The sequence below is a fragment of the Staurois parvus genome, unplaced genomic scaffold, assembly GCF_062004578.1.
Source record: "Staurois parvus isolate SC_StPar_1 unplaced genomic scaffold, SC_StPar_1.0 ptg000605l, whole genome shotgun sequence".
Lineage (NCBI taxonomy): Eukaryota > Metazoa > Chordata > Amphibia > Anura > Ranidae > Staurois > Staurois parvus.
The window spans coordinates 1,264,940-1,337,028 of NW_028318401.1; the positions used below are offsets into that span (position 1 = coordinate 1,264,940).

Genomic DNA, 72,089 nt, shown 5'->3' on the forward strand with positions numbered 1-72,089 from the left:
AGTCTTGGCTCTGGCTGGGCCACTCCAGGACATTCACAGAATTGGCACGTAGCCACTCCTTTGTTGTGGGCTGTGTGCTTAGGGTTGTTGTCCTGTTGAAAGATGAACGGTCACCCCAGTTTAAAAGGTCCAGAGTGCTCTGGAACAGGTTATCAAGCATGTCTCTGTACATTACTGAATTCATCTTTCCTTGGATCCTGACTAGCCTCCCAGTTCCTGCCACTGAAAAAAATCCCCACAGCATTATGCTGCCACCACCATGCTTCACTGTAGGGATGTTATTGGCCAGGTGGTGAGTGGTGTCTGGTTTCCTCCAGACATGACGCTTGGCATTTAGGCCAAAGAGCTCAATGATTGTTTCATTTCAGACCAGAGAGTTGTTTCTCATGGTCAGAGTCCCTCAGGTGCCTTTTGGCAAACACCAGGCGGGCTGCCATTTACCTTCCGTCTGGCCACTCTACCATAAATACCTGATTGGTGGAGTGCTGCAGAGGGTTCTCCTTTCTTGAGAAACACTGAAGCTCTTTCAGAGGGACCACCGGGTGCTTTGTTACGTCCCTGGCTAAGGCCCTTCGATCGCTCATTTTGGCCAGCTCTAGGAAGATTCCTGGAGGTTCCAAACTTCCATTTACAGATGGAGGCCACTGTGCTCATTGGGACCTTCAATGCTGCAGAAGTGTTTCTGTACCCTTCCCCAGATCTGTGGATTGATACAATCCTGTCTTGGAGGTCTACAGACAATTCCTTCGACTTCGTGGCTTGGTTTGTGCTCTGACATGCACTGTTAACTGTGGGACCTTCTATAGACAGGTTTATGCCTTTCCTAATCATGTCCAATCAGCTGAATTCCCCACAGGTGGACTCCCAATCAAGTTGTGGAACCATCTCAAGGATGATCAGTGGGAACAGCATGCACCATAGTTGAATTTAGTGTCATGGCAAAGGCTGTAAATACTTATGTACATGGGGTTTAATTATTTTTAATAAAGTGTAAAGATTTCAAAACAAACTTTCATGTTGTCATTAAATTGTTGAGGAAAAATTAATTTAATCTATTTTGGAATAAGGCTGTAACATAACAAACGTTGCAAAACTTAAGAGCTGTGAATACTTTCTGGATGCTCTGTATATACACATTCATGAACATTTCATAATTTCTGGTCTTCAGTGCACTCAAATTTAAATGTTTTACATATTTTATATTTACAAGAGTAATGGATATATGGGGTTGTTCTCCAGTTGGAGGTTCTACCACTCAATGCATTATCTAAACAACTGTTTTACAGTCTAGTTATTTTTTATATTGCTTCTGTGGTCCTCTAGATATGCTTCTATCTATACTTGGATGATAGAGCAGTGAGTCGGTTATGCAGACGCCGCTCATACAGCTGGGCCACCCCACACAAATACACATGTTACCCTTCCTCCATACCCCTGAGGATGTTGGTGATAATGAAATGTGCAAGGATGAGCAATTGAAGAGGGTATACTGGATTGTGAGCCAGAGTAGATTGGGCAGGTTCAGCACCTCTGCACTTGCTGTCATAGTGCCACATTGCATGCAACTTGGCTTTCCAACATTCCCATGCAACAGAAGTCAATCTGTAAGTCAACTTCTATGAAGCAGGAGTGGTTACAGATCATAATTCAGCTGGTCCCTGCTGAATCATTTACATTTCCATTACTATGTCCAGCAGGAGGGCCCCTTTGGAGAAAATCACACATGTGCGGGTATGATGAAGGTCAGCCACCCTTAGTGCTTGTCTGAATAGGAATCAATTCCAGATTTCAGCTTCAAATCAATTGTTCAGATAAGCACTATCCTGGCACCAGATTGCCCTCAGCCTATTGTCATGCCATTCATGAAACAGTACCACCCATAATGAATAGATTACCCTGCTTGGCAGTTTACAGCCAAATCAAACCATTTCCAACTATTCTCAGAACATGAACAGATAAGGAGACATTACACACCCACAAACTAAATATATTTCTAATTACAAGATAATTTACACCCGTTAATGGAGATATCACATAACCTCATGGTCTCGGTGAGACTAGGACACACAATGGTTTATATGTCATCTCCTTTAATATTTGGGGCTTTTGGTAGTGTATTCTGAAGAGACCCTTTAGGCACCTAATGATCTGTACAGTCCAGATTTTTGTATCTCAGTATCTGAAGACCATCACTTACTCCAGACGTAATATCTATCCATCCATACACAAACATGGATCCTAATTACAGTCCAATAATAAAGTCCAAAATGCTGATCTGATCATGTTACACCAACTTCTGGATCAACCTCCCATGGCAAATTTTAATTTGGTACAGCTGATTCAGTAAAGACATTTGGATCAGCTTTCTTGAATTATAGGTTTGGTCACTGTATGGGAAAAAGGAGTTGGTAGGCTTAAATGTCCCCATTTACAGAAGCACTGAACATATCTTCCCTTCTTATTTATATTTGTATAATGGAGCATGGTGGTCACTCCTACAGGGGTTCTGGGCTCCTATAGACCAACAAGTATTAAGTATAGAATGTCTGGTGATAGAAAAGATAATAGGATGGTAAACAATGGTACATTTTATATACACATTCTAGGATATTGTGACGGGACAGCTATGCTGCAGAGATCCATGTCTTCCCCTTTCATCTCCTCCACTGTCCCCAGGTCAGACCTTTGGCAATCGCCAAGCTTTGGATATTAAGGTTTAATTTATTTTGGCTGATCTAGGGCAATCAGTAGATTGAAGCAAAGTCTGACATATGTAAAGTATGATGTGAGGGGTTTTATGCAGATTATAACATTGGGGGATATACTAAAGCAGGAGCACACAATCTGGTGCAGCTCTGCATAGTAACCAATCAGCTTCCAGGTTTTATTGTCAAAGCTTAACTGAACAAGTTGAAGTAAGAAGCTGATTGGTTACTATGCACAGCTGCACCAGATTTAGGAAATATTTCCCCTTGTTTTTTTTATAAATTGTGACACTTGTTTGGGGAGAGCTATTTTTTCCAAACAGCATTAACAAATAGTAGCTATCCTGTGACTTCAGTAATTGTGATCAACATGTAAACTAAATTACTTATACAACTTTAAAAGTCAGGCACAAAAATATTTAAGAGTAGGTGAGAAGAAAAATAACAACACTTTAGAATGGACTTAGTCCTCATTGCAATAAATACAACATAGAGGCTTTTCCTTAGGGGCTCATTTAGACAACCAAGTGCTGCTCCTCTGAAAATCAATCCACACTCAGCTCACTTTTCAGAGGGATTTGATAGTGAGAAGACAATATGTTGCCTCCTCACTGCCTGTATAAATCCTTTAAATGCCACATCCTCTAAATGCCACAAATGTGACTATTGCCCGCAGCTATACACTATGGCTCTGTGGGAGGGATTCCTCCAACACTGAACAATTCACTTTCCTGCACCCCATGGTTTCAGGGTGAAGTTTCCACCTTCAGCACAAGAGAATACACAGACCCCATCCATATGGGCCTACCCATTCCACCATTCTAGAGCTCATGCCAAAGTCTCCATCTCCTGTGTTGGCCAATCAGAATTTCCCATCAATTAATAAATCCATTTTCTCCCCTCATATATACCAGACCTCCAGTCCTTACTTTCAGAGATCTTGTGTGAACCAAAAGGGAGTTGGGGGATCAACTGTCATATTGCAATTAATTCAAGAAATGACAAGTTGGGAAGTTAACAAAGATTCCATTAGTGAAGACAGAGCAAGAATCCATCAGTACCTTCTGTCAAGCATCAGTGGTAGTGAGCCCTTGTAGATCAGACTCAGGGTTCCCCAGGGTGTGGAGTCTAAGCCCCAGCCTGCTTCTTCACCAGGGCCCCTGATGGTGGGGATGGACTTGCAGCAAGCTGGAACCAGGTCACAGCCCCCAGGTACACCCAGCTGAGGATGCAGAGACCACTCACATGAGTAGAGTACAACAGCAGGAAATCCAGTAGATAGGCCAAGGTCAGAAACCAAGAAGACAAAGCCAGGATCTGTACACAGATTACCATCTACAGCCCCAGCAGCTCAAAGAACTGTCCCAATACTCCAGTAAAGCTACCTGCACTGAGCACATGTGTATATATAGGGAAGTAAACTGGGAGTGACCCAGGAAGTAATAGAAGGGAAAAGGATATAAATCCACAGTAGAGCAGGCGGTGCCCATAGGGAAAGAGACACCAGCAACACATGTGAATGAAATTACAAATCTAGCAGAATCACTGCAGAAGGAGGTAAGAAATGCACAAACAGAACTCTGCAGGCTGGTCCAGGACACCTCCATTTTCTGAGGTTATGTAGTTAAAACATAATTTTCCTTTAAAATACTAGGATTGTATCTGCCCTTAGGACTTATATTTAGCTTGTGGTTTTTTTTTTCTTTCTTGGCGTTTACAGCCAGAGTAGAGATCTATTTATTGAATATCCACATTGTCCTGCAACTCTTTTTTTTTTTTTGTTAGTAAATAACGTCATGCATACATAGGGATGTCCATTCTTCATATATCTGTGAAGTAAATATAAACTGCACCTCTTGTGTTTTCTGGTAATCTCCATCATCCAACACTTGGATGTAACAGTACAAACCAATTTTTTTTAATAGCTTGTCTTTCACATTCCACCATTCCCATCTATATTTAATTCACATGGAAGCATTATTCTAATTTCTCTTTTTCCATATTTTTACAATGACCAGAACACATTATCACCTCTATTTCTGGCTAGAATGTTGATTATTTTGACCATAAACTCTCTACAAGTGCTGAAGTTTAGAGACCAGCTCCAGCCAAGTCCATTTCTGGTTTGTGACCTTTGTCAGATACTAATTGTCATATGTGCCCCTGCTGGGGAAACTTCACTGGTGATAACACAGAACATGTTCTCCCCAACTGGGACAAGTATGCTTCTAAAAGCCTGACACTAGATACTGAGGAATGTTCATGTTTAACATAACTAAAAATGTCACTAGAAACTAATCTATATTCTGTCATGATTCCAGAATGCCTTCTAACCTCCAGAAAGTGGCCAAAAACACCACAAGGTATGTCCTTCAACTCCTCTCAGAACAATGTGACCCCATCCAAGAACTTGGGACAGGTTCAAATGGAAAGGTGCTTCTAGCCAAACACTGGGGTTCAGGTACACTTTTGTAGTACTAACATCTTGAGGGCTGCTTGATTTGTTTGGATTGCCCTAAGCTCTGCACAGCCAGGCAACATGCATTTTCAACAGTCCTTGAGCTGGGTTTTTAATTGTCTTAAGGGTTAACAACTTGGCCGGGGTCTAGGGGTATATGGGATTCCCAATGAACTGAAAACTTGAGGACAAGCTTTTTAGCAGCCTGTACACTGTACAAAAATGTGAAATCCAGATAAGCAGCATGTAGCACTGTCTCTTTTGGAGCGCTAAAGTCCCCTTGATGTACCTCCTCAGACCCCAGATGAAGCGTTCCTCTTCACCCAGCTGCACTGAGGCTAACCCTGGGCAAGGAATTCCAAGATGTAACAATGAAGTAGTCCTGGATGAGAACTAGTTGGGTCTTGCACTTAACTGCTCCCTCCCTCCATCTGGCCTAGGGGGTGTAGAAATACTCACTGTCCTGTCAGTATGGAGGGTTTGTAGCTGCTTTCAGGCCTTTTGCTGGGCTGGCTCCTTCTCTGTTGCACAGGATGTCCTTCCTAAGACCTTGGGCAGTGAAGATCCTTCTTTCCAGCATCCTGCCTGTAGGTAGGCTCCCCTCCCTGGGGCCTCCTCTCAGGCTCCACACTCCAGTATTCTCAGTCCATCTTCCACCCGAGTCCCTGGCTTTGTCATATTTAAGGGTTGTTGCTTGGTCACCTTCCCTCATACATGCAGATATGGACATCCTCCCCTCCTCCTCCCCTCTTCCAGAACCATTTCTGGGTTTCTGGAAGGGTGGAAGGGCTCCAAAACCCCTGACCTGTAGAGCTTCCCAGCCTTTCCTGAGGCAAAATCACTACCTCAGTCCCAGGCTGAACCAGCCTCTGTCTAAACAAAACCACAAACCTAGCTACCTAGAGGGTGCTACATCTTCTTAAAACATTCTAAAACCTCTGCCATGGAAAGCACAAATGTTTTCAGAAACCCTTACAAGGAGTACTGTTCTACATATAGCATACAGAGCAAATGATTTCCATTTCGGAGCTACCGTAAGTGCTGCTGTGTCTTCTACATGATCATTGGACCATCTCATTTCACTCCTCTTTTTTTGTGCTCACATGATTGATCCGTAGTTCTCAAGAAAATACTTTAGATAAGCAAAGAAACAGTTAAAATGAAATGTTTCCGGCGCAAAAAAAATCAGTGTTGGCAAAATTTCAGCTTCTCAACCTTTTCAACACAGAGGAACCTTTGAAATAATTTTCTGGTCTCAGGGAACCCATGACAAAAATAACTATCTACAACTCATGATACGTTAGTAGGTAGGGTAGAGCCAAACTTCCAGATCAAGCAGAATTATAAACTGAACATTCTCTGTTTTGACTGTTTATAAAAGATCTGAACTTTAAGGATGTTTGGCTGGAATTTCCCCACCAAATGTCCCCCAATGCATTGCTTGAGCCATCGTTGGCTAAGGTCATATACTTGTCCTCTGTTCAGGTGCAAGACATTGGCCAATGTTGGGTCACAGTAAAGTGTCAGCCCACACACCATAAAAGGCCGACTTCACAGCACCCTTTGTCAGTGTTGGTGGATTTAGTGTGAGTGAAGGACAGCTGACATTTGTTAAAGGGAAAGAGACCGTTTACAGTGGTGTGCTGTCAGTATCGTGCTATAAATTGTATTCAGTGCTGTATGTATTACTATATTGTGTGCTGTATATATTTATCTATTGATGATTTTGCAGTATCTGCGGCTAGAGAGCGTGGAGTGTAAGCCTCCTTGTACTACAATTTCATTTGTAATTAGTTCCATTAGTTTTCTAGGACTGCTTCTTTAATGGTGGGAGTTCCTTATTTTGTTAATAGGTTGTTTGTGTTTATTTTTTTAAGCCAAAAAGGTTTTAGTTTGGTTTAGTGTTTTGGGGTGATGTCAGGGATGAGAGGTCAGCAGGGAATTGTACAAGAGTCAGTAGGGTAGTATACAGGGGTTCAGTAGGACAAAAGATAGGGGTCATCAGGGCAAAGGACAGGGGTCAACAGACAAAATAACAGGGGTCAGCAGGGCGGAGGGGGTTATCAGGGCAGAGACAGGGCAGTAGGGCAGAAAAAAGGGGGTCAGCATGACTGAGGACAGTGGTCAGAAAGGCGGTGCGTGGGGATCAGCAGGATGGAGGACAGGGGTCAGCAGGGCAGGGTACAGAGGGTCAGCAGTGTAGAGGACAGGGGTCAGAAGAGAAGAGGATTGGGTCAAAACTGCAACATAGCAGCCAGCTATACACTGCAGATTGTGTCTGAAAGGGAATACGATCTTATGTGCTGTGTGGGGAGGAGGACATCTATTGACTGCTCTGTGTGTGGTGCCAGGACAAGGCCATCTAGCTCCCAGGGAGAAGATGAAAAACTAAGCCCTCTATGTGTGATCATCCTGTCTCAGCATAATTCCCCCCCCCCAAAAAAAAAAAAGCACCAGTCAGCACGCTCGCCTCTCTCCCCCCCCCCCCCCCCCCCAATCAAGCATAACTTCCGTCTGCAAGCCAAAATGCAAAAATTCCTCCTCCCAGCATAATACCCTGTCCCAGAACAATCTTTGTCCCCAATTCCACCTCCAATGCCCCCAATTCCCCCTCCTAGCACAAATATACCTCACCTAAAAAATCACCCCCTCCATGCACACATCCACTTCCCCCCAAATTTCCCATCCAAGCACAAATCTCCCCAAAGTTCTCCTTAGCATAAATCCCCCCCTCTCTCCTCCTAGTATAAATCCCCCCCAGTCCCCCCTCTTAACCCAAATTCCTTCACCCCTTAGCACAAATACCCCCATCCATTTTCTGGCACTAATCCCCCCTCCTAGCACAAACCTCTCCAACCCCCCTTTCTAGCACAAATCTCCCCCAATTCCCCTATCTAGCACAAATCCCCCTGCTAATCCCCCCTCCTAGGACAAATATCCCCTCCCTATGAAAAATTCCCCTAAATTCCTACTTCTAGCAAAACCCCCTGTCAAGGTACCCTTTTCAGCACAGATCCTCTCCCTTTCTAAATTTATTTATTTATTTATCGAGTTTATAAATAAATAAATCCGTTGCCCCCTCAAATCCTGTGGGTTTTTTTTCTATAAAATGACTTAGAACCCCAAAACATTATATATTTTTCTAAGCAGAGGCCCTAGAGAGTAAAATGGTGGGTGTTGCAATTTTTATGTCACACGGTATTTCTGCTGCAGTTTTTTCAAACACATTTTTTTGAGGGGCAAAAAATACACTTTAATGAATTTTAATGCTCAAACCCCGATATAATAGTCAATTGTGTGGTAAAGGATGGTGTTACACCGAGTAACTAGATATCTGTCACGCTTTACAATTGTGCGCACTCATGGAATGGAGACAAACCGCACTACTTAATAATCTCCATAGGAAACATTTTAAAAGTCTTTTCAGGTCACCAGTTTAGAGTCACACAGGAGGCTTTATGCTGGAATTATTGCTTTCTCTCTGACGATCACTGCGATCCTCTCATGTGCGGTGTGAACACTGTTTATATATGTGGGCGGGACTTCTGTATGCGTTCACCTTTGTGCACAAGCACAGGGGTGCTTTAACCCTTCCCAACTGTGCTATAGCCAAAAGATGGTCCGGAATCATCCAGTTCTGGGAGGGTGTCTATAGATCTGATCACAAATCATGGTAAAGGGCCAATCACAGTGGCCTTTACCGTGTGATCAGCTGTGTCCAATCACAGCTGATCACATTGTAAACTAATTTTACTGGTTATCAGCAATCCTTTCCTCACGCGCTGTCAGTGTGAGGAGAGCCAGCTACCAGCGATTTTGAGAGGGGATATTTACACTGATCGTTAGTGCCTGATTATTAGTGCAGCCCAATCAGTACCCATCAGTGCCGCCTATCAGTACCCATCAGTACCACCTATCAGTACCCATCAGTACCTCCTCATTAGTGCCGCCTCTCAGTACCCATCAGTACCGCCTATCAGTATCCATCAGTACCTCCTCATCAGTTCCTCCTATCAGTACCCATCAGTACCTCCTCATCAGTGCCGCCTATCAGTACCCATCAGTACCTCCTCATCAGTGCCGCCTATCAGTACCCATCAGTACCTCCTCATCAGTGCCGCCTATCAGTACCCATCAGTTCCTCCTATCAGTACCCATCAGTACCTCCTCATCAGTGCCGCCTATCAGTACCCATCAGTACCTCCTCATCAGTGCCGCCTATCAGTACCCATCAGTGCCGCCTATCAGTACCCATCAGTACCTCCTCATCAGTACCGCCTATCAGTACTCATCAGTGCTGCCTCATCAGCAAACATCAGTGTAGGAGAAAAATTACTTATTTGTAAAATGTTATAACAGAAACTAAGAATTTTTTTTTCAAAATGTTCGGTCTTTTTTCATTTCTTTAGAAAAATAAAAATGTTGATGACTAAATACTACCAAAAGAAAGCTGTATCTGTCTAAAAAAAAGTTTCTTATGACTACATTGTTGCAGTGCAATTGTCATTCAAAGTGCAACAGAGCTGAGAGCTGAAAATTGGCCTGGGCAGGAAAGGGGGGGAAATTCTGGTATTTAAGTGTTTTTTTATTTTTGTATTTATTTATTTTTTAATACTTATTTGTTTTCATTTGTTTAAATCACTTTTATTGCTATCACAAAGGATGAACAAAATCCCTTGTGATATCATGGGCAGTGACAGGTCCTCTCTACTGAGACATATGGGGTCCATTAGACACCAGATCTCTTCTCTGCCCTTAAAAACATCTGATCAGACTGATATCGGTGTGATCAGATGCTTTCACAGGCTGGTAATGGATTGTTTACATTAGACCAAAACCAGAAATGACAAAATACTTGGGGGTATTCCAGCCATGGCCCTGTTATACCAAATTCAACCAGAGGATGTACAGGTACGGTTATTTTGAGGGAAGTGGATATGGAAGCCAAATGTAACCCACAATCACCAGACTGAATTGACTTTTTTGGGTTTAGCAAAATTTGTGTATAGCAATGGTTCCCAACCTTAGCTGTCACGTTCCCCAAGTAGGTCATGTTTTGGGAATTCCCCTTTAGATATAATAGAAGAGATATGCCGGAAGCACATGAAGGATCTCCAAAAAGCATCCAAACATTTTATTAAATGGTCACATCACACCATAACATTGTTGTCTCTGAGCCCTGCAAGGCCCCTTCTTCAGGCATGTGACATTTTTGGCATAATATTTTATTGATCAGAATTTAAGAGATTACAAAATACAGTACAAAGAATGCAAGGTACAAAAATAACTGCGGACAAAAAAACCCAAACAAGAAATTAAAAAAGGAAATAAAATCAGATAACTGGATTTACAATAAACAATGCAAATTAGAAATACAAAAAGAGGGGGGAGGGGAACATAACCAGGCCTCGGCCCACAAAGGTGGCTCCAAGCAGTAATAAGAGAAGGGGATGTTCCCCTGAGGTTTTGCCAAACCTACTACGATCAATATAACTAGAATTGTGAAAGAGGACACGTAGCAATGCAGCAACCCCACTGACTACATACCAAAATGGGATTGGTATGGTAACGGTATTGGTATAGGAGACGCCCTACCAAATAGACTATGCTAATTGGCATGAACCCAACAGTAGGTGACATCCTCCCACAACAATATGGGGCCCAATCACCTAACATTGCTATTCTTATGCTGTCCATCTATATTATAAGAACTAGTAATTGTGTTCTTAGAAATAATTACATTAATTAACTTAAGAATGTTTTATAAAACAGGACATCAATGGGCCGGCACAGGGAACCAGGAAGAAGACGTTGACAACCAATGACGTCCATTTTGAAAATGCCCAAACCCATTTATTCAGTGGGGTTAAGGATCTGAAATGATCCCCCAAATCGCATTCAGTAGGCAGTACTGTCGCTGAACGTGACTTATTCAAGTGAATAGAACTGTGCTGCATGTAAAAAAAGGTATGCAGCGCTAATAAAGCTAATAAGAACAAATGGAAAATCAGAACATAAGTTGCACAATAACATAAGTGAAAAAACTCAGTCCATATTATATGGTGAGATAAAGTGATAGGTGCAATTGTCCAAGTAATCCATAGTCAGAGATAATCATGACTCTTGTGATCTCGTAATTGTACAAATAATGCACTAACCAGATAGCGCATAAAATGCGCATGGAGCAATTAAAACCCGCTCCTGGTGCTCTGGACTTGTGATATTAGGAGGATGTCATCTGCAGGTTGGCCACCAGATGTCATCAATCCAGATATATTCGTAAGTCATCCACCAGAAAAATCATCAGCGGGGGAGGGGGTAATCACACATCACTCCAAACCAGCAGGAACCTTCAAAAGCGGGCTCCCATGCAATAGATGAGACCCAGAGAAGCTTCTAATAGTGTAGTATATCTTTAATAAGCAAATTTACAGCATGTACAGATAATGGATAAACTTACATCCAGAATAAGATCTGGCCACCAGGGTGTCAGTCAGGATAGCCTTGTGGTATGAGTACACAGGTCAGGGGCACCCTCTAACGCGTTTCGTGTAAATAACACTTCCTCAGAGGCCATTAGGCTTGCAGTTGAAATTCCCATTGAAAATACTTCCTCAACTTTCCAAAACAACCCAAAACATTCAGGAAGAAGCAGTATAGCCTCCCAATGTCTGTCAGCTGCCCCTGTGCTTCTCTGTGAGGAGTGATCTACTTTTCACAGAAGACACAACTCTAAGGCCTTAAAGTCTTGCCCACCCACACATTTCTTTTTTTAGTTTTCTACTAACAAGAACAATTGAGTACTGTCCTGGATACTTGATTTCCACTAACATTCTATTTTCAGGACAGGTTTTCAGGGTATATCCCCATCTTCAAGTTCCAACCAGAGATGAATGGTTCTACTTTCAACAGGAAATACAAGACAGCATACAATAGCCCACCCACCCCTCCAGTTCTGCTTGTGTATACTGCCAACAGGAATAAAGTGTGATGTATGTTTTGTTTTTTACCGGATGGCTGTTGGGCCAGTGGTCATTGGGATCACAGATATGTGCACTTCCCTCTCGTCTCTTTCCCCAGGCTACCCTTCATTGGTAGGTTCTTGTCCCTCCATATGGTTGTGGGAATGGCATTCCTAATGCTTACCTCATTACCTCTTTATTGAAGACTTCATGGATACAATGTTGCATTGGGTGTACCGTATGGGCTCATTCACACCATGTGCATTGACATATTTTTCTACACTGCTCAGGTCTTTGGAAGGGTTTAAAGAAAACCATTGCGTTCTATGTGTCCTGTTCACACCACGATGCTAATGTCATGTGCAGATGGTGTGATGTGAACAGGGCACACAGAAAACAATATTTTTCAATGGGCTTTTGCAAAGACCTGCATGATTGCTAGACCAAAAAGGGGAGGACCTTTTCCATAAATCAATCCTTGAAGGACCTTAATCAGAGGAAGGAATCAGAAAAAAGAAATCTCAGCCTCAGGCCACATGCCCTCAACATTCAGGGGTGCCTTGCCAGGGGGAACCCTTAGCAAAGCACTTTATCCCTATAATAAATGAGGAGAAGGGTCTCTTCCCCACAACCCTGATTAGTGGTTGTTCGGTTCTGCAGATACTTATTGAAACCTGGAAACCCCCTATATAATCTGTGGTCCTCATATGCCCCCCCCCCCACACACACACACACACACACATGGCTGGGTATTCCCAGTGACAGCAGTGGTTTCTAAAATCCTGTGACAGTGGGAAGCTGTCATATGTAGGACTGTTAGAAATACAGCTCCTACATATGATGCTTGGGGAAAGGTTTGGGCGTTAAAGGAAAGTCCAGACTAAACCTTCATCTTAACCCTAATGGATGGGAAGATAGAGGGCCTCCTTAGGATAATCTAGGAAGCCAGTTCTCATTTTGTGGCATCAACCTTGGCAACTGCATGTGTGGCTCACAACCTGAATATTTCAATTGACAACTTGGGTCAGCACATTGGGGGGAAAAAAATTTCCTTGCAGGAGATTGTGGATACCCCTCAGCTGGAAACCAAGGCTGTGTCTTATAAAACGGACACACCCATGAAGTCAATAAGAGCCTCCACCAGATCAGATCATTTTCCTAATTTGGCCAGAAGGGCCATCTGGCATAGCATGCAATACACTGGGATTTGTGACTTGGTAAAGGGTGTGATCAGTGGGCACAGCTGCTGCTGGGAATGTGGGCAAACAAGGAACAGGACTAGAAGCCAACACTGATGCTGTTACTGCTGAAACCATCAGACCCTCATGCTGTGATCCCAGGACACAGCCCAGACACAACCGTCATGGGACAATAAACTACAAAATGGGCATGCCCTGCCAAATCGGGAATGGTTGGAAAGTATCAATCAGTGGAGCCATCATTTCTCCTGCTAGGTAATAGTGTAAAGTTTTCAACAATGTTAATAGAATAAAAAAAGAACAGAAAAATCTAAATGTGAACACTGGAACATCAAAGAAATAGAGGTTTTCCATACATGTGGGAGTAATAGCAGCAGAAGTAGTAAAGTAGTATAAAGTGATAGTAGTATTAGTAATAGTCATATTGCTGTATAAACATAATAATACAATATTGAATAAACCAGAGGTGAAGAAGCACAAGAGCACCACCCAGTGCACAGGAGGAGTAACCACAGATTAGCAAAAGTTACTACACTATGCAGCTGGGGGGGGGGGCTTGCTGATCTCAGGCTCGGTAATGTAACATCATTCCATCAATGTATCCAAGGATTCCTCAGTCCATACTGCAATAGAGTCATTAAAGTCTTCATTTATTATGACAATATTATACTTACCATATATGCCTTGTACAGGAGGATTGCAGAACACACATTCCAATACACTTGACAATGAACAAAAAAATGGAAAAGAAAACCAACAAAATGTAAAAAACATCAATTTGTTCTAATATAGTACACATGTTTAGGAGCTTTATTTAAATCTGTCTTTTTTCTTGCTGGCCGGGCTGGACATATGATTGACATGTGTTTCCCATCCTTATCTATCCTCCAGCAGGGAACAGGTCCTGAATGCTGCTGCAGAGAACTGGGCTCATGTGATGCGGTGAGCTTGGCTCCCTGATTCATTTCCCTGTCAGCTCACAGAAGATGTTGCATAACATTGGGTGTCAAATCCTGGAAAAGACCGAATCTGGAGCAAAGACAATATGGGGGATCACTAGAGCTTGAGGAGGGTGAACATTGCTTGTTTTTGTAAACAGGCCCCCCCTCCTACCACATGAAAGAATAAAACTGGAAATGGGTTTTAAGGCCATTTAAGGAGAACAATAAAATCAATGGTGAGAAGAAGTGCAATGTAATTTCTATGTAGTATAACCATGCCATTAGCTGCTCTGTGGCCCTGGAGCAGAGGGTCCCGTAATTTGACCATATAATATTTTCTTAGGCAGGGGAAGCATTGGGAGACTAAAGCCAAATAGAATGAATGTGTAATTAGTGTAGGTACCATGTAAGCATACATCGGTGTTATAGCTTTAGAATGGTATATGTTTGAATAGTGAAATTGCTTTTGAGAACTGTGGTGGAAAGAAGTGGACATGTGGTCCAATTAGATCTGTGCTTCTGTGGCTCATTATATACGGTTTTCCTACGCTATGAGTTAGTATTTCTGAAATCAGCAATTACAGTAGATAAGCAAACATGTGACCAGCTACAGAAAAAGCCAGCAGTCCTAAGATTTAGACTTACCTTCCCCTAGGACATGAGACTTGTATGAGGCAGCACTTGATGAGGCTCCACAATGGACATCATGCACTCTGTTATATCACATGTATGACCGTTTTCCTGGTTAGATTCTCTGGAGGCATTTATGCTTTCCATGGCAGGTGGACATATTTTAAAATGTCCATAGCAGAAGACCTCTCAGAGGCATTGAGGGCCAACAAGTCCCAGAACATCTGCCTGGCTTCAATGGAGAATTGTTGCCACTTTCCTGGTGCCAAGGATAGGTCTTTCTTCATTTGCCACCAAGCAAACTCCCGATACATGGGGTCATGACCCCCTGCTTCTTTCCATGGAAATGAGCCGGTCATAGCTGTGTACAACAGGACTCCAAACGCCCACACGTCAATGCTCGGGTGCAGCAGCAATTGATCCCCTTCTTTTAAGCTGCACAATTCCGGAGCAGTATATGGGATGGACCAGGCCATACATGGTGCTTGAGTGCCCCGGAGCCTCGTCAGTCCAAAATCTGCTAATTTGACTTCCTTACATTCAATGTCCATGAGCAAAATGTTGTCCAGTTTAATGTCCCGATGGACCATTCCTCTGCTGTGCATAAAGTCTAAGGCACTCGCTACCTGTGGAACAAAACTCTTTACAAGATCTTCATTTAAACCAACCTGTAGGGAAAAAAGAGAGAAAATTAGTCACTAGACACAAATATAACACAATGTTACCCAACATATTGAACCCACCTTACCTCGTGTACAGGGAAACAAACATACATTAGCTGAATACACAAGGAGTATGATTAAAGGAAACCTGTCAGCATCCAAAATGGTGCCATTAATGGTGCAAGATCCTTCTTAACCCATCTTACTCCATTTTAAACCTTGCTTCATAACTTGAGTGATACACAGACCTAAAACAACAAGCGTATGCCAACTATACATCCTACCAACTCACTGCCCTGGGAAAGGAACCTTTAAAACTCAGAAATGCTTCAAAAGCAACTAAAACTAGAAATTGTGACTTTATAAAGATCAATACATTTTTGATACAAACTTACATTTAGCTTTACTATTGAATGAAGGTTTCCAGCTGGTGCCACCTTCTGGACAAAGACATAATCGTTGCTGGTTTGGAAAGCGATTTCATGGGTTTCGATGATATTTGGATGGCCGCTGAGACTAAGAGACATTCCGTATTCCACTAGGAAGTTGTCCATTGGAGTTTTCTCTTTATTCATCAGTTTCATAGCCACCAACTCATCTGTTAAAAAGAAAGACATAAAAAGACAATGAGTATCATAAACCCAACATTAGAGAAATGATGAAGCTTGCTAAAAACCTGCTAAAGTTAGTTAAAAGTTTATGTAAATCTAAAAGCTCTGACTTATTAAGATCCATAATCATCACTCAAAAACTGGAAGCAAGGGGGGCTTGGAAAACTTAGAAACTTAAAAATGCTGCTCAAAAGCACTCAGAAGCACAACTGATTCTGTAAATCATTCTCTTTACATGAATTAGGCTACAAATTTACCTGAACCCCGATGTTTGGCCAAGAGAACCTTTCCGTACGATCCTGTCCCGAGCTCTTTGATGGGGTGGAAGTGGTCTGCGACTTCCATCATCCTCAGGTTTTCTGAGGTTTCAGCGATGAGCTCAAGAAGTTTCCTTGCAGTGTTCTTGGTTACTTCTACAATGCTAGAAGCCATTCTGGAATCACAACATCAAAACATACAAATGAGTTTCATTTGGCACTAATCATTAGTAAGCGGCATTAATCATCTCTCTGGATATCACCCAGTTACTGTTATTAATTGTCACCTTCATTAGAGGTGGGGGGAGGGGTAGTATTGTAACTAAAGACAGTTATTTTACATTTTAAAGCTGATATATGCTTACAATTCTTATTAAATACATGTTGGGCTTATGTTGATGAGCTTTTATTCACAGCAAGTGGATATTGTTTTCCTATATAAGTCTATGGTAATGCAAAACCCACTTGAAGCCGATCAAATTCACCTGTCAATATACAGTATTATAAATTATTTTAGAAGGGTCTCAAATGGACATCAAACTGATTCTATGGACACGAACCCTTACTCTGATACATACAAGTTATATGTAAGAAGTCCAATTATTTTATAGATTCCAAAGAGAGAAAGGAGTGATGTAGAATGGCACTGGGCAAAGGACCGAGAGTGTCATCATTCCAAACCAACAAATGTCTACAACAAGGTAGCAACCGGGGACTTCCTAGGATGGCAGCCAGGGATATCAATTCAAAACATAGAGATACAAATTCCAAATGTATTAGTCACATCATACAAAAGTTTTTGTATTGAACATCATGTGTGAATCTTTAAACTTTTGCATGATATGACTAACATTTATGAAAATATCTTTTATAGCTGGGTGTTGACTTTCTGTCCTTAGATGCCATCCTAGGAAGTCCCTGGTTTTACTTTGCTGTAATACAGTAAATGATTTACTAAAGATATGTGACTTCCTGAGACTTCAAGCACAAATCCAACCAAAGAATTTGGACAAAAATAGGACAAGGTTAGAACATCTTTTAACTTTTTATTGTCGTTTCTGACGTCCGATCTTCCCTCACTTCATGTGTGTGGTCAGCAAAACCTCTTTAAGAGGGCACAAGTGGGGGAAGAATGAAAACCTTTATTAGGTTTTGTAATTTTTTTTTGCTCCATGATATTTTTATTAAAGATTAATAACAGGTACATAAACAGAAAGAAGATTTGGTGGCTATTTCCAAAGGTGACCAACATCAATTCACAATAGGAAATATACCAGAGTCAGGTATAACTGGACAATGAAAAACTGCATTCTAGCATGATATAGTAACAGGGAAATACAAGGGGTCCCTCATCATGGACCTATACTGGTCTTGCTATGCATACACCATAGATGAGTGTTTCTCAACCTTTTCTTAGTCAATGTGCCCTTTACAATTCCACACAATCTTGAGGCACCCCATGCTAAAATGTAAGAACTAAACAAATAGTTTTACGTAACGCAGCAACATCCACACAAGTAGGACCCCCAACATTAGAAGTGGTTTGTTCTTTCATAACTATTGCACCTTTGCACATTGCTACCAACATGTCCCAACATTCTCCCTCACTCAGCTAAAGTGACCCCAGTGCTGATGGAGAGGGGCAAACAAGGATTCAGGTGACTGATGTCCTCCTTTTCAACCAATTACATCATCCGTTGTTAGGAATGTCAGCGGCTGGACCCCACAGTACCCAAGGTTGTAATGCTGCACAATACAAATTTGTGGTTTGTGTAACAAAAAGGCAGGACTGATCCACTTACTGTCTTGTTTACAGTTTTTGGGGCAATTCTACCAAAGGCATCGCTGAATAACCCAGAAGGCACCCCAGGGTACCTGGGCACCCTGGTTGAAAAAGATTGCCATAGAATACTCTAGCCAGACTAGCAAGGCATGAAGATAAACAGAAAAAAAAAATAAAAAAATATATATACACACACACAGTATATTTGAATGTGAAGCGCAAAGTACAACAAATGATCTGAGCATGTCATAGGACAAGATAGTTAGAGCACTCAGACTCATATCTTTGTCAGGTGTTTATTGCCATGTGTGTCCCAGTATTGGGTCACTAGTGGATCTTCCCAATAAGGACCCAGGTGGTAATAAAAACCTGACAGAAGTTATAACTCATTCATAAATCAAGCAAATAAATGGGATTGGCTGGAGTTGGCCTCTAGCTACAGCCATTGTATTGAGTTGCTGGTCAGAGTTGCCAACATTCTAGTCAATGTTATGTAAGCTTGTCATTGTAACAATATAGTGGAAGAGAAAATAGAACCCCACATGTACTAAATATGACAAATGGGAATAGTGGAATTTGGAACCCGATTACTATAAAAACATTTTTTTGCAGGATTGTGATTTCAAACCAAACTGAAAATTGCCTAACAGACAATCTAGGATGACCTAAGAAGACCTGTATAATTTTACTTCTAGGATACATGAAGAAAGAAAATCTCAATGTATGTATGAAGTTGGTTATATTCTAAAAATATATTCAATCAATACACAGACCTCTAAACAAAAGAAAATAATTTATTCATACTTGTAGGGCAATAACAAGCAATTTAGATAAAAGGTAAAAAATCTAATTGAGGGAACATAAAAACGTTTGTCTATTTAACTTACTGCTAAAAACAGGTTCTTATTGGAAAATTTGGAAAAGCAAAGAAAATTAGGGGGGAAACGAAGTTTCATGTACAAAAAGACAAACAACAATTCACCATCAAAAGTTTTTTCACCATTCCTGTCTAACACTCAACTACTAATCTACAATCTCTCAGACAACCTCGGATGGAACGGTTTCATTTTATTTCAAGGGAAGATGAAGAAAGAACATGTGAATGTAATGCATGAGGTTGGGTAGATTGTAAAAATAACATATTGCAAAACAATGTGGATATTCCATCAATCTATGGATCGCTCAACAAAAGGCAATCATTTAATCCTTCTTGTAGGGTAATAACAGGCAAGGGAAATAAAGATAAAATCATCTAAATTCAGGGAACATTAAAACATTCTTTTTATTTAATCTTTTTGCTACAACATTTGTATTGCTGGGTTGTCATTGTAAAATATGATGAATGAGAAATATAGGAAAACAATGCGTGTACAAAAAGACAGACAGGAATGGCAACATATGAAACTTAGGGAAATAAAAAATCTTTTGGTACTGAATTGTTTAGCATGCAATTGCTAATCTACAACCTACCAGACAACCTCGGATGGAACGGTTTCATTTTATTTCAAGGATACATGAAGAAAGAACATCTGAATGTAATGCATGAGGTTGGGTAGATTGTAGAAATTACATATTGCAGGATAATGTGGATATTCCATCGATCTATGGATCTCTAACCAAAGACAATCATTGAATCCCTTTTGGTGGGCAATTTAACCTTCTGCTAAGAAATCTGTATTGTTAGGTTGTCATTATAAAATATGATGAAAAAGAAAATTAGGAAAACACTTCCATGTATGAAAAAGTCAGACAAGAATAGCAAAATATCAGGAATGGCAAAATTTGAACTCAGTAAAAAAACTTGATTTTGAATTGTGTTTAACAAGCAACTGCTAATCTACCATCTAACAGACATCCTGAGGAATAATTGTTTTTTTTAACTATTTCAAGTGTACATGAAGAATGAATATCTGATTGTAAAGCTTAATGATGAATATATTTTAAAAAGTAAATGATCACAATATCATGTGGATATTTAATCAATATATAAATCTCTAAAATAAAAGGCCTATTTGTCCGACAATAAATAACAGGTAAGTGAAAAAATAGAGAACATTCTACATTTTTACTATTTAAATTTCTGCTAAGTACATCTCTTAATAGTAGAGAAAAATGCTATCTAAGGATAAAACTGAGGATTATAAAACTATGAAGTTCTATGACTTACTTTGGAAAATGAAGGTATAGATGGTCTCCAAGTCGGTCTTCAAGGAGGAAATCTATGTGGTCTTCTGAAAAGCAATTCTGGCGGGAAGCAATGTAGAATATAAATCACTTTTTGCTACTAGCAAAATGAGAGTCACTGAAAGTAAGGAGTGGAGGTCTGGTATATATGTGAGGAGAAAATGGAATTTGTTAATTGATGGGAGATTCTGATTGGCCAACACACAGGAGCAGCTCATTAACATATGATTGGTGACTTTGGAATGGGTTCCTGAAGGGTGGAGCAGGTAGGTCCATATGAATGGGGATTGTTTATGCTGTGCCAGTGTGATGAGGGCGGGAAAATTACCCTGAAACTAATTTTAAATGATTTAATTAACCAAGGAAACAGTTTCTAGATGCTAAGATTTATAGAGATAATGTATAAAATGGCTAAATATTCTTTTTTCTTTATAATATCTTTTTATTAAATTGTTCAGCATAAATTTACAAAAATGCTAAATATCACATATATACAAATTAAAGATAGAAAAGACAGAAAGAAAAGAAAAAGGGTATAATAAATACTACAACACATTCACAATATATGAAATACATTAGATAATATTCAGCGTAGGAGTGCTTTCTGTTAGATATCATAGAATCTGTTAGAGTAAATAAGGGAGGAGCTCTGCTGACTTCCATCATCCAATTATATGCAAGCACAACTTATTTTTTTTCTTAATTTTCCTGGCATGTGATGTGACAGGTTGATGAGATTTTTTGGCTAGAATGTTCTAGGGTATATAGCTGTGTATATGTGGTCAGAGAATCAGAGATTAATTGGCTTGGATTTTTTATTCTTTTATCATCAGTTGAGTTTGTCTCATTTATAGGGAATATACAGGGGTTAGACAAAAGATGGAAATACTCCACCATTTGCAGGTGTGAAAGTGACCCCATGTTTGGTGGTGAATGCAGAGGTGATGTAACACATTTTTGCTTCCACTGTGTGATGAGACACCTAGCTAACAGGTGGGAAGCCTCACTTTCCTCATTCTCTGCATGCACTGCTAGTAATACAGAGCAATGTCAGAGCTTAATGAATGAAAAAAATATTTCCAGCTAGCAATAAATGAAATCATGTTTTGGTACTGAATTGTTTAGCATGCAACTGCTAATCTACAACCTGCCAGACAACCTAGGATGGAATTGTTTCATTTTATTTCAAGGGAACATGAAGAAAGAACATCTGAATGTAATGCATGAGGTTGGGTAGATTGTAAAAACAACATATTGCAAGTTAATGTGGATATTCCATCAATCTATGGATCTCTAAACAAAAGACAATGATTTAATCCCTTTTGTAAGTCAATAACAGGCAAGTGAGAAAGAAAAAAATAATTTATATTTTGGGAGAATTAAAAACAGTTTTTTTTAATTTAACTTTCTGCTATGAAATCTGTATTGTTAGGTTGTCATTGTAAAATATGATGAAAGAGAGAATTAGGAAAACACTTCCATGTATGAAAAAGACAGACTGGAATGGCAAAATTACAGGAATGCAAAATGTGAAACTTTTGATTTTGAATTGTATTTAATATGCAACTGCTAATCTACCATCTATCACACAACCGAGGATGGAATTGTTTCATTTTATTTCAAGGGTACAAGAAGAATGAACATCTGAATGTAAAGCTTAAGGCTGAATATATTTTAAAAATAAATGACTGCAAGATAATGTGGAGATTTAATCAATATATAAATCTGTAAAATAAAAGGCCTATTTGTGTGACAATAAATAACAGGTAAGTGTGAAAAATAGAGAACATTAAACAGTTTTACTATCTAACTTTCTGCTAAGTACATCTTCTAATAGTAGAAAAAACCCTAGAAAAGGATAAAACTGAGGATTATAAAACTATGAAGTTCTCTATGACTTACTTTGGAAAATGAAGGTATAGATGGTCTCCAAGTCGGTCTTCACGGAGGAAATCTATGTGGTCTTCTGAAAAGTAATTCTGGTGGGAAGCAGTCAATGGAGGAAATGAATCACTTTTGCTACAAGCAAAATGAGAGTCACTGAAAGTAAGAACTGGAGGTCTGGTATATATGTGAGGAGAAAAGGGAATTTGTTAAATGAGATTCTGATTGGCCAACACAGAGGAGCTGCTCATTAACATATGATTGGGGACTTTGGAATGGGCTTCTGAAGGGTGGAGCAGGTAGGTCCATATGAATGGGGATTGTTTATGCTGTGCCAGTGTGATGAGGGCGGGGAAATTGCTAATTTTGATTGATTTAATTACCAAGGAAACAGTTTCTAGATGCTAAGATTTATAGAGATAATGTATAAAATGTCTTAATTTTCTTTTAATATATTTTTATTAAATCGCTCAACATAAATTTACAAAAATGCAAAATATCACATTGACCCAATTTAGCCATGGAAAATGTATGTATAAAATATCTGTCTAAATAAATAAAATATAAACACGCATCCATATATAAATCATAAATATACAATCTAAAACCAACAGAGAACTCCACCCACCTGAGACTATAAAGTGGGCAATATATATGAACTGACAAAGGCTGGAATGCTGAGCTGTGATTGGACCCTGAAAGTAAAGTTATTCTTTAAAGGTTTTAACAAAGATGCTCCATCACTAAAAGCTTCAAAAATCTTCTGCAGATTCTTACGATATATACTAATCTTTTACAAGCAGAGGATTTACATATAAAGTTTGAGGGCCAAAATACATTTTTCTGCTATGGGGCTTCATCACTAGTCATTTTTAGTAATGTGGAACTGCTCAGACTCAGCACTGCGCTCATACACATATATGTTCATTGGGGGGATGAAGGAACTTTCCCTGAGATGGTGAAATGTATGTCTTTATTGTCATGTTTGGTTTGTATTTGTTGTATTTTGTCTCCACAATCTACTTTACTTTAAATGTTCACTTTGAGGTCACAAAACCGAAAATAGAGAGTACTCCATTGTGACAAGTCCAGATCACATTGGGGGCCAAATTATTTTAACTGAAAAGGTTAATAAACCCCCTGATGTTGGTAAAATCCAGATTTTCTTCTCTCCTAAGGGTAATGAAGTGTTTTTGGGGTGCCATAGTAAAGGTAAGGAGGTGGCCTCACCAGTGTGTCCCATACTTCCAGTACTTTATTGAGCAAGGCATAGGGAATCATAGACCAAATGTGGAGGAAATGCAGGAAATAACCAGCTACTCTGCATTAGGTTGGATAGTAGAACATGCTTGATAATTACCTTCTATATTACTAGATTGCTGGATTGCCATATTCAGGAAAAGGATATTGGAAGAACCAACTGAAGCCGGTCAATTTAATAGGGATAATAGTATACGGAAGAGGAAATATTATTTTGCTTGTTTGATTTTATTTTTTTTTTGTTTATTTTATTATTAATGCAAAAAAATCATGAATTGACATATTTTTATTTTTTAAAAACTTGTTTTAGTTTGATTTAGTTGTGATTTGTTTTATTGAAATGGATTGTATTTGTATGAAATTAAAGCTAAATGTAGCAGGGAGGATGTTTGGTAATGTTCACATTTTAGCATCCTCATTTTTGGAAAAGTGGAACTTTTCTGGACCAGAGTATGGAGTATTTTTAGGTTATTTTAGTATACACTACAAAACATTGTTGGGGAAAATGGTAGCCATTGTCATTGTCAATTGTTTCTGCTGAGTGTCTGGGTGTTCACCTCTACTATTGTTTGTTTACTGTAATTACCAAATCCCATCACCATTGCCTTCAGTCACTCCTCTGTGTATTGTCTGTTGGGTGTCGGCTGAAACCATTCAGGGTAGATCTTATTGTTATGGTAAATTTCTGTGCTCCAACACCTTGGGTGTACTGAGTATTGTAGTCTCAGACTAAAGGCTTGAAAAAATATATATTTTTTTTTTTTGTGTCATTTATTTTTCTATCACTTATTTTCTTCCATTTTCTCAACTTGTTAGTGGAGCTTTGAAAAGTTTTAAGGTAATTACTTGGAAACTGTGGGCACCATCTGCTGGAAACAGCTGCCATATCTAGCATGGAAAGCTTTGTAACTAAAGCCGTCCATAGAAGGTTCGAATCTCGGATGGTTCAAGGCCAAGATTTAACCTATGTATAGGCAGGCTGAATGTACCTAAGTTGATTGATTGGTCAAATTTAGTACAACCAACCTGTTGGGTTTTCCATGTGATCATTGCTAGAGGCTAATATAGCCACTAGCAGAAATCACTGTGTTCTCCCAGTGGGGATGACTTCCCCACCCCCTATCCCCACTGAGAGAACACAATAGCTTCATGGAAGGGATTCTCCCATCAACACTGATTGTGTGGATATGGGAATCAAGCAATTTTCTTTCCTGAAACCCATGGTTGCAGGAAAATCTATTAACCAAATATTAGGGCATCGGAGAATGAAAAAGAGTAAATGTAAAGGGTTTTTACCTGGTATTGTTAAAGTATTATTATTGTTAAGGCCTCCCAGGAGGAAAGTCTTAAAAATTAAGAATTACAAATCTGAAGGTGACACAAAACAAGGAATTGATAGCAAAAGTGAAGACTGAGCAAACATCATAGGTTCATACAAAGTGGTCCCAGTCCAACCTCGGGCGAAAACATTACAGATTATGCACAATGCAAACTATTTCAATTTTCAATGGTCAGGCTGCCATAGCATATGGGACATATTATCACATTATTATTATACAGTATTTATAAAGCCCCAACAGTTCGCTCAGCGCTGTACATTACAATGGGAGACAGTACATGCAAAAGAACAATAACAATACAATGTGATACATGAAGGATTCGAGGGCCCTGCTCTTTCAAGCTAACAATCTAGGAGGGAGGGAATGGTGGTACAGGAGGAAATGGCTGTGGGTGAAGGAGTGGTAAGAAGAGTGGAGGAGGTTGGCAATTAGCAGGGGGTGGGGTAGGCTTCCCTGAAGAGAAGAGTTTTCAGGGTGCACCTAAAGGAGAGGAGAGTAGGTGATAATCTGATGGATTGGGGTAGGGAGTTCCAGAGGATGGGTGACGCCCTGGAGAAGTCCTGGAGGTGGGCATGAGAGGAGAAGACCAGGGAACTAGAGAGAAGCAGGTCTTGTGAGGAGCGGAGAGTGCGTGTTGGGTGGTATTTGGATATTAGGTCAGAGATGTAGTTTGGGGCAGTATGGTGGACAGCTTTGTACGTCAGTGTTAGGATTTTGAATTTGATCCGTTGGGCAATCGGAAGCCAGTGGAGGGATTGGCAGAGGGGGGTGGTGGAAACAGAGAGGTTCGTAAGGTGCTTCTATCTGTGCCTATGATGTAGGGAGGGGTGAGGGATGTGAAGAGTATTGGGAAGAGAAAGATACAGATCTAAATGATCCTTTTCCAGTGGTTATGGGAGAAATTGCTGATCTAAAGGAATATTAGTGTAGATGTGGAGGCGTATACAGCAGTCATGACTCTAGGTGTCCTCATTTGGTTTGGTCAGCTTGTAGTGACCGGGTATCTATGGATCAGTATGTCTGTGGTTGGCTGACCTTGTCCCCGAGTTAGTGTATGGTGGTTGGGGACCAAACAGAAGGAACCTGTTCCATAGACACAGGGATTGTGTTTTGTTCCTGTGGTGTCTTCAAGGATGGGAAGTGGTTTCTGGGAACTACATTGGTGGTGTTTTTGGCCTGATCATGAATGCATTCCTAATAAATGGTCTGTATCTAACAAATTCTGTCAGGGGTATGTAAACTTATGAGCACGACCCGAATCATTCCTATGGATGAAGCCGAAATGAGTAAAGGAAATAAGGGCATGGACTGCAATTTGCCATAAATACAGGCTCTAGCAAGAGCTGTTTATTGCAAATTCTGAGCAGGGCCACATAATAAAAATCATTGGATGGGTCTCATGTTACGTATTTTACAGAGGGAAGAAATTAAACACCCAGTTTAACCGCTTCCTGTCCGCCTTATAGAAGAATTACTGCTACAGGGCGGCACGGGTGCACATAATCACATACACACATATATATATATATATATATATATATACACACATACACACAAACACATGATTTTGCATTTCCAGGTAGGGGCCATGGCTGTCAATCACCAGGTCCTGGCCGGTGATTACTCGCCGGCACCCCATGATTACCGAGGATCTCCGCCAGGAAGGAGAACTGTTTTGTTTACTAACAGTTCTCCTCCCTGTCATCGCGTGTGATTACAGTGACGCACACACACAGCCCCATAGTAAAACACTCTCAGCGTCCTTTTTTTCCCATGAATTGAGCTTTCTTTCGGTGGTATTTGATTTTACGCACGTGCCGCCCTGTAGCACTATTTCTACTATAGGGCGGGTGGGAAATCGGTTAAACTTACTAAGATCCTTTGCTTTGATAAATGTTACCATTCACTTTGTAGTTATCCTAAACTAACAATATATCTAAAAATCCGATACCAGAAGATTCCTGCTTATGTCTTTTCCACCTTCTAGGATTTTGCTGTGGCCGGAAAGTCACAGAACCTGAGTACACCTTCACACACCGAACCTTCTCACCAGGAGCTCCACAGCAAAATGAAAAATGTCATTTCATATTCCAGTAGAATGGAATACTGTATATAAAGTGATCATCTATAGCCCAGCAAACGCTGATACTCCTGAACCTCAAGTCTTCCTTGTTTCTTTGTATTCATTCTCACATTCTAATTACAGTCTACAAGTGATCAGTTCAAATGCAAATTGGCAAACACAATGTTTGCTTACTTGTACAACGTATGTAAATTCCCAGGCAGCCAATCAGAATGCTTCAACTTTACAACCACCCCCCCATTTAAACTCCCATTTAAAGGTGACCTTCTCTTCCCTCTTTCGTTCCTCTCCAACACCAGATCTAGGGTGACATTGGAGAATAGCTGAAGATCTCACCTTGAAATCAGTGGAGCCTGATAACAGAGGAACACTTTGCAGGATACATTGAAGAGTGATCTCAACATTTCCTAAGGTAAGTCATTATATTTGTACTATTATAAGGAATGTTTTGTTACTTCCTCACTATTATAGAATGACACTTGTCAATCAATACACAAATATAACTGAGCTGTATATAGTAATGTTGTAGTTTTATATCGGCCCTCAGTTGTGTTTATGAAAATCAGAATTTAATTGGAGCTTTTACTATCAACCACATTTTCCATCTCATTCCCTACCAGCCTGTACATATAGTTGGTACAAATGAAGACTTTAAGTCAATATTATAGTATATGTTTTATTATGTTGTGTGTTTGGTTGTATTACGAGAAGGATATTTTACATGTTATTTGGTGGGTTTTAGGTGTTATTTGAATAAGGGCTAAAAACTGTTCTGTCTTCTCCAGATCAAAATGGCTTCTGCTGCCCACGAGGTGAAGATCCTTCTGAAAGGACTTGTCTCCTCATCATCACAAGGTCTACAGGAGATAGACTTACAGGAGAGATTCCACCTCATAAAGGAACTTGGAAGTGGAGGACACGGTTCAGTGCTGCTGGTGGAGGACAAAGAAACAAGTAAGTGCCAGTTATACAGGATGTTTTAATTTTATACATCTCTCCATACCCATAACATGATTTAAATATAAATGCACACAAGTGCTGTGCTTAATATCAATCTAATCATGTCCTATTTACAGATCAGAAGATGGCTTTGAAGATCATGGAAAAGAAAAGAACAAGTAAAAGGCAATTTCTGATAGAGTTCAGTGTGTCCTCCTACCTTTCTCCTCATCCCAACATCATCAGGAGTTTTGGCATGGCCTTCAAGACCCAAGACCACTTTGTATTTGGCCTAGAGGCGGCACCAGTTGGTGACCTGTCCTCTATAATTGTACGCAATGTAAGTCTGATTCCAGCTGATTCCGAATTTTAGCAATTTTCTGGATCATTCTATTTCAGGGTAATAACTTTTTTTTTCTATATTCCAGGTTGGACTTCCAGAAGACAGTGTTAAAAGATGTGCCATGCAGATTTCCAGTGCTCTGGAATTTATTGCCGAGAAAGGACTGGTGCACATGGACATAAAATGTAAAAACATTTTGGTATTTGACCAGGAGTGTCGTTGTGTGAAAATCACTGACTTTGGCCTTACTCGTATGAAAGGAACAGTGATTAGATCTAAGTCTGGCAGCACCTCCTACAGAGCCCCTGAGATGTGTGAACTCACTGGACAGGAAGAACTGGCTGTAGACTCCACTCTGGATGTATGGAGTTTTGGAGTGCTCATCTACTGCCTGATCACAGGAAAATTTCCCTGGAAGGTGGCCACAGATAAAGACAAAAGATTCAGCAGATTTGTTGCCTGGCAAAACAATCATTGTGATGACCCCCCAGCATCATGGAACAAACTGCCCTCATGTCTGCAGAGAATGTTCAGATGTCTTAGCTGTGGACTACAGTCAGAGGAGCAAACCGACTCAAGTCTTGTGTTATATGGAGGAGAGCTGGAAAACAGATTGAACCTAAATGGCATCCCTTCCAGCTAATCTACAAGATCTAATGACTCCTTCGGACACTTCCATTTCACTCACCAGATCTAAGGACTCGTTCAGCCATTACACAACTTGTTTAATCAACCACCTTGACAGAAGTGTTGGTTCTCACCTCCATATCTTCCCATTTCTGGATCTCAGTTCAGGCGGTTACCAAGTCAAAGGCAGGATAATACCTTATATCCAGTAATATCGATGGATGATGAAATGTCCATCAAATGGGCACACTGCTATCTGGGTCTTTGTGGATTTGTTAGGTAAAATGATGTAAGAAATGCCCATCACCAATATGTAATATATTTATATATGATATGTTATATGGGAATAATAGGATATTTGTGACTACATAGTGATATGACTATGAAAGTAGCTGGTTTAAAGTAAGTTTGTAAACCATATGGGACAAAATGTCTTCCTTATTCTCAAAAGAACTAACCGTCCATGCCTTTATTAGTATTTCAAAGCCAAATGCTAGACATTGTAAATAAGATGGCAGTTTTTGTCTTTAGGGCCTGCTGAAAGGTGGTGGCTAGACACTGTCTCTATTTTGTTAAAGGGCTTTATCATGATAATATGGGGTCTGTTTATCTAAAAGTCTAGGGTGATGGCAGATTTAATGAATGCATACATCCTGTAGACATCTTGTCACCAACTAGTAGGCAGAGGTGTTAACATTGGACAGCCATCACATTAAAGTAGGACTTGAGCTCCATCCAATCGCTTTCTCCAGAAAGATATGATTGTACCACTTAGAAATTCCTTGATGATGGGGAATGGAGGGAACTAGTATTAGAATAGCTAGACTGGATATTAAAGGGGGGGGGGGGCTTTATTGACAAGCTCTACTGGAGATTTGATGGGGGTAGATCTAGATCTATCTTGTTTACATTTCCTATTCATTGTAATTTGTTTGCCTAAACAGGACAAAAAGGTATTTTTCATTCTTGGTTCCATCATTCATTATGTACAGCAAGAATAGATAAAGTGACTTCATTTGACTTAGTCACTCTTGTAGGTAAAAGGCAGGTCTGTTTTCAAGTCATGAGACACTGAAAGCTTTCTTCCTATCCTGCACACAGATATCTTGAGTGAGGCCTTGTATTGTATAGAAGGAGATCTTACAGGAATCAGGAGAAATGGGATTAGAGTAAATTTAACTAATATGCTTATGAAAAATGTAAGTGTTCCACCGATACAATATAATATCTCAAGTAGAGGAGTTTCCATGGAAAGAATGGGCAGACATACAAAAAGGATAAGGGATAAATGTTTTGCCTGAATAACTTCAGAAAGCAGAAATTGTATTCAAGCATGAACAGGGAAATCTACTAGAGATAAAACATTGGTCTGAATTTTCAGGTCATCATGGTGGTCAAAGTTTAAAAATACTGTATCAATGTGGGGAAAAAACCTCAGTAACAGCAGCTCCTGGAAATATATTACTACATCCATTAATATTTATTAGGATTTTATTTCAAATCTGTATTGTGATTAGAATGAAGCTATTTTACAAATGGATCAAGAAACTAATGAACGGTGAAGAAATCAGGTCAGGTATTTGTAGGCAGAGAATTCTCTGGCTTAATGGACCTGGTTATGGAAAGTGGTGCATCTGGAACAACTGATTCAGAGCATGTGTAGTTGGGCCATGAATGTATAGAATACATTATATTTAGGGGAATATTGTAGAATATAATTAAAAATTTATCTTATAACAGACATCTGTATTCTTTAATATTTCCAACTCCCCAAAGCCACATTGAAACTCAGCATTAGCTAGCTTAAAATGAACCGTGCGTGTGAATGGCTCTGTAAGCCGGTGTTCAAGTGTACCATAGTATTTCATGGCTAAGATCAGAAGGTCATTGACTTCACATCCTAAAATAGATCATCCTTGGAGACTTCAGCATCCCAACTCCTCCACTTAGCCTCTTCTTCTGCACTCGCACAGTGTATACAGTCCACCACCCACTCCGACAGGAACACCCTGGACCTTGTCCTCTCACATCTGTACTCCCCACAACCTCACAAACACCCCCTTTGCTCTCTCTGATCACAACCTCATTACCTTCTCAGTCTCCTCGTCCTCAAACACCTATCCCTCCAAACATCAAACTATCACCAGCAGAATCCTCCGCAACTTGAACCCTGCCCCTTCCACTCTGCAGCTGACCAACTTTACGACAGTATCCTTCCCCTGTCCTGCCCTGACCACTACTGTTTATAACAACTCGCTATCAGCCGCCCTAGACTCGCTAGCACCCCCAACACGAAGCATCAGACCCCCACCGCTACAACCCTGGCAAACTGACCATACCAAAAATCTCAAACAATGCAGTCGTGCGCTGGAGCAACTATGGCGCAAAACCAGATCCCAACAAGCTGTCAGGGATCGCCACGGCGCTGGTCCCGGCGCACTCACATTAGGCCATCTCAGGAAGGGATGCGGGGTCTAGGACCGGCCCGCCGCGGCGAAGTTTGTGCGTGCGCTAGTGCACGCCTGGCACCAATGACAGCACAAGGCGCGGTATTTAAATCGCCCTGTGCTGTCACTTGTTGCCAAATGATCTTCTATGATTCCTGTTACCTGTGTTTGAGTACTACTACCCGGAGTGTTTTGACCTCTGCTGCCTTCTCACTGTCCTGACCTCTGGCTTGTCTAACTTCGCTCCTGGATGTTCCCCTTTAGATCTGATCTCCTGTTATTGACCTGGCATGTGACCCGACCATTCTTTGCCTGCTGCTTTGTACCGCACCGACCCCCGTTACCGACTCGGCTTGTTTGACTTAGCTTTAGCTCATCCATCCAATTGGGATCTTCTGGTCCCCTCACATCAGACTCTCACCCAGCGGGAGCCTCTGGCAGACTCCTCTACCACTGGTCGGTATACCCGGTAGTCGCGACCTGGTCTCAGAGCGCTCCAAGTCCATCCCCACCATCAGGGGCTCTGGTGAACAAGTTCTCCGGGACTTAGACTCCACGCTCCGGGGAGGCCTGACCAGTGGGTTGCTAGAGGTGCTGCCAGGTGGTCTATTACAGTACCATTTGGCCATGACTGAGTCTGGAGGACCCTCCCCACTGGAGGACATATGCAGGCACTTATTGGCCCTGACACAAGCCGTCACAGCATTACAAGATAAATACACCCATCTAGAGAACCGTTTTGAGACCCTGACCATGTCTGACACCACCTCCCAGGCCCTGGTCACTACAGTCACGTCCAGGGAGACCCCTGGGCCCGCTATGGGAGCTGCCATTGCACTCCCTCTGACTGAACCCCGTGTTCCTCTACCGGAACGATTTTTTGGAGACCGTGCACGTTTCCGGGCTTTACAGAATTCATGCCTCCTTTACTTCAATTTACAGCCCCGCACATTCACTACCAAGTCGGTTAAAGTGGGATTTATAATCTCACTGCTTCAGGACGAACCCCAGGACTGGGCCCATCGATTGATGGAAAACCATGATTCCCATCTGAAATCTGTAAACAATTTTTGAAGCAATGGCCATACTTTGACGACCCGCAGCGGGCAGCTTCTGCTGAATCAGCCCTATATTCTCTGAGACAGGGTCGTCAGGCGGCGGAAGAATATGCTTCTGAATTTAGGCGATGGATGGGGGACACACTGGAATGATGCTGCTCTGCGTTACCAATTCCGGGTCAGACTCTCGGAGGCCCTGAAAGACTAAATTGGCCCGAGTGGGCCTACCAGAGTCCCTGGAAGATCTTATCGGCCTGGCGATCCAGATCGATCACAGGTTGTGGGAACGCAGGTTCGAGAGGTCTGGCCAGGGTCAGGGAATGACATGGGCCCCGGTCAGAGGGGCAGGTCAGCCCGTTTCAACAGATAACCGATCTCCTGTTCCTGTGGACACCCAGGAACCCATGCAGTTGGGTCTGGCTCGGCATGCCCTGTCTCCCGAGGAAGACTATAAAAAAATCTCTACTGTGGAGAAGCCGGTCACATGGTACGGTCCTGTCCTCTGAAGGCGACCTCTTTATTTCCTTCTTGTTCTATTGGGAATACTAGTCAGTCCAGTTACTTAGCTGTACCCTTCTTCCAGCTCCCAGGAAGAACTGTGGAAACGACGGCTATAATTGACTCAGGGGCATGCAGTTTTTTGGATCTTGACTCCACACGACAGGAGATTTCTCTACAGCTCAGAAAGTGGGGTCTTAATTTCTAGCCGATAGTTCCCAGATTAGATCAGGGGTAGTTGATCAGGAAACCCCTCCTATCCTTACCACCATAGCAGGTCAACACCGGGAACTTTTACGTTTTGACGCCATCGCGTCACCCCTTTTCCCAGTTATCTTGGGGCTTCCATGGCTACAGGCCCACATCCCCAAAGTCGACTGGGAGACCGGGTCAATAAGGTTCCTTTCAACATCTTGCCAGGAACACTGTCACGCTCCAGGCCCCGGAACCCCCTAGATCCTCCTGTGCTCAGAAGACCCCAGTCTAAGGCAAGTCATTCCGGCGGCCTACCATGGCTACCTGGATGTCTTTAGCAAGCGTGGGGCGGACATATTGCCTCCCCACCGCCCATACGACTGTCCCATCGATCTGTTACCCAGTTCCAAAAATTCCTTTCACCCGAATCTTCCCCATCTGAATTGGAGTTGGGGGTTCTCAAAGAGTATATTGATGAGAATCTTCAATAGGGGTTCATCCGCCCTTCCACCTCACCAGCAGGGGCAGGAATTTTCTTCATGGAAAAGAAAGATAAATCCCTAAGACCTTGTGTCAACTACCACGAATTGAATAGAATCACGATTAAGAATCGCTATCCCTTGCCTCTGGTCCCAGAGCTTTTTCAAAGTTTAAAGTCCGCAGCCTGCTTTCCCAAGTTAGACCTGAGGGGGGCATATAATTTGGTTCGCATAAGGGAGGGGGAGTGGAAGACGGCATTTCGCACTCGTTTTGGCCACTACAAATACTTGGTCATGCCTTTCGGACTCTGCAATGCCCCGGCCACTTTCCAACATTTTGTCAATGACGTATTCAGAGACCACCTTGACATTTTAGTCATTGTGTACCTGGACAGCATATTGTTTCTCACCCTCACTGGAGACTCATAGGGATCATGTGACAAGGGTCCTTGAACGCTTACGCCTGCATGGCCTGTACGCCAAGGCTGACAAATGCAGCTTCGAACAACGCAGTATCTCCTTTCTGGGTTTGATCCATCTCCACCGCGGGGGTCACGATGGATCCCCAAAAAAGTCTCAGCAACTCTCGATTGGCCAATTCCTACCGATAAGGGCATCCAGCAGTTCATTGGATTTGCTAACTTCTATAGGAAATTTATCAGGAACTTTTCAGGTCTGGTCTCCCCCATTACGCAAATAACCAAACAAGGAATCCGCTTTAATGGACGCCGGAGGCCTAGGCGGCCTTCGAGTCCCTAAAGAGCTTGTTCACCACGGCACCCATTTTGGGCCGTCCGGACACTGCACTACCTTATGTCCTAGAAGTAGACTCATCTGAGAATGCAGTAGGGTCAATCCTGTCCCAGAGGAAGGGCGCAAAGGAACTTCTGCACCCAGTGGCACTCTTTTCAAGGAAGCTTACTCCAGCCGAAAGAAATTATGACATTGTTGACTGAGAATTATTGGCCATCAAGACAGCTTTGGAGGAATGGAGATATTTGTTAAAAGGGGCCTTGCACCCAATCTTGATTTTCACAGACCATAAAAACTTGGAGTACTTGAGAACGGCAAAGCGCCTACGACCACACCAGGCGAGATGGGCACTCTTCTCCCGATTCTAATTCCACATCACCTACAGACCAGGCTCCAAGAACACGAAGCCTGATGCCCTCTCGTGCATGTTTGAGGACCCTAAGGAAGAACCAAGGCCCAATACCATCCTTTCATCAGGAAACTTTCTGGCTCTCCAGACAGAACTATGCTCTAAGCTGCAGGATGCATTAGTAACTATGCCCACCCCACCTGGGCTACCACTCTTGAACAAAGGGGGACTGATATGGAAAGAGGGGTTGATCGTGGTGCCAGAGGAAGTCCAGACGCTGGTCCTGGGACATTGCTAGTCTGAAGTGTCCTACCATCGGATGATCATGACAAAGAGCCTTGAGCTGCTCAGATGCACCTTTTGGTGGCCCAACATGGCCAGAGACTGAGAACGGTATGTCAAGTCATGTACTACTTGCCAAAGGAACAAGCCACCTAGAAGCAAGGCCTGGGGGCTACTACACCCACTACCTATACCAGTTCAACCATGGCAAATTGCTATGGACTTCATAGTTGAACTTTCTCCCTCCCTGGACCACACATGGCGATATTCGTGATCATTGACCGCCTGTCAAAAATGGCCCATTTCATACCCCTGAAGGAGTACCCCATCGGCGCCTGAAACCGCTCAGATTTTCATTCGAGAAGTGGTTAGGTTACACAGAGTCCCGGAAGATATCGTTTCAGATCGGGGAGTTCAAATTACCTTCAAATTCTGGAAGGCATTATGTAAGGCACTTGGTCTGTGGATGAAATGCAGAGGAGAGACACAATTTGATACCAACGGGCAGACAAAGGACCAGCCAGACTTTAGGAAGGACGTGTAACCTCTTAAATATTCTACAGGATGATTGGCTGATGCTTCTGCCTTTGGCAGAATTCGCCTATAATAATGCAAACCCTTCAACCACAGGATAATCCCCATTTTTTGCAAATTATGGGTTTCACCCCACCTTCTTGCCCTATCTGGTTGCTGAGAGTGCAGTCTCAGCTACCCACAGCACTATCAGTTTTTTTTCAGACAATAAAGTGCTTCAGGAAGCCATGGCTAAGGCCCAGGAAGACAACAAGAAGGCCTTTGAGAAGACGCGAAGGGGGGAACTGGTGCTGCAACCGGGGGATAAGGTCTGGTTGGCAACATATCTGAAGATGTTTTGTCCTTCAAAGAAACTAGGACCCACATTTTTGGGCCCTTTCCGTGTGAAACGCATGATTAACAAGGTGGCATACAAACTCATCCTTCCGGAAACCTTTAAGATTCACCCGGTATTTCATGTTTCTCTGCTAAAACCAGTTGTACCAGACCCATTCCCGGACCGAGAATCCAGACCTCCTGAAGCCATCACTATTGAGGAACAAGAGGAATTCAAAGTGGAAGCAATCCTAAATTGCCGAAAGAGGGGGGCCAGAGCCAGTTCTTGATCAAATGGAAAGGCTATGGTCCAGAGGAGAACTCTTGGCTACGAAAAAAACTCCCGGACAAGTCTCGGGGCATGTACATTTTGGGCTGGTTCCCATCTGCAGTGGAGAGATCAATTGGGCATCCAGAGGTTGCCCGTAAGGGGGGGGCCAATGTCAGGGATCGCCGCGGTGCTGGTCCTGGCGCATGTGCATCAGGCCGTCTCAGGAGGGGATGCGGGCGCTAGGGCCCAGCCCGCCGCAGCGAAGTTTGCGCATGCACGCTAGTGCACGCCTGGCACTAATGACAGCACAGGGCACGGTATTTAAATCGCCCTGTGCTGTCACTTGTTGCCAAATGGTCTTCTGTGATTCCTGTTACCTGTGTTTGAGTACTACTACCCGGATTGTTTTGACTTCTGCTGCCTTCTCCCTGGCCTGACCTCTGGCTTGTCTGACTTCGCTCCTGGATGTTCCCCTTTAGATCTGATCTCCTGTTATTGACCTAGCGTGAGACCCGACCATTCTTTGCACCGCACCGACCACCGTTACTGACTCGGCTTGTTTGACTTAGCTTTAGCTCATCCATCCAATTGGGATCTTCCGATCCCCTCACATCAGACTCTCACCCGGCGAGAGCCTCTGGCAGACTCCTCTACCACTGGTGGGTATACCCGGTAGTCGTGACCTGGTCTCGGACTGCTCCAAGTCCATCCCCACCATCAGGGGCTCTGGTGAACAAGTGCTCCGGGACTTAGACTCCGCACTCCGGGGAGGCCTGACCAGTGGGTTGCTAGAGGTGCTGCCAGGTGGTCCCTTACACAAACATTCACCATATATAAACCTGCCTTCCTAACCTACACTTCCTCCCTTCACGCTGCCAAGCAAGACTACTTTGTAACCCTCAATACCCTCTCCAGTCCTCGCTGGCTCTTCTCTACTTTTAACGCTCTCTGCCCCCACCTCCACCCAGTACCTCACTCACCACCCACAAGATTGCCAACCATTTCAAAAACAAGATCGACGCAATTCGTAGGGACATCGCCACTGCTCAGACTTCCGCCCCACCTAGCATCCCTCACACTAAAACCCCCTCCACACTCCACTCCTTCGACCTTGCTACTACTGAATAGGTCACTAAAGTCTCCTCAGAAGCCCGCCTCACCACCTGCCCCCTTGACCCCTCACTCACATATTTAATCTTTCCCTCTCTACTGGCACATTCCCCTCCCCTCTAAAGCATGCACACATCACTCCCATACTTAAACCCTCCATGGACCCCACCGACCTGAACAACCTTAGACCCATCTCCCTGCTGTATTTACATCCAAACTCCTTGAGCACTTAGTCTATAATCACCTGAGTTCCCACCTCACTGAAAACCTCCTTGAGCCCCTACAGTCCAGCTTCTACCCCCTACATTCCACCAAGACTACCCTACTCAAACTCACCAACGACCTGCTAACCACCAAAACTAATGGCTATTATTCAGTGCTCCTACTCCGTAACCTCTACGTGGCTTTCAACACGTTAACAACCCCCTCAAAAAAAAAAAAAAAAAACCCCCACACACACCACACACTCTTGTCCTCAGACTCCATTCTATCACAGCACTCCTTCAGTGTTACCTATAATGCTGCCACCTCCTCTTCTCTCCCCCTCTGGTTCTGTCCTTGGGCCCCTTTACTCCATCTACATCTCCACCTTTAGCCAATTGATACATTCTCACGGCTTCAACCACCATCTCTATGCCGACGCCATGCAAATCTCTACCCCTCACCCCTTCAGTCTCTTCCCATATCACAAGCCTACTGAGACATATTGGATTGGATGTCACTCCACTTCCTCAAACTAAATCTTTCCAAAACTGAGCTAGTTCTCCCCCCAGCCTGCACCCCCCCCCCCAGCTTCTCCATCAAGACCAACACCATCAGTCCCACCCCTCAAGCCAGAGTACTAGGTGTCATCCTAGACTCCAATCTGTCCTTCCAGCCCCAATTGATGACAAACTCATGTAGACTTCACCTCCGCAACATCTCCAAAATACGTCCGTTCCTAACCCTGGAAACCGCTAAGCAACTCATTCACTCCATTATATATCACAACTTGACTACTGTAACTCCCTCATCGGCTTACCTCACTGCAGGCTATCCCCGCTTCAGTCCATCTTGAATTCTGCAGCCAGACTCATCCACCTTACTAACCACTCCATATCTGCCACCCCCCTCTGCCAATCCCTACACTGGCTCCCGATTGCCCAACGGATAAAATTCAAAATGATAACATTGACGTATAAAGCTGTTCATAATACTGCCCCAAACTAAATCACCGATCTGGTATCCAAATACCACCCAAAACGTACTCTGCTCCTCACAAGACCTACTCTCTAGTTCCCTGGTCTCCTCCCATGCTCGTCTCCAGGACTTCACCCCCCCATCCTCTGGAACTCCCTACCCCAATCCATCAGTCTATCACCTACTCTGCTCACCTTTAGGCGCACTCTGAAAACCTACCCCACCCTCAGCTAATTACTGAACTCCTCCACTCTTCCTACCACTCCATCCCCCACAGCTATTTCCTCCTGTACCACTATCCCCTCCCCCCTAGATTGTAAGCTCCAAGGAGCAGGGCCCTCGAACCCTTGTGTATTGAATTGTTACTGTACTGTCTCCCATTATAATGTACAACGCTGAGCAAACTGTTGGCGCTATGTAAATACTAAATAATAAATTGGTTATTTTCTTTATAAAAGACATATTGCTTGGCTCTTTACTGCATTCCAACTATATTATAGCTTAGAAATTTCATATAGTTAGTTAGGAATAGCGTGATAGTATATTCTCAATTATGTTTATGCATGCTGTCCTTAAATTGAAGGTTGACCCGGTTTTAAAAAGAATGAAGTTATGTGATGGAAGATCACATATCAGTCTAACATAACAGTATTGTGTATTTGTCAACTGAAATATTTTGCAAATGACAGCCAAGAACCACACCTATGTTTAGAACACTTACAAATACGGCTATTACATATTTAGCCCACACGGCATTAGGAATTGGCTGTATAGTGGGCTGACTTTGGCACAAACACAATTTAAGGCCTACAAGCAGTTTTATAGTGTGCCAGGAAGTGCCTCATCCACCAGTGGGAGGGGATGTCCATTGAGGACTGATCCTCAGTTTACCTTGGACTTTAGAAGGAAGGGGGAGACCCTCAGACATACTTTCTCCTTACTCTCCCTTGCGTGTCTTTGTCCTTTCAACAAAGCTTCGGGCCTGTGAGCTCTGCCCCCCCCCCCCCCAAAACACTTGATGCTGGTTTATTCGGTAAGGTTTCTACATGTTGTGATTATGTGGCGGTGCCATGTAGGATGTGTGGGACAGGGGTCTGACCCAAGCACTGCACATCTGACAACGCACAACCAGGATACTCCAGTGGACCCTTAGGGGGCCACAAACAGTCTTGGGGTAAGTGGTGTCATGCATGTTATGATGGTTGTAGTGACTTTTGGGGGAGTATTTAAAAAAAAGGATTTTATTCCAAAATTGGGAATCCCAGCTGACTGTTAGGGGTTAACAGTCTGGAGTGAATTTCAAGGGATATTTCAAGAGGTTATCACAAAAACCAGTGAGTGAAAGAAACTGGTTTGAAAGACAATGAGACACACACTACTACTGAAATTCCTACAGGTGATCAAACAAAGTCCCAGAAAAGACAATGGGGGATCTGATGTTGGTTAGTCTAAGACCTGGCAGATATAGGTTTCCTAAACAAGTGCCATGGTCTATGGAAAGCTAGGAGATACTTCAATGGCAGGAAACCCTATTATAGGTAGTCAAACACTACTATTTGGACTTCTGCAGGTGAACATATACAAGGTATGGAAGTGACAATAGGGTAACCAAACCCGATTGTCTGAGAGCTCACACAAAACCTTGGAAGTGTGGATTCCCAGAGGAGACTTCTTGAAATGTGACAATACACTATTATCCACTGAGGTAAAAATAACTGGCTGTTTACACTAGCTCCCCCACAATCAACAGGTAAACAGAGGGTCTTTCCTATTCATGGAAACATCATTCCTTAAGCAAAAAGGTGAAGCTTAGGTATTCTAAAGCTAAGAACTTGATATCTACCCACAGAGACATTATCAAAGGCATATTACTAACAATCTTTATCTAGGGAAAATATTTGAGAAGGTTATGTATTGCATACCACTCAAGTGTGAAATGATGAAGAAGATGATTCGTGAATTGGTGTCAATTATACATTTCCAAAATAAATCAAATGTTTCAAAACAGTTAGATATCAGGGAAATGAGGAACCAAATGTATGTACATCTTTCTATGGTTCTCATTCAAGAGTAATATCAACTATACTTGAATAAGATACATATATATTTGATACCTAAAGACATGTTATTTCAATCAAAGGCTGAGTCATCATTACAACACAAATTGTTTTCTGATCCCTAGCTGCCCCCAGTGGACAGGTGAGAGATCTTATGTGCACACTTCTCAACGGCCAAACAAGCCTGTTGGGAGGGTCTTTTAAAACAAAGGGTTGGATGGTATAAAAAGCCATGCACCTCACACCAAAAAAACAAAAAAAAACAAAACGCAAGCTAAAAAAGCAAGCTGAAATAGAGAAAAATCTTGAAAGAGGGTGAGATCTTGGGGAAAAAAAAAAAAAAATCTGAAGAAGCTGAAATCTGAACCATCTGAGAAACTTAAAGATCTTCTAAATCTTTTGAAACTTCTGCTAAAAATTCTGAAGTTCTACACTTCTTCTATGATACTTCTGATCTATTTTGCCCATAATAACTACACTCTAAACACTACAATCCAGACTGCACTCACCTGCTACCTGCGGCCATTTTGCTGAAGGAGTCCAGCTGCCATTTTGTCTTGAGGACCATTTGAAGGCCCAACTGCATTCCACTGGGGGAGGCCTCAAAACCAAGGTTCTAGGAGTGGTGAGATTGCTAGGATATTGTATTTGATTTTTCCAAAGACTGATAGCATTTGTATTGTGTTTAGAAATATTAGGATCTATATATAATTATCGCTAAAAACTGTTTGATATTGATATTGAAATGAGATATCACATAGTAACTGATTGTAGTTTTGTTATAGTGCAATTTAATCAGAGAATACTTTAACATTTCTATGGCCACAGAATGTGAGAAATAATTTCTGAAGCACTAGAAGGTTACAACTTACACATAAATTAGATTTTTTCCATCTCTTTACTATTATCTATATCTATTGTTGGATCATAGAAATTAGCCTGTTATATTACTTGTACATAAAATCAAAAATATATTTATCACCAGTATTTTGCATTTGTATTAATTTTGATAAATTTATGTACAAAATTTATATATAAGACAATTTGTGTATATGGTACGAAATCATACCGGCTAATAAGGACTCAAGGTATAATAATAAGTGGTGATCAAATTATTAAGGTGTCCAAATTATTGGTTCATTAAATATTTGCCGTATTTTAACGGCTGGAGGCACTGTGATATTTTGTTTAAGGGAGAGGACACCGCCTTACGTATTTAGAATAAATTACATAAACCACTACATGGTCCGGGGAATTTGCTGCGCACATCACACTGCTGAGTGAATGTATTTATTGTACGATTGGAACTGTGTCGTCATGTGGTACATTAAGCTCTGCATCCAGTACAGGTGAGATACTCCAACTAATGTATCTTTTATATACTTATGTAAAAAATAAAGTATTAAAGAAAAAAAATAAAAATCTGCTGATATTCACACTGTTAGTGGGCCAATGCCATTGACAGTTTTTCGTACATCTTCTCATTTTTCTTATCTGTCATGCTGGAAAGTCCATGAAAAAAAAACATCCGTTTTTCATAAACATTGGTGGCAACAACTGATTTGTTTATCGGCTGACAATTCAGCCTATAAATGGCCCGTCTATGGCCAGCTTTAGCACTTATCTGAACAATGGATTCCTTTAAGCAGATATCTGGAGTTGGTTCCTATTGTTTGGATAAACTATCCTGGCACCAGATTGCCCTCAGCCTATTGTCATGCCATTCAACAGTATCACCCGTAATGAATAGATTACCCTGCTTGGCAGCTTTACAGCCAAACCATGTTCTGGGGATAGTTGGAAATGGATTGAACAGATAAGGCAAGACATTACACAGCCACATTCAAACAAAAAATATTTCTAATTACAAGAAATACATCTGTTAATGGAGATTTCAGATCACCTTATGGTCTGAGACTAGGACACAATGGTTTATACGTCGTCTCCTTTAACATTTGGAGCTTTTGGTAGTGTATTCTGAAAAGACCCTTTAAGCACCTAATGATCTGTACAGACCAGATTTCTGGATCTCAGTATCTGAAGTCCATTACTGGCTCTAAATTTTAACAAGTTATAAAAAGGATCCTCAACAGTCCAATAATAATGAATTCCAAAATGCTGATCTGATCATGCTGCACCAGCTTCTGGATCAACCTTCCATTTCAAGTTTTAATTTGGTACAGCCAATTCAGTAATAACCTTTGGATCAGCTTTCCTGAATTATAGGTTTGGTCACTGTATGGGAAAAAGGGGAGTTGGTAGGATTAAATGGATGTCCCCAATGACGATAAACACTGAAGAACATATCTTCCTTCTGATTTCTTGGTTTTCTATAATGGAGCATGGTGGTCACTCCAACAGTGTTTCTGGGCTCCTATAAACAACAAGTATTGAATATAGAATGTTTGATGGAAAAGTGAGATATAATGGGATGGTAATTGTATATACATTCTAGGATATTGTGACAGGACAGCTATGCTGCAGAGATCCAGGTCTTCCCCTTTCATCCCCTCCATGTCAGACCTTTGGCAATCACCAAGCTTTGGATATACATATAGATATAAATAAAAAAGTAGGATGTGAGGAGTTTTACTGTAGGTATGAATTATAATATTTGGGGGTTTACTAAAAGCTGGAGTACACAATCTGGAGCAGCTCTGCATAGAGACCAATCAGCTTCCACGTTTTATCAAAGCTTCAGTGAACAAGTTGAAGAAAGAAGTGGATTGGTTATGCACAGCTGCACCAGAGATGGTGTGCACCAGTTTTAGTAAATCTCCCCCATTTTTTAGAATTTTAGATCTTACCCTCTCATATGTATATGAATATACACTGCTCAAAAAAGTTAAGGCACTTTAATCAGTCTAGCATCAAGTCAATTAAACTTGTGAGATATTGATCTGGTCAGGTACTCGAAAGTTGTGCTCAAAAGTTTACCCACCCTGGGAGAAAAAAAAAAAATTGTGACAGACATGAAAGGGTCTAGAGAAGCCATGAAGAATGTTATGCTGCCTGTAACATCCATGACTGTTTTGGTGGCGGGTCAGTGATGGTCTGGGGAGGCATATCCATGGGACACAGACCTCTACAGGTGAGACCGTGGCACCCTGACTGCCATTTGGTATCGAGATGATATCCTTGGACCCATTGTCAGACCCTACACTGGTGCAGTGGGTCCTGGGTTCCTCCTGGTGCATGACAATGCCCGGCCTCATGTGTGAAGAGTATGCAGGCAGTTCCTGGAGGATGAAGGAATTTATACCATTGAATGGCCCCCACGCTCACCTGACCTAAATCTAATAGAACATTTCTGGGATATGTTTAGGTTCAACTGAAGCTGCCAGGTTGCGCCTCAGACTGGCCAAGAGCTCAGTAATGCCCTGGTCCAGATCTGGGAGGAACAACCCCAAGACACCATCTCAGAAGCATACCCAGATATGGTCAGGCATGCATACAAGCATGTGGATGGATTAACGGTCATATTGCAATTATTTCAAGAAGAACTGACCAGTTGGGAAGTTTACAAAGATTATATTAGTGAAGACTGACTGAGAAGCCATCTGTACCTTCTGTCAAACATCTGTGGTAGCGAGCTCTTGTCAATGGCCAACTCAAGGTTCCCCAGGTTGTGGAGCCTAAGCCCCAGCCTGCTTCTTCACCAGGGCCCCTGATGGTGGGGATGGACTTGCAGCAAGCTGGAACCAGGTCACAGCCCCCAGGTACACCCAGCTGAGGATGCAGAGACCACTCACGTGAGCAGAGTACAACAGCAGGAAACAGGAAATCAAGTAGACAAGCTGAGGTCAGGACAGGCAGAAAAGCACACAGGCCATGGACAATGCCTGGGTGGCTGACTGACTTCCCATGTATTGATCCAGGCTATCAGAACTGACATTGCTCAAGCAGACTGCACTGAACACACAAAATGGGAGTGTCCCAAGAATTAATATAAGGGAAAAGGTTATAAATCCACAGTAGAGCAGGTGACGCCCATAGGTAAACAGAAGCCAGCAGCACATGTGAATTAAATCACAGATCTAGGAGAACCACTGCAGCAAGGAGGTAAGAAATACAAACCAAACTCTGCAGGATGGACCAGGACACCTTCATTTTCTGAGGTTACTTATTTAACACATTTAAAACAGTTTTTCCCTTTAAAAAAAAAAAAAAATATATAGTTTAAAAATAGTAGTCTACTCTTTTTGGAACAGATAAGCCAGTTAAAATGGACAAACTATTTAATGTTACTTATATTTAGGGTGTTTGATTTCTTGCCATTTGGGAACTGACCAGTTGGGAAATTTACAAAGATTAGTGAAGACTGACTGAAGCCATCTGTACCTGCTGTCAAACATCTGTGGTAGTGAGCTCTTGTCAATGGCCAACTCAAGGTTCCCCAGGATGCAGAGCATAAGCCCCAGCCTGCTTCTTCACCAGGGCCCCTGATGGTGGGGATGGACTTGCAGCAAGCTGGAACCAGGTCACGGCCCCCTGCTGAGGATGCAGAGACCACTCACGTGAGCAGAGTACAACAGCAGGAAACAGGAAATCCAATAGACAAGCTGGGGTCAGGACAGGCAGAAAAGCACATACCATGGACAAAGCCTGGATCAGTACATGGGAAGTCAGTCAGCCACCCAGGCAATCAGAACTGACATTGCTCAAGCAACAGACTGCGCTGAACACACGAATGGGAGTGATCCAGGAATTAATAGAAGGGAAAAGGGTATAAATCCACAGTAGAGCAGGTGACACCCATAGGTAAACAGAAGCAAGCAGCACATGTGAATTAAATCAGATTTAGCCGAACCACTACAGTAAGAAGGTAAGAAATACAAACCAAACTCTGCAGGATAGACCAGGACACCTTCATTTTCTGAGGGTAAACACATTTAAAGAACAGTTTTCCTTTAAATCTAGTAGTCTACTCTTTTTGGAAGAGATAAGCTAGTTAAATGGACAAACCATTTAATGTTCCTTATATTTAGGGTGTTTGATTTCTTGCCATTTGTTTACCATCCACATTATCTTCCTACACTTCCATTTTTAGAAAAACAAAAAAACACAAAAAAACACAAACAACTTTATACATGGAGATGTTCTGTCTTCACATATCTATAGAAGTAAAATCAAACTGTGCCATCTCCATGATCCAACACTTGGATGTGACAGCACAATCCAATTCTTTAACAGTAGCTTGGGTTCCACATTCCACCATTCCCTTCTATTTTTAATTTATATGAAAGCATTTAATCTCTTGCCATACATTTTTTCACAATGACCATAACACATTAGCGCCTCTATTTCTGGCTAGAATGTTGATTATTTTGACCAGAAACTCTACAAGTGCTGTAGTTTACAGACCAGCTCCAACTAAGCCCATTTCTGGTTTGTGACCTTTGTCAGATGTTAATAACTTGGATAAGTATACTTCTAAAAACCTGACCCTAGATGCTGAGAGATATTCAAAGGGATGTTTAATGTGTTCCATAATTACAATGTCAAGAGAAACTAATATTCTTTGCCATGATTCCAGAATGGCTTCTAACATCCAGAAAATGACCAATTACAGCACAAGGCATGTAAACCCATCTCCCAGACCTCAAAACCTGAAGATGGAGATTGTTATACTTTGACCCCATCAAAGAACTTGAGACAGGTTCATATGGAAAGGTTCTCCTATCCAAACATTGGGGGGTCAGGTAAATGTAGCTTAATCCAAGTAAACAATCACATTTGTAGCACTACCCTCTTGAGGGCTGCTGGATTTGTTTGGATTGCCCTAAACTCTGCATGGCCAGGCAACATGCATTTTCCACATATCCACACCAAGTCTGTAAAACAGTACTAGAGCTGGGGTTTAGCTTTTCTTAAAGAGTTAACAACTTTGATGGGGTCTAGGGGGTATATGGGATGCCCAAGGAGCTGAAAACTTGGACACTTTGCAATCTGTACACTGTACAAAGATGGGGGTCCAGAGAAATGGCATAGCACTGTCTTAGGAGCACTATAGTCCCCTTGGTGTACCTCCTCAGACCCCAGATGAATCCTTCCTTTTCACCCAGCTGCACTGAGGGTATACCTGGGCAAGGAATTTAAAGACCAATGAAGTAGTCCTGGATGAGAACTAGCTGGGTATTGCACCTGACCACCCTCTCCCTCCATCTGTTGCAGGGGGTGCAGAGGTGCTCACTGTCTTGTCAGCATGGTGGGTTAGTAGCCGCTTTTAGGCCTCACTAGGCTGGCTCATTTGCTGCTGCACAGGATGTCCTTCCCAAGAGACCTTGGACAGTGGAGATACTCATTTCCAGCATACTGCTGTAGGTAGGCTCCCCTCCCTGGGGCCTCCTCCCAGGCTCCACACTCCAGCCTTCTCTGTTCATCTTCCACCTGACTTCCCTGCTGCAGAGTGACACATTTAAAGACTGTCCATGGCCAGTCCCCAGATGGGGCTGAGCATGGTGACCAAGTAACCTCAAACATGCAGATTTGGTCCTTCTCCCCACCACCCCTCTTTCAGAAAATTCTCTGGGTTTCTGGAGGGGTGGGAGGGCCCCAGAAGCCCTGAACTGTAAAGCCTCCCAGCCTCTCCTGAGGTAAACTCACTACCTCACTCCCAAGCTGAGAGCGCCACATATACATACACCTGCCATGGAAAGCACAAATTTTCAGAAAACCTTACAAGTATTGTTGTACATATGGCATACAGAACAAATGTTGCCCATTCCAAAGCTACAGCAAGTGCTGCTGCATGTCTTCTACCTGACCTCATGTAAATCTTAGAACAGATTTTTTATGTACAGTATTTTCTTGAACTACAGATCAAACCATCATGAACATTTAAGACAATTATGTTTCAGAAACAAAAAAGATAAATCAGTGTAGGCAAAAAGTGTCAGCCTCAATCTTTTCAATACAGAGGAACCCTTGAAATATCTGATCTCAGGGAACCTCTGCTAAAAATGACCATCTACAATTCATGATGATATGTTAGGTAGGGTAGACCCCAACTTCCAGACCAAGAATAACTAAACATTGTTTTGGTGGTTTACAGAAACTCTGAACTGTAAGGACATTTGGCTGGAATGTCCCCACCAAAATGTCCTCCAATGCATTGCTTGAGCTGTCATTAGCCAAGGTCACACTTGACCTCTAGTCAGGTGCAAGATATTGGCCAATGTTGGGTCACAGTAAAGTATCAGCCCACACACCATAAAAAGGCCGACTTCACAGCAGTGTGTTGGTGAATTTAGTGTGAGTGAAGGACAGCTGACATTTGTAAAAGGGAAAGTGTGTTTAGGGTAGTGTGTTGTCAGTGCGGTGCTATAAGTTGTATTCAGTGCTATATTGTGTGCTGTGTATTTTTGTATCAATGTTTTTGCAGCATCTGTGGCTAGGAAGAATGGAGTGTAAGCCCCCTTGTATTCACTGATTTAATGAGACCCAACAATTTTTAGGACTCTAATTGGGGGGGGGGGAGATTCCTTTTCTTAATAGTAGGTGGTTTGGTTTAGGGTTTAAGGACGGTATCAGGGAATGCATATCAGATGTTTGGCTCACAGAAATGTGCATGGGTGCAGAACATCACTACAGAATGGTGACCTGGAGAGAACAGGACTACCCACAGGGGCACCATCAGTGCATGTTGGCACCAGGCAGGCTATTTAAGGATGCTTCTGGTCATGCTTAAGTGCTGACTGGTCTTCCAGCTATTCCCTGCTTGTTCCCTTGATCTGGCTTGGCTGTCCTGAACTTGGATTCTGCCTTGTCACCAGTTTGACCCTGGATCCATTCCTGACCACATCTCTGCCTTAGGATTCTGTACCTCACTGCCAACTTGCAGCTGACCTTGGCTATCCCTGTGACCATTCTTCTGTTCCTTGCTCTGTTCTGGCATCTGGTTAGAGTGCCTACCTGGCTGTTATCTGTATCAGCTCTGATCACCAGTGCGTTCTTGTCTCACGTCTGCTGTAAACTGACAAGCCTCACACCTGGAACCAGCACCTATGTAGAGTGCCCCTTTAACTTCAGTTGGATCTTCAAACCACAAATTTGTCCAGGAGGTGGCACCAACTGAAACACTTTACTCCCTAATAAAGCCAAATGTAAGTTTGTATGAAAAAACAAAAAACACACAAACAATGTGTGAAGCAATGTTAAGGACAATAGTCCTAGATCTTGCACCATCAATGGTGACTAATAGGTCTACTCTATATGATGGATAAGACAGGCGTATTTGATTACATGTTCCCATGTTGGTGTCTAGTGACTAATTGTTGTGATTTTTTAGTTTGTTTGAAAGACTGTACTGTAAAGCGATGTGTTCCTCACATAGTGAGTGCGTTGGAATATATACACAGCAATGGGATGGTCCACCGTGACACCAAGCTGGACAATATTCTGCTAATGGACTTTGAATGTAATATGATCCTGTCAGGAGGAGCTCGTCATCTCATGTGTGCCATCATGCAAGATTTCCCAGAAACAGTTACTGCCAAGTGTAACTAGTACTTTATCTGTTCACTTTAGACATTTTATAAAGTTCCACTTTTTAAAAAGGATGTTAAAAATGTATTAAAAGCTGTAAGTAGCAGGGAGGTTTTCTATTTCATACAAATACAGAAACACATTTCAATAAAAAAAACACAAAACAAAAAAAAAAAAAAAACACCCCACACATAATTAAAATCTGGCAACTTGCAATTTTTTTTTTAGCTTATAAGAAAATAAACCACAAAAATAAAAATTAAGCAAAAACATTTCCATTCATATTAAATTGACCAGCTTTGATTGGTTCTTCAATTATGCTTTTGTGAAAATGGCAATCCTGCAATCTAGTAATATAGAAGGTAATTATCAAGCATGTTCTACTATCCAACCTAATGCAGAGTAGCTGGTTATTTCCTGCATTTCCTCCACATTTGGTCTATAATTCCCTATGCCTTGCTCAATAAACTACTGGAAGTATGGGACACACTGGTGAGGCCACCTCCTTACCTTTACTTGGCACCCCAAAAACACTTTCCATTAGAGTAGGGGGAAGGATTTTGGGGGTTGATTAATCTTTTCAGTCAAACAGTAATTTGGCCCCCCAATGTGATCTGGGTCATTAGTGGCAGTTGTGACATCGAAGTGAACATTTAAAGTAAATTAGATTGTGGAAATAAAAAACAAAAAAACAAAAAAAAACAAAACACAAAATATGACAAGATAGACATTTCTCCATTTCAAGGAAAGTTCCTTTCCATCTCTCCAATGAATATATATGTATGAGTGCAGTGCTGAGTGAGCAGTTCAATATTAATAAAAAAAAATTGTATTTAGCATCTCCTGTACCTTATATGTAAATACTCAGCTTGTAAAAGATTACACACAACAAGAATTTGCAAAGGATCAGCAACTGATAGCAGGACTGTGATGGGCACTTACACTTGGGAGAACCAATTGTTATTGACATCCCCAGTGGCATCAATACAGTGATCAGGGATTTAAAAAAAAAAAAAAAAGAAAAAAGAAAAAAATGCACTGATGGTACTAATGGCACTGGGCAGGAAGAGGTTAACATCTAAGGTGATCATAGGGTTAACTGTGTGCAGCACATTATCTGCTGTGTGTGCATTTCACCTTCATACAGTTCCCCCCCCCCCCCCCAGTTGATATTACTCGGCGATCACTGAGTGCCGGAGAGTAATTACTGGCTGGGACCTAATGATTGACAGCTGAGGCTACAAATGGCAGCCCAGGTAGGGCAATTGACAATCTTGTGTACCTGTGCCGCCCTGTAGCTGTATATCTGCTGTAGGGTGGTTGGGAAACTTAAAGCTCAGCTCCAGCCAAAACTCATTTATTGGTTTGTCATTTATGTCCGCTTTTAATTTATGTCTCCCAGTTAAGGAGATTTAACACCTAGAACATGTTAGCTCCCCAACTGGGACAAATATGCCTACATAAACCTGACCCTAGATGCTGGGCAATATCCAGAGGGATGTTGAATGTGGTTTTTAACAATGTCAAGAGGAACTGTATTTCCCTTTTGTTGTGATTCCAGAACAGCTTCTCACATCCAGGTGGTGACTAAAACCACCGCAAAGCATGTCCTTCAACTCATCTCTCAAACCTCTGACAAGCTGATGGAGGTTTCAGAACACTGACCCCATCCAAGAACTTGGGATGGGTTTATATGGAAAGGTTCTCCTGGCCAAACACTGTGGTTCAGGTAAACTTTGCAGCTTAATTGGTGTAAAGACAACACTTAGTATTAGTTGTGCTTCTAAATCATATCAGAGCCATCACAACCAATCCAATGGAACGAGCAGAACAAAGATTTAAAAAAAAAAAAAAAAAAAAAAAATTCTAAATTGCCAGCAGGTAGTTTCTCTTATAGAAGAGGCATGTTTGTTCAGATTATGCAGAATCTGACATCCAAGATTCAATAGAATTTACCTGTAGACAAACAGGATGACTTTGAAGCCATGTGTACACAAATTGTTTACCCTTAGTTTGTGAATATAAAGCTGGCAATTTTCTCCCTGTAACAATCATTTGATTTCCTTCCCGTGGAGCCATTGAGCTCTCCCAGCGGGGGTCAGGGGGTGCCGTCCCCAGAAGAACAGTTATTACTTCTAGAAGCTATAACCACCAGCAATAATCAAATGTAAAATTTGACAGGTTGGTTGTACCCAAGTTGAATGATCGATCAATTTGGGTACATTCAGCCTGAGCATACATGGTTTAAATCTTGGCCGTTCCCTGCTGAACTGGCCAAGATTCAAACCATCTGTTAGTCTTTAGCCTCAGCATTGTGTACAGGAAGCATTTACAAAGCATTAACCTTCCTTTAAGCAGCATTCTTGTAAGTTCTTAAAGCACCCCCCCCCCCCCCCCCGCTTCCAGTTTTGGTGTGATGATTATGGATCTTAATGGGTCACTGCTGTTGATTTAATCAAGCTTTAAACACACTTCAATGGGCTTTTAGTAAGATTCTGCATCAGGTTTATGTTGCTAATTATCCTCTGACAGGTCAGTTGGTGGCTGTGAAGTTGTTATACATTGGAACCTTTTTCCTTGCTAAACTTCCTGGTTGAATATGGGATGTCCATCAGCCTCAGCAACCACCCAACATAATCAGGACTCATGAAGTTGCCTTTCATATAAGCAGAGAATGTTTGTCCAGGAGGTGGCAACAGCTGGAACTCTGCACTCTAATAAAGAGAAATGTAAATTGTATGAAAAGAATCAAGAATTAATCTGTTCTTAGTGTCCTTAAAGTATGAGGATCTTGCACCATCAATGGCGGCTCTCACAATTTTATATAAACAGATTTCCTTTAATCATCCTTTTGAGTGTATTGAGCAAATATTCTATGTCTCAGGATGGTATGATGAATTTATTGGATTACATTTTCCTGTTCCTATCCATACTTTGCCATGTTGGCATATTGACCAATTGTCCTTTATAGGCTCTTTAACCACCTCCCACCCACCATATAGTCCAATGATGGGCACAAGTTGGTTCTCTCGTTCTGAAAGGACGTCATACGACGTCCTCCCATTCTCGCCGTGCATACGCAGCGATGTGCTGTGTCCCTCGGACACAGCGGATCACCAATCACGGAAAGAGCCGAAGATGTTGGTTCGGTTGTGTGATCAGCTGTGTCCAATCACAGCTGATCACATGTAAACATGGAAATGCCGGTTATCGGCATTTCTCTCCTCTTGAGCTGCCACCTTGAGAGGAGAGGAAAGCTGGTAATCTGCTTTCCGGGGAGGGAACATATACACTGATCATCAGGGCACTGATGATCAGTGTAGCCCCAGCAGTGCCACGTGCCAGTGCCCATTAGTGCCACAAATCAGTGCATATTAATGCCCATCTGAGCTGCCTTTCAGTGTCATCCATCAATGCCACCTATCAGTGCTGCCAAACAGTGCCTCCTTATCAGTGCCAATCACTGCAGACTCATTAGCACACATCAGTGAAGGCGAAAAATCACTTTATAAAATTTTAACACAAAAACTAAGAAATGTTTCTTCAAAACTCAGTGGTTTTTGGTTTAAGAAAATAAACCCAGGAGGTGATTAAATACCAACAAAAGAAAGCTGTCACAAAAATGATAAAAATTTCATATGGTACAGTGTTGCATGAGCGCACAATTGTCAAAGTGCGACAGTGCTGAAAGCTGGAAATTGGCCTGGGCAGGAAGGGGGTACAAGTGCCCAGTAGGCTAGTGGTTAAATGAAGATACTGTGAAGTGATGCATTCCTCAGATAGCGAGTACATTGGAATACATGCACAGCAAAGGGATGATCCGTGTCGAGCTGGACATTATTCTGCTAATGGACTTTGAATGTAATATGATCAAGGAGGCAGATTTTGGACTGGCAAGGCTCCAAGGTATGGAAGCACCATCCATGTCCTGGTTCATACCGTACACAGCTCTAGAATAATGTAGCAACTGTTCTTGTTTCAGGCATCTACACCCAAGCACTGATGTATGGGCCTTTGGTGTCATTTACACAGCTATGACTAGGTCATTCCCTTGGAAAGGAGCAGAGGGCTGTGACCCAATGTATAGGGATTTTGCTTGGTGGCAAGTCAAAGGACTTGACATTAGCACCAGAAAAGTGGAGGAAGTTCTCTTGAAGCCAGGAAAATGTTCTGGGACCTTTTGGCCCTCTGCCTGTGAAAGGTGCTGAGCCATGGACATTCTAATATATCTTCATCTGCCATGGAAAGCAGAATTGGTTTCAGAAAACCTTACAAGTACTGTTAAACAGAACATATGGCGTCTAGTGACTAATTGTCCCGTTTTCTTTATAGGTTGGTTTAAATAAAGATCCAGTAAAGCGATGTGTTCCTCAAATATTCTATGTCTCATGATGGTATGATTTTACTACATTTTTCCATGTTCCTGTCCATATTTTGCTACGTTGGCATCTTGTGACTGATTGTGTCCTGTTTTTTTATATGTTGCTTTAAATGAAGTTGCTGTGAAGTGATGTGTTCCTCAGATAGCGAGTGAGTTGGAATACATGCACAGCAAAGGGATGATCCGTGTCATCAAGCTGGACAATATTCTGCTAATGGACTAGTTGAATATGGGATGTCTGTCAGCCTCAGCGGCCATCCAAACATCAGGAATTATGAAGTTGCCTTTCATAGAAGCAGAGAATATGCATTTGTCCAGGAGGTGACAACAGTTGGAACTCTGTACTCCAATAAAGCCAAATGCAAGTTTGAAAAGAATTATCGTTAAGTTAAGAAAAGACTTTAGTTTATTTAACCTCCCTGGCGGTTTTCCCGAGTGTAGCTCGGGGTAAAATGTCAGTACCAAAAGCGGTAACCCCGAGCTACACTCGGGCTTACCTTGCGGCGCTGCATAGGGGGTCCCTGCAGCACTTACCTTGTCCTTCGTTCCCATGATGTGTCCCCTGCAGCATCCCCGGCCATCTCCTCCGGCCGACGCCGGCATCCGGCTTCTGTGTTCCGGTCCCCGTGACGTAGGGACGTACGGGCGCCGGCGGTAAATTAAAAAAAGTCATTTTTTCTCAATTTTAAATAGTAAAACATTGCTGTTTCATCCCATTTCACATACATATTGTCCCGAGTGCTTTGTCCTGTGCCCTGCCTGCATTTTGTCTGTTCTTTCTGCCTGGAAACTTAGAAAAGTCCATGGCGTCCAAAAAGCGTCCCTTTACGTCAAAAGCGGTTTTAGACCGGCTAGAGAACAGCGATCGTAAATCAGAACCACTTGCAGAATTGAGTGATAATGATTTGTGGGGAAATTTTCCTAAAAAATTACAGCCTACAATAAAAAACTATTTCCATGCAAAAAAATGGTACCGCTTTCAGCACAAAAAAAATCGGAAGGAATCATACCGCTAGGGAGGTTAAAGTATTTAAGGATCTTGCACCAACAGCGGCTCTCATTTGTATATGAACAGGTTTCCTTTAATCATCCTTTGAGTGTAGTGAGCTAATATTCTATTAGCCTGTATGATGGACAAGATTGGCTTTGATTACATTTTTCCATGTCGGTGTCTAGTGACTAATTTTGTCCAGTTTTCTTTATAGGTTGGTTTAAATGAAGATGTTGTAAAGTGATGCGTTCCTCAGATAGAGAGTGCGTTGGAATACATGCACAGTAGAGGGATGGTCCACCGTGACATCAAGCCGGACAATATTCTAATAATGGACATTGAATGTAATATGGTCAAAGTGGCAGACTTTGGAATGGCAAGGCTCCAGGGTACCGAAGCTCCATCTATGGCTTGGTTCATACTTTACACAGCTCCGGAACTGTGCAGCCTGAAAAGAGAATTGATTCTACACCCAAGCATTGATGTGTGGGCCTTTGGTGTCATGATTTACACAGCCATGACTGAATCAGTCCCTTGAAAAGGAGCAGAGGACCATGACCCAATGTATAGGAACTTTGTTTGGTGGCAAGTTAAGGGATCTAACTTTAGCACCAGAAAAGTGGAGGAAGTTCTAAGGCAAATGTTCTGGGACCTTTTGGCCCTCAATGCCTCTGAGAGGTGCTCAGCCATGTATATTCTAAAATATCTTCATTTGCCATGGAAAGCATAACTGCTTTCAGAAAACCTTACAAGACCTACTGTAATACATGACATACAGAGCAAGTGATGTCCATGCCAGAGCTACTGCATGTCTACCAGACAATGAGACAACCTCACTGACTATTGGAGCTGAGGTAGAAATTGCACATGTCCTTTCAACCACCTAATAATCAAGAGACAACTTGTTGAATCCACTGGGGAACTGTACAAGCCTCCTGTCCTAGTTGAACACTTAAATCTTAGAACATCTTTAAGATGGCTCTGGAAGTGATGCTTCAGGAATAAATAGTGGGGGCAAATCTTTATGATAAGTAGAGATGAGGATAACATTTGGTCCTAGCAATCTGTGCCTTGATACAATCCTGTCAGGTCTACAGACAATTGCTTGGACTTCATGGCTTGGTTTGTGCTCTGACATGCACTGTGGGACCTTCTATAGACAGGTTTATGCCTTTCCTAATCATGTCCAACTGAATTTCCCCAAAGGTGGACTCCCAATCAAGTTGTGGAAACTGGTCAAGGATGATCAGTGGGAACAGGATGTACCATGGCTCAATTTTGAGTGTCACGGCAAAGGCTGTAAATACTTATGTACTTTATTAAATTGCAAAGATTTAAAAAAACAAAAAACGGTCATGTCGTCATTAAAAATTGAGGAAAATGTAATTTAATCCATTTTGGAATAAGGCTAACATAAAATGTGGCAAAAATTTAAGCTCTGAATACTTTCTGGATGCACTGTATACACATTTTTCTAATTTCATATTTTTCTCTGGTCTTCAGAGCATTGAAGTTTAAATTTTTTACATATTTCATATATTTACAAGAGTAATGTATATATGGGGTTCTCCAGTTGAGGTTCTACCACTCAATGCATTGTCTAAACGACTTTTTTACAGTCTAGTTATTTTTTTATATAGCCTCCGTGATCCTCTAGATATGCTTTAATCTAGACTTGGATGATAGAGCAGTGAGTCAGTTATGCAGATGCCGCTCATACAGCTGGGCCACCCCACACAAATACACTTCTGTTACCCTTCCTCCATACCCCTGAGGATGTTGGTGATAATGAAATGTGCAAGGATGAGCAGTAAGAGGTTAAAGAGGGTATACTTGTTTGTGAGCCAGAGTAGATTGGGCAGGTTCAGTACCTCTGCACTTGCTGTCACATAGTACCACATTGCATGCAACTTGGGTGGTTTTCCAACATTCCCATGCAACAGTAGTCAATCTGTAAATCAACTTTTATGAAGCAGGAGGGGGGGGGGGGGGGGGTCACACAGATCAAAATTCTGCTGGTCCCTCCTGAATCAGTCAACTTTCCATTACTCAATGTCCAGCAGGTGGGCCCCTTTGGAAAAAAATCACCACGAAGGTCAGCCACCCTTAGTGCGCGTCTGAATAGGAATCAATTCCAGATATCAGCTTCAAATCCATTGTGCAGATAAGCACTATCCTGGCACCAGATTGCCCGCAGCCTATTGTCATGCCATTCATGAAACAGTACCACCCATAATGAATAGATTACCCTGCTTGGCAGTTTACAGACAAATCAAACCATTTCCAACTATTCTCAGAACATGAACAGATAAGGAGACATTACACACCCACAAACTAAATATATTTCTAATTACAAGATAATTTACACCCGTTAATGGAGATATCACATAACCTCATGGTCTCGGTGAGACTAGGACACAATGGTTTATATGTCATCTCCTTTAATATTTGAGGCTTTTGGTAGCGTATTCTGAAGAGACCCTTTAGGCACCTAATGATCTGTACAGTCCAGATTTTTGTATCTCAGTATCTGAAGACCATCACTTACTCCAGACGTAATATCTATCCATCCATACACAAACATGGATCCTAATTACAGTCCAATAATAAAGTCCAAAATGCTGATCTGATCATGTTACACCAACTTCTGGATCAACCTCCCATGGCAAATTTTAATTTGGTACAGCTGATTCAGTAAAGACATTTGGATCAGCTTTCTTGAATTATAGGTTTGGTCATTGTATGGGAAAAAAAGGAGTTGGTAGGATTAAATGTCCCCATTAACAGAAGCACTGAACATAACATCCCTTCTTATTTATATTTGTATAATGGAGCATGGTGGTCACTCCTACAGGGGTTCTGGGCTCCTATAGACCAACAAGTATTAAGTATAGAATGTCTGGTGATAGAAAAGATAATAGGATGGTAAACAATGGTACATTTTATATATACATTCTAGGATATTGTGACAGGACAGCTATGCTGCAGAGATCCATGTCTTCCCCTTTCATCTCCTCCACTGTCCCCAGGTCAGACCTTTGGCAATCGCCAAGCTTTGGATATTAAGGTTTAAATTTATTTTGGCTGATCTAGGGCAATCAGTAGATTGAAGCAAAGTCTGACATATGTAAAGTATGTTGTGAGGGGTTTTATGCAGATTATAACATTGGGGGGGATATACTAAAGCAGGAGCACACAATCTGGTGCAGCTCTGCATAGTAACCAATCAGCTTCCAGGTTTATTGTCAAAGCTTAACTGAACAAGTTGAAGCAAGAAGCTGATTGGTTACTATGCACAGCTGCACCAGATTTAGGAAATATTTCCCCTTGTTTTTTTATAAATTGTGACACTTTTTTGGGGAGAACTATTTTTTCCAAACGGCATTAACAAATTGCAGCTACCCTGTGACTTCAGTAATTGTGATCAACATGTAAACTGAACCACTTATACAACTTTAAGAGTCAGGCACAAAAATATTTAAAAGTAGGCGAGGAGAAAAATACTAATAAAAGAAAAAAAACAAAAAACAAAAACTTTAGAATGGACTTAGTCCTCACTGCAATAAATACAATATAGAGGCTTTTCCTTAGGGGCTCATTTAGACAACTAAGTGCTGCTCCTCTGAAAATCAATCCACACAGCTCACTTTTCAGAGGGATTTGATAGTGAGAAGACTATGTTGCCTCCTTACTGCCTGTATAAATCCTCTAAATGCCACATCAGAGGGTCACAGTTGGGTACAACCAGCATGTCAGATTAATACATGTGACTATTGCCAGCAGCTATACACTATGGCTCTGTGGGAAGGATTCCACCAACACTGAACAATTCACTTTCCTGCACCCCATGGTTTCAGGGTGAAGTTTCCACCCTCAGCACAATAGAATATACAGACCCCATCCATATGGGCCTACATGCTCTACCATTCTAGAGAGCATGCCAAAGTCTCCATCTCCTGCATTGGAGAATCAGAATCTCCCATCAATTAATAAATCCATTTTCTCCCCTCATTATACCAGACCTCCAGTCCTTACTTTCAGAGATCTTGTGTGAACCAAAAGGGAGTTGGGGGATCAACTGTCATATTGCAATTATTTCAAGAAATGACAAGTTGGGAAGTTAACAAAGATTCCATTAGTGAAGACAAAGCAAGAATTCATCTGTACCTTCTGTCAAGCATCAGTGGTAGTGAGCCCTTGTAGATCAGACTCAGGGTTCCCCGGGGTGTGGAGTCTAAGCCCCAGCCTGCTTCTTCACCAGGGCCCCTGATGGTGGGGATGGACTTGCAGCAAGCTGGAACCAGGTCACAGCCCCCAGGTACACCCAGCTGAGGATGCAGAGACCACTCACATGAGTAAAGTACAACAGCAGGAAATCCAGTGAAAAGACCAAGGTCAGAAAACAAGCAGCCAAAGCCAGGATCTGTACACAGATGACCATCTACAGCCCCAGCAGCTCAAAGAACTGTCCCATTGCTCCAGTAAAGCTACCTGCACTGAGCACATGTGTATATATAGGGAAGCAAACTGGGAGTGACCCAGGAAGTAATAGAAGGGAAAAGGATATAAATCCACAGTAGAGCAGGCGGCACCCATAGGGAAAGAGACACCAGCAACACATGTGAATGAAATTGCAAATCTAGCAGAACCTCTGCAGAAGGAGGTAAGAAATGCACAAACAGAACTCTGCAGGCTGGTCCAGGACACCTCCATTTTCTGAGGTTATGTAGTTAAAACATAATTTTCCTTTAAAATGCTAGGATTGTATCTGCCCTTAGGACTTATATTTAGCTTGTGGTTTTTTTTTTTTTCTTGGCGTTTACAGCCAGAGTAGAGATCTATTTATTGAATATCCACATTGTCCTGCAACTCTTTTTTTTTTTTTTTTTTTTTAAAGTAAATAATGTCATGCATACATAGGGATGTCCATTCTTCATATATCTGTGAAGTAAATATAAACTGCACCATCTTATGTTGTCTGGTAATCTCCATCATCCAACACTTGGATGTAACAGTTCAAACCAATTCTTTTTTAATAGCTTGGCTTTCACATTCCACCATTCCTATCTATTTTTTATTTACATGGAAGCATTATTCTAATTTCTCTTTTCCCATATTTTTACAATGACCAGAACACATCACCTCTATTTCTGGCTAGAATGTTGATTATTTTGACCATAAACTCTCTACAAGTGCTGAAGTTTACAGACCAGCTCCAGCCAAGTCCATTTCTGGTTTGTGACCTTTGTCAGATACTAATTGTCATTGTCAGCTAATCTATATTCTTTGTCATGATTCCAGAATGCCTTCTAACCTCCAGAAAGTGGCCAAAAACACCACAAGGTATGACCTTCAACTCCTCTCCTCAGAACAATGTGACCCCATCCAAGAACTTGGGACAGGTTCATATGGAAAGGTGCTTCTAGCCAAACACTGGGGTTCAGGTACACTTCTGTAGTACTAACATCTTGAGGGCTGCTGGATTTGTTTAGATTGCCCTAAGCTCTGTACAGCCAGGCAACATGCATTTTCAACAGTCCTTGAGCTGGGTTTTTAATTGTCTTTCTTAAGGGTTAACAACTTGGCCTGGGTCTAGGGGTATATGGGATTCCCAATGAACTGTAAACTTGAGGACAAGCTTTTTAGCAGCCTGTACACTGTACAAAAATGGGAAATCCAGATAAGCAGCATGTAGCACTGTCTCTTTTGGAGCGTTAAAGTCCCGTTGATGTACCTCCTCAGGCCCCAGATGAATCGTTCCTCTTCACCCAGCTGCACTGAAGCTATCCCTGGGCAAGGAATTCCAAGATCTAACAATGAAGTAGTCCTGGATGAGAACTTGGGTCTTGCACTTAACTGCTCCCTCCCTCCATCTGGCCTAGGGGGTGTAGAAGTACTCACTGTCCTGTCAGTATGGAGGGTTTGTAGCTGCTTTCAGGCCTTTTGCTGGGCTGGCTCCTTCTCTGTTGCACAGGATGTCCTTCCTAAGACCTTGGGCAGTGAAGATCCTTCTTTCCAGCATCCTGCCTGTAGGTAGGCTTCCCTCCCTGGGGCCTCCTATCAGGCTCCACACTCCAGCATTCTCAGTCCATCTTCCACCCGAGTCCCTGGCTTTGTCATATTTAAGGGTTGTTGCTTGGTCACCTTCCCTCATACATGCAGATATGGGCATCCTCCCCTCCTCCTCCCCTCTTCCAGAACCTTTTCTGGGTTTCTGGAAGGGTGGAAGGGCTCTAAAACCCCTGACCTGTAGAGCTTCCCAGCCTTTCCTGAGGCAAAATCACTACCTCACTCCCAAGCTGAACCAGCCTCTGTCTAAACAAAACCACAAACCTAGCTACCTAGAGGGTGCTACATCTTCTTAAAACATTCTAAAACCTCTGCCATGGAAAGCACAAATGTTTTCAGAAACCCATACAAGGAGTACGGTGCTACATAGAGCATACAGAGCAAATGATTTCCATTTCGGAGCTACCGTAAGTGCTGCTGTGTCTTCTATGTGATCATAAGACCATCTCATTTCACTCCTCTTTTTTTGTGCTCACATGATTCATCCGTAGTTCTCAAGAAAATACTTTAGATAAGCAAAGAAACATTTAAAATGAAAATGTTCCAGGAGCAAAAAAAAAATCAGTGTTGGCAAAATTTCAGCCTCTCAACCTTTTCAACACAGAGGAACCCTTGAAATAATTTTCTGGTCTCAGGGAACCCCTGACAAAAATAACTATCTACAACTCATGACACGTTAGTAGGTAGGGTAGAGCCAAACTTCCAGACCAAGCAGAATTTCAAACTGAACATTCTCTGTTTTGACTGTTTATAAAAGATCTGAACTTTAAGGATGTTTGGCTGGAATTTCCCCACCAAATGTCCCCCAATGCATTGCTTGAGCCATCGTTGGCTAAGGTCATATACGTGTCCTCTGTTCAGGTGCAAGACATTGGCCAATGTTGGGTCACAGTAAAGTGTCAGCCCACACACCATAAAAGGCCGACTTCACAGCACCCTTTGTCAGTGTTGGTGGATTTAGTGTGAGTGAAGGACAGATGACATTTGTTAAAGGGAAAGAGACCGTTTACAGTGGTGTGCTGTCAGTACCGTGCTATAAATTGTATTCAGTGCTGTATGTATTACTATATTGTGTGCTGTATATATTTATCTATTGATGATTTTGCAGTATCTGCGGCTAGAGAGCGTGGAGTGTAAGCCTCCTTGTACTACAATTTAATTTGTAATTAGTCCCATTAGTTTTCTAGGACTGCTTTAATGGTGGGAGATCCTTATTTTGTTAATAGGTTGTTTGTGTTTATTTTTTTAAGCCAAAAAAGGTTGTAGTTTGGTTTAGTGTTTTGTGGTGATGTCAGGGATGAGAGGTCAGCAGGGAATTGTACAAGAGTCAGTAGGGTAGTATACAGGGGTCATCAGGGCAAAAAATAGGGGTCAACAGACAAAATAACAGGGGTCAGCAGGGCGGAGGGGGTTATCAGGGCAAAGACAGGGCAGTAGGGCAGAAAAAAGGGGGTCAGCATGACTGAGGACAGTGGTCAGAAAGGCGGTGTGTGGGGATCAGCAGGATGGAGGACAGGGGTCAGCAGGGCAGGGTACAGAGGGTCAGCAGTGTAGAGGACAGGGGTCAGAAGAGAAGAGGATTGGGTCAAAACTGCAACATAGCAGCCAGCTATACACTGCAGATTGTGTCTGAAAGGGAATACGATCTTATGTGCTGTGTGGGGAGGAGGACATCTATTGACTGCTCTGTGTGTGGTGCCAGGACAAGGTCATCTAGCTCCCAGGGCGAAGATGAAAAACTAAGCCCTCTATGTGTGAGCATCCTGTCTCAGCATAAATCCTTCCCCTCCCCCCCACCTAAAAAAAAAAAAAAAAAAAAAAAAGCACCAGTCAGCACGCTCCCCTCCCTCTCCCCTCCAATCAAGCGTAACTTCTGTCTGCAAGCCAAAATTCTCTGCAAAAAAAATGCAAAGATTCCTCCTCCTCCCAGTATAAACCCCCGTCCCAGCACAATCTTTGTCCCCAATCCCACCTCCAATGCCCCCAATTCCCCCTCCTAGCACAAATTTACCTCACCTAAAAAATCACCCCCTCCATGCACACATCCACTTCCCATCAAATTTCCCATTCAAGCACAAATCTCCCCAAAGTTCTCCTTAGCATAAATCCCCCCATCTCCCCCCTAGTATAAATCCCCCCCAGTCCCCCCTCTTAACCCAAATTCCTTCACCCCTTAGCACAAATACCCCCATCCTCTTTCTGGCACTAATCCCCCCTCCTAGCACAAACCTCCCCAACCCCCCTTTCTAGCACAAATCTCCCCAAATTCCCCCATCTAGCACAAATCCCCCTGCTAATCCCCCCTCCTAGGACAAATATCCCCTCCCTATGAAAAATTCCCCTAAATTCCTACTTCTAGCAAAACCCCGTCAAGGTACCCTTTCCCAGCACAGATCCTCTCCCTTTCTAAATCCATTGCCCCCTCAAATCAGGTGTTTTTTTTCAATAAAATTACTTAGAACCCCAAAATATTATATATTTTTTCTCAGCAGAGGCCCTAGAGAGTAAAATGGTGGGTGTTGCAATTTTTATGTCACACAGTATTTGTGCAGCAGGTTTTCAAACACATTTTTTTGAGGGGGAAAAAATACACTTTAATGAACTTTAATGCACAAACCCCGATATAATAGTCAATTGTGTGGTGAAGGATGGTGTTACACCGAGTAACTAGATATCTGTCATGCTTTACAATTGTGCGCACTCATGGAATGGAGACAAACCGCACTACTTAATAATCTCCATAGACAACATTTTAAAAGCCTTTTCAGGTCACCAGTTTAGAGTCACACAGGAGGCTTTATGCTGGAATTATTGCTTTCTCTCTGACGATCACTGCGATCCTCTCATGTGCGGTGTGAACACTGTTTATATATGTGGGCGGGACTTCTGTATGCGTTCACCTTTGTACACAAGCACAGGGGTGCTTTAACCCTTCCCAACTGTGCTATAGCCAAAAGATGGTCCGGAATCATCCAGTTCTGGGAGGGTGTCTATAGATCTGATCACAAATCATGGTAAAGGGCCAATCACAGTGGCCTTTACCATGTGATCAGCTGTGTCCAATCACAGCTGATCACATTGTAAACTAATTTTACTGGTTATCAGCAATCCTTTCCTCAAGCGCTGTCAGTGTGTGAGGAGAACCATTTACCAGCGATTTTGAGAGGGGATATTTACACTGATCCTCAGTGCCTGATTATTACTGCAGCCCAATCAGTACCCATCAATGCTGCCTCATCAGTGCCGCCTATCAGTACCCATCAGTACCTCCTATCAGTACTCATCAGTATCCATCAGTGCCGCCTATCAGTACCCATCAGTACCTCCTCATCAGTGCCTCCTATCTCAATACCCATCAATGCTGCCTCATCAGTGACGCCTATCAGTACCCATCAGTGCCGCCTATCAGTACTCATCAGTACCCATCAGTGCCGCCTATCAGTACCCATCAGTACCTCCTCATCAGTGCCTCCTATCTCAATACCCATCAGTGCAGCCTCATCAGTTCCTCCTATCAGTACCTCCTCATCAGTGCCACCTATCAGTACCCATCAGTGCTGCCTCATCAGCAAACATCAGTGTAGGAGAAAAATTACTTATTTGTAAAATGTTATAACAGAAACAAAGAAAAATTTTTTTTTTCAAAATGTTCGGTCTTTCTTCATTTGTTTAGAAAAAAATAAAAACGTTGGTGATTAAATACTACCAAAAGAAAGCTGTATCTGTCTAAAAAAAAGTTTCTTATGACTACATTGTTGCAGTGCAATTGTCATTCAAAGTGCGACAGAGCTGAGAGCTGAAAATTGGCCTGGGCAGGAAAGGGGGGGGGGGGATTCTGGTATTGAAGTGTTTTTTATTTTTGGATTTATTTTTTAATACTTTGTTTTCATTTGTTTAAATCACTTTTATTGTCATCACAAAGGATGAACAACATCCCTTGTGATATCATGGGCAGTGACAGGTCCTCTCTACTGAGACATATGGGGTCCATTAGACTCCAGATCTCTTCTCTGCCCTTAGATTGGTGTGATCAGATGCTTTCACAGGCCGGTAATGGATTGTTTACATTAGACCAAAACCAGAAATGACAAAATACTTGTTGCTTTCAGTTTCTTAGATCATAGAAATTATTGGGGATGTTCTGGTCTTTGGTTAGCTCTATGGTTGGCAGGCAGAACCAGCGACGTCAGTGTGGGGCTCCCTGGTGGGATGGGAGAGCCCAAGAAGGCAGCGGGGGGGCCTCCTTCAGTTGCATGCAAAAGCGATCCAGTGATTCATTAGCCACTTGGATCACTTTTACTTTATTTCACATCGCTGGCTGAAAAAAAAAAAAAAGATATTGGGGTCATGACTGGAGCTCCAGCCATGGCCCTGTTATACCAAATTCAACCAGAGGATGTACAGGTACGGTTCTTTTGAGGGAAGTGGATATGGAAGCCAAATGTAACCCACAATCACCAGACTGAATTGACTTTTTTGGGTTTGGAAAAATTTGTGTATAGCAATGGTTCCCAACCTTAGCTGTCAAGTACCCCAAGTAGGTCATGTTTTGGGAATTCACCTTTAGATATAATAGAACAAGAGATATGCCGGAAGCACATGAAGGATCTCCAAAAAGCACCCAAACATTTTATTAAATGATCACATCACACCATAACAACATCCTGGTCTCTGAGCCCCTCAAGGTCCCTTCTTCAGGCATGTGACTTTTTTTGCATAACATTTTATTGATCAGAATTGAAGAGATTACAAAATACAGTACAAAGAATAAAAGATACAAACATAACTGCCGATAAACAAATCAACAAGAAATTAAAAAAGGAAAAAAAAATCAGATAACTGGATTTACAATAAACAATGCAAAATAGAAATACAAAAAGAGGGGGGAGGGGAACATAACCAGGCCTCAGCCCACAAAGGTGGCTCCAAGCAGTAATAAGAGAAGGGATGTTCACCTAAGGTATTCACCTAATTGTGAAAGAGGACAGTTAGCAATGCAGCAACCCCATTGGCTAAATTCCGAAATGGTATTGGTATATGATTGGTATGGTATGGTAATTGGTATGGTAAAGGTATTGGTATAGTAGACACCCTACCAAATAGACTATGCTGAGAATTATGGACCCCACCGTAGGTGACATCCTCCCACAACAATATGGGGCCCGATCACCTAACATTGCTGTTTTTATGCTGTCCATCTATATTATAAGAACTAGTAATTGTGTTCTTAGAAATAATTACATTAATTAACTTAAGAATGTTTTATAAAACAGGACATCAATGGGCCGGCACAGGGAACCAGGAAAAAGAAGTTGACCACAAATGACGTCCATTTTGAAAATGCCCAAACCCATTGGTTCAGTGGGGTTCAGCATCCAAAATGATCCCCCCAAATCACATTCAGTAGGCAGTACTGTTGCTGGACGTCACTTATTCAAGTGAATAGAGCTGTGCTGCAACTGCCTGTCCAACATTAGGCTTGCAGTTGAAATTCCCATTGAAAATACTTCCTCAACTGTCCAAGACAACCCAAAACATTCAGGAAGAAGCAGTATAGCCTCCTGATGCCTGTCAGCTGCCCCTGTGCTTCTCTGTGAAGAGTGATCCACTTTTCACAGAAGACGCAACTCTAAGGCCTTAAAGTCTTGACCACCCCCACATTTCTCCTTTTAGTTTTCTGCTAGCAACAATTGAATACCGTTCTGGATACTTTTTTATTTGCACTAATATTTAATTTTCAGGACAGGTTTTCAAGTTCCACTCTCAACAGGAAATACAAGACAGCATACAATACCCCACCCACCCCTCCAGTTCTGCTTGTGTATACTGCCAACAGGAATAAAGTGTGATGCATGTTTGTTTTTTTTTTAAACCGGATGGCTGTTGGGCCAGTGGTCATTGGGAGCACAGATGTGTACTTCCCTCTTGTCTCTTTCCCCAGGATACCTTTCATTGGTAGGTTCTTGTCTCCCCCATATGGTTGTGGGAATGACATTCCTAATGCTTACCTCATTACCTCCTCATTGAAGACTTCATGGATACCATGTTGCATTGGGTGTACCGTATGGGCTCGCTCACACCATGTGCATTGACATATTTTTATACACCTCTCAGGTCTCTGCATGGGTATAAAGAAAACCATTGCCTTCTATGTGTCCTGTTCACACCACGATGCTAATGTCATGTGCAGATGGTGTGGTGTGAACAGGGCACGCAGAAAACAATATTTTTCATTGAGCTTTTGCAAAGACCTGCATGATTGCTAGACCAAAAAGGAGATGGTCTTTCCCATGAATCAATCCTTGAAGGACCTTAATCAGAGGAAGGAATCACAAAAAAGAAATCTCAGCCTCAGGCCACATGCCCTCAACATTCAGGGGTGCCTTGCCAGGGGGAACCCTTAGCAAAGCACTTTGTCCCTATAGTAAATGAGGACAAGGGTCTCTTCCCCACAACCCTGATTGGTGGTTGTTTGGTTCTGCAGATACCTATTGGAACCCGGAAACCCCCTATATAATAAGTGGTCCCCATATGCAGCCCCCACCCTACATGGCTGGGGATTCCCAGTGACAGCAAGCAGTGGTTCCTAAAATCCTGTGACAGTGGGACAGTGTAGGACTTAGAAATACAGCTCCTACATATGATGCTTGGGGAAAGGTTTGGGTGATAGTTAAAGGAAAATCCAGACTAAACCTTCATCTTAACCCTAATGGATAGGAAGATAGAGGACCTCCTTAGGATAATCTAGGAAGCAAGTTCTCCCTCTGTGGCACCAACCTTGGCAGCTGCATGTGTGTCTCACAACCTGGATGTTTGGATTGACAACTTGGGTCAGCACATTGGGGAAAAAAAAATTCCTTGCAGGAGATTGTGGATAACCCTTAGCTGGCAACCAAGGCTGTGTCTTATAAAACGGACACAACCATGAAGTCAGTAAGAGCCTCCACCAGATCAGATCCTTTTCCTAATTTGGCCAGAAGGGCCATCTGGCACAGCCTGCAATACACTGGTTTTTGTGACTTGGTAAAGGGCGAGATCAGTGGGCACAGCAGCTGCTGGGAATGTGGGCAAACAAGGATCAGGACTAGAAGCCAACACTGATGCTGTTACTGCTGAAACCATCAGACCCTCATGCTGTGATCCCAGGACACAACCGTCATGGGACAATAAACTAAAAAATAGGAATGCCCTGCCAAATCGGGAACGGTTGGAAAGTATCAATCAGTGGAGCCCCTCATTTCTCCTGCTAGGTAATAGTGTAAAGTTTTCAAAATAATGTTAATAGAAAAAAAAAGAACAGAAAAATCTAAATGTGAACACTGGAACATCAAAGAAATAGAGGTTTTCCATACATGTGGGAGTAATAGCAGCAGAAGTAGTAAAGTAGTATAAAGTGATAGTAGTATTAGTAATAGTCATATTGCTGTATAAACATAATAATACAATATTGAATAAACCAGAGGTGAAGAAGCACAAGAGCACCACCCAGTGCACAGGAGGAGTAACCACAGATTAGCAAACGTTACTACACTATGCAGCTGGGGGGGCTTGCTGATCTCAGGCTCGGTAATGTAACATCATTCCATCAATGTATCCAAGGATTCCTCAGTCCATACTGCAATAGAGTCATTAAAGTCTTCATTTATTATGACAATATTATACTTACCATATATGCCTTGTACAGAAGGATTGCAGAACACATTCCAATACACTTGACAATGAACAAAAAAAGGGAAAAGAAAACCAACAAAATTTAAAAACCATCAATTTGTTCTAATATAGTACACATGTTTAGGAGCTTTATTTAAATCTGTCTTTTTTCTTGCTGGCCGGGCTGGACATATGATTGACATGTGTTTCCCATCCTCATCTATCCTCCAGCAGGGAACAGGTCCTGAATGCTGCTGCAGAGAACTGGGCTCATGTGATGCGGTGAGCTTGGCTCCCTGAATCGTTTCCCTGTCAGCTCACAGAAGATGTTGCATAACATTGGGTGTCAAATCCTGGAAAAGACTGAATCTGGAGCAAAGACAATATGGGGCAGCACTAGAGCTTGAGGAGGGTGAACATTGCTTGTTTTTGTAAACCGGCCCCCCTCCTACCACATGAAAGAATAAAACTGGAAATGAGTTTTAAGGCCATTTAAGGAGAACAATAAAATCAATGGTGAGAAGAAGTGCAATGTAATTTCTATGTAGTATAACCAAGCCATTAGCTGCTCTGTGGCCCTGGAGCAGAGGGTCCCGTAATTTGACCATATAATATTTTCTTAGGCAGCGGAAGCATTGGGAGACTAAAGCCAAACAGAATGAATGTGTAATTAGTGTAGGTACCATGTAAGCATACATTGGTGTTATAGCTTTAGAATGGTATATGTTTGAATAGTGAAATTGCTTTTGAGAACTGTGGTGGAAAGAAGTGGACATGTGGTCCAATTAGATCTGTGCTTCTGTGGCTCATTATATACAGTTTTCCTACGCTATGAGTTAGTATTTCTGAAATCAGCAATTACAGTAGATAAGCAAACATGTGACCAGCTACAGAAAAAGCCAGCAGTCCTAAGATTTAGACTTACCTTCCCCTAGGACATGAGTCTTGTATGAGGCAGCACTTGATGAGGCTCCACAATGGACATCATGCACTCTGTTATATCACATGTATGACTGTTTTCCTGGTTAGATTCTCTGGAGGCATTTTTGCTGTCCATGGCAGGTGGACATATTTTAAAATGTCCATAGCAGAACACCTCTCAGAGGCATTGAGGGCCAACAAGTCCCAGAACATCTGCCTGGCTTCCATGGAGAATTGTTGCCACTTTCCTGGTGCCAAGGTTAGGTCTTTCTTCGTTTGCCACCAAGCAAACTCCCGGTACATGGGGTCATGACCCCCTGCTTCTTCCCAAGGAAATGTGCCGGTCATAGCTGTGTACAACAGGACTCCAAACGCCCACACGTCAATGCTCGGGTGCAGCAGCAATTGATCCCCTTCTTTTAAGCTGCACAATTCCGGAGCAGTATATGGGATGGACCAGGCCATACATGGTGCTTGAGTGCCCCGGAGCCTCGTCAGTCCAAAATCTGCTAATTTGACTTCCTTACATTCAATGTCCATGAGCAAAATGTTGTCCAGTTTAATGTCCCGATGGACCATTCCTCTGCTGTGCATAAAGTCTAAGGCACTCGCTACCTGTGGAACAAAACCCTTTACAAGATCTTCATTTAAACCAACCTGTAGGGAAAAAAGAGAGAAAATTAGTCACTAGACACAAATATAACACAATGTTACCCAACATATTGAACCCACCTTACCTCGTGTACAGGGAAACAAACATACATTAGCTGAATACACAAGGAGTATGATTAAAGGAAACCTGTCAGCATACAAAATGGTGCCATTAATGGTGCAAGATCCATCTTAACCCATCTTACTCCATTTTAAACCTTGCTTCATATCTTGAGTGATACACATACCTTAAACAACAAGCGTATGCCAACTATACATCCTACCAACTCACTGCCCTGGGAAAGGAACCTTTAAAACTCAGAAATGCTTCAAAAGCAACTAAAACTAGAAATTGTGACTTTATAAAGATCAATACATTTTTGATACAAACTTACATTTAGCTTTACTATTGAATGAAGGTTTCCAGCTGGTGCCACCTTCTGGACGAAGACATAGTCGTTGCTGGTTTGGAAAGCGATTTCATGGGTTTCGATGATATTTGGATGGCTGCTGAGACTAAGAGACATTCCGTATTCCACTAGGAAGTTGTCAATTGGAGTTTTCTCTTTACTCATCAGTTTCATAGCCACCAACTCATCTGTTAAAAAACTCATAAAAAGACAATGAGTATCATAAACCCAACATTAGAGAAATGATGAAGCTTGCTAAAAACCTGCTAAAGTTAGTTAAAAGTTTATGTAAATCTAAAAGCTCTGACTTATTAAGATCCATAACCATCACTCAAAAACTGGAAGCAAGGGGGGCTTGGAAAACTTAGAAACTTAAAAATGCTGCTCAAAAGCACTCAGAAGCACAACTGATTCTGTAAATCATTCTCTTTACATGAATTAGGCTACAAATTTACCTGAACCCCGATGTTTGGCCAAGAGAACCTTTCCGTACGATCCTGTCCCGAGCTCTTTGATGGGGTGGAAGTGGTCTGTGACTTCCATCATCGTCAGGTTTTCTGAGGTTTCGGCGATGAGCTCAAGAAGTTTCCTTGCAGTGTTCTTGGTTACTTCTACAATGCTAGAAGCCTTTCTGGAATCACAACATCAAAAAATACAAATGAGTTTCATTTGGCACTAATCATTAGTAAGCGGCATTAATCATCTCTCTGGAAATCACCCAGTTACTGTTATTAATTGTCACCTTCATTAGAGGTGGGGGGAGGGGTAGTATTGTAACTAAAGACAGTTATTTTACATTTTAAAGCTGATATAAGCTTACAATTCTTATTAAATACATGTTGGGCTTATGTTGATGAGCTTTTATTCACAGCAAGTGGATATTGTTTTCCTATATAAGTCTATGGTAATGCAAAACCCACTTGAAGCCGATCAAATTCACCTGTCAGTATACAGTATTATAAATTATTTTAAAAGGGTCTCAAATGGACATCAAACTGATTCTATGGACACGAACCCTTACTCTGATACATACAAGTTATATGTAAGAAGTCCAATTATTTTATAGATTCCAAAGAGAGAAAGGAGTGATGTAGAATGGCACTGGGCAAAGGACCGAGAGTGTCATCATTCCAAACCAACAAATGTCTACAACAAGGTAACAAGCGGGGACTTCCTAGGATGGCAGCCAGGGATATCAATTCAAAACATAGGGATACAAATTCCAAATGTATTAGTCACATCATACAAAAGTTTTTGTATTGAACATCATGTGTGAATCTTTTAAACTTTTGCATGATATGACTAACATTTATGAAAATATCTTTTATAGCTGGGTGTTGACTTTCTGTCCTTAGGTGCCATCCTAGGAAGTCCCTGGTTTTACTTTGCTGTAATACAGTAAAATTATTTACTAAAGATATGTGACTTCCTGAGACTTCAAGCTCAAATCCAACCAAAGAATTTGGACAAAAACTGAAAAGGGTTAGAACATCTTTTAACTTTTTTTGCCATTTCTGACGTCCGATCTTCCCTCACTTCATGTGTGTGGTCAGCAAAACCTCCTTTAGGAGAACACAAGTGGGGGAAGAATGAAAACTTTTTTATTAGGTTTTGTAAATTTTTTTTGTCCCATGATATTTTTATTAAAGATTAATAACAGGTACATAAACAGAAAGAAGGTTTGGTGGCTATTTCCAAAGGTGACCAATATCAATTCACAATAGGAAATATTCCAGAGTCAGGTATAACTGGACAATGAAAAACTGCATTCTAGCATGATATAGTAACAGGGAAATACAAGGGGTCCCTCATCATGGACCTATACTGGTCTTGCTATGCATACACCATAGAACAGTGTTTCTCAACCTTTTCTTAGCCAACGTGCCCTTTAAAATTCCACACAATCTTGAGGCACCCCATGCTAAAATGTAAGAACTAAACAAATAGTTTTACGTAACGCAGCAACATCCACACAAGTAGGACCCCCAACATTAGAAGTGGTTTGTTTTTTCATAGCTATTGCACCTTTGCACATTGCTACCAACATGTCCCAACATTCTCCCTCACTCAGCTAAAGTGACCCCAGTGCTGATGGAGAGGGGAAAACAAGGATTCAGTTGACTGATGTCCTCCT

General features: G+C 41.9%; 3 protein-coding genes across 3 annotated transcripts in view; 1 reads left to right on the forward strand and 2 right to left on the reverse strand.

The window, feature by feature from the left end:
* Window positions 1-15,029: 15,029 nt before the first annotated feature.
* LOC149449754 (serine/threonine-protein kinase SBK1-like) lies at window positions 15,030-24,339 on the reverse strand. The gene is made up of 4 exons (XM_089692832.1): window positions 24,323-24,339; window positions 16,426-16,559; window positions 15,953-16,155; window positions 15,030-15,563 (listed from the first exon to the last, which is right to left on the reverse strand). Exons 1-4 carry the CDS (start codon window positions 24,334-24,336, stop codon window positions 15,030-15,032), a joined length of 885 nt encoding a protein of 294 aa, XP_089548958.1. The 5' UTR covers window positions 24,337-24,339.
* Window positions 24,340-27,750: 3,411 nt separating this feature from the next.
* Window positions 27,751-28,884, forward strand: LOC149449755 (serine/threonine-protein kinase SBK1-like). The gene is made up of 3 exons (XM_089692833.1): window positions 27,751-27,913; window positions 28,036-28,238; window positions 28,327-28,884. The coding sequence occupies exons 1-3, from the start codon at window positions 27,751-27,753 to the stop codon at window positions 28,882-28,884; spliced, it is 924 nt and encodes a 307-aa protein (XP_089548959.1).
* Window positions 28,885-68,969: 40,085 nt separating this feature from the next.
* Window positions 68,970-72,089, reverse strand: part of LOC149449756 (serine/threonine-protein kinase SBK1-like) — an 8,337-nt gene continuing 5,217 nt past the window's right edge. Inside the window, exons 3-5 of the mRNA XM_089692834.1 lie at window positions 70,411-70,586; window positions 69,941-70,143; window positions 68,970-69,551 (exon numbers count right to left, since the gene is read on the reverse strand). Coding sequence (XP_089548960.1) covers window positions 68,970-69,551; window positions 69,941-70,143; window positions 70,411-70,586 — 961 coding nt within the window. The remainder of the gene's footprint in view (window positions 69,552-69,940; window positions 70,144-70,410; window positions 70,587-72,089) is intronic.

Bases quoted from the DNA above. Each gene is read 5' to 3' on its own strand.
- LOC149449754 (XM_089692832.1), bottom strand. The intron at 16,156-16,425 runs GTAAATTTGTAG...TCTTTTTAACAG, and splicing joins GGCCAAACATCGGGGTTCAG to ATGAGTTGGTGGCTATGAAA. The intron at 15,564-15,952 runs GTAAGTTTGTAT...TTTTCCCTACAG, and splicing joins ATTCAATAGTAAAGCTAAAT to GTTGGTTTAAATGAAGATCT.
- LOC149449755 (XM_089692833.1), top strand. From the start codon at position 27,751: ATGGCTTCTGCTGCCCACGAGGTGAAGATCCTTCTGAAAGGACTTGTC. The intron at 27,914-28,035 runs GTAAGTGCCAGT...TCCTATTTACAG, and splicing joins GGTGGAGGACAAAGAAACAA to ATCAGAAGATGGCTTTGAAG. The intron at 28,239-28,326 runs GTAAGTCTGATT...TCTATATTCCAG, and splicing joins CCTCTATAATTGTACGCAAT to GTTGGACTTCCAGAAGACAG.